Source organism: Sphaeramia orbicularis, chromosome 7 (genome assembly GCF_902148855.1).
Source record: "Sphaeramia orbicularis chromosome 7, fSphaOr1.1, whole genome shotgun sequence".
NCBI classification, from domain to species: domain Eukaryota; kingdom Metazoa; phylum Chordata; class Actinopteri; order Kurtiformes; family Apogonidae; genus Sphaeramia; species Sphaeramia orbicularis.
Window position 1 is genome coordinate 1,879,326 of NC_043963.1, and position 72,089 is coordinate 1,951,414.

The 72,089-nt window shown below is 42.3% G+C and overlaps 2 protein-coding genes across 2 annotated transcripts; one reads left to right on the forward strand and one right to left on the reverse strand.

Moving 5' to 3' along the window:
• Window positions 1–5,730: 5,730 nt before the first annotated feature.
• LOC115422267 (dnaJ homolog subfamily C member 5-like) lies at window positions 5,731–27,426 on the reverse strand. The gene is made up of 5 exons (XM_030138517.1): window positions 27,269–27,426; window positions 11,655–11,781; window positions 8,141–8,354; window positions 6,952–7,123; window positions 5,731–5,941 (listed from the first exon to the last, which is right to left on the reverse strand). Exons 2-5 carry the CDS (start codon window positions 11,759–11,761, stop codon window positions 5,844–5,846), a joined length of 591 nt encoding a protein of 196 aa, XP_029994377.1. The 5' UTR covers window positions 11,762–11,781; window positions 27,269–27,426; the 3' UTR covers window positions 5,731–5,843.
• Window positions 27,427–30,590: 3,164 nt separating this feature from the next.
• Window positions 30,591–41,543, forward strand: LOC115421988 (protein NLRC3-like). The gene is made up of 10 exons (XM_030138008.1): window positions 30,591–31,223; window positions 32,734–32,867; window positions 32,947–33,052; window positions 35,365–35,421; window positions 35,575–35,792; window positions 35,868–37,658; window positions 37,753–37,926; window positions 38,188–38,358; window positions 38,599–38,645; window positions 39,966–41,543. Exons 2-10 carry the CDS (start codon window positions 32,767–32,769, stop codon window positions 40,490–40,492), a joined length of 3,192 nt encoding a protein of 1,063 aa, XP_029993868.1. The 5' UTR covers window positions 30,591–31,223; window positions 32,734–32,766; the 3' UTR covers window positions 40,493–41,543.
• Window positions 41,544–72,089: the final 30,546 nt, after the last annotated feature.

The following is a 72,089-nucleotide window of genomic DNA, read 5'->3' on the forward strand; positions in this document are numbered from 1 at the left end:
CAAAGATGTTTCACAGCAAAGATCACCTCATTTTGACTGAAGCTTTGGGATGATGACTGATAAAATGTTAACAGACGTCAGCTGATCCCAATAGTCCACCGTCCCCGTCGGACTAAAAACTGAATATTTGATCGTACGGTTCATTTTGGAATCAAAAGATGAGAAGTAAGTCTGATTATGGGACCAGCTGTTTCTGATCAGATGTAATTTTATGGAGAATTTCCAAAAAAGACGTCCAAGATTTTCGAACAAAATCAGGGATTAAAATCATCTGGAGTTTAATCCAGACGTTTGTTCGTCTCATTATCACAATTATTTAACTATTTCAACGAGGAAATGAGCCGTTATTACCCTGGAAATGATGAAAGAATTAACCTGCTACGACCACAGCATCAATGTGGTCTTAAAACTATAAAACTATTTGTGATTTCAGAAGAAAATTAGGTTTTTATTGTAAAATAGTTCGCATTTTGTAATGCAACTGAAAGAGTTCTCGTATAGAAGGTAATGAAATACTTTGAAAATTCTCATGAAAAAAAAAAGCATCTTGTTTTGTCAAGATAAAATAACCGTGTTATTATGAGAAGATGAATTTTATGTTAAAATACTTAAAAAATCATTAGACTGGGACTCGTTTCTGATTAGATGAAAATAATGTAAGGAAATAAGGTTAAAAACTCGCAGGATTTGTTGATTTTTAAACAGAAGTGAAACAGAGCAAAGATAAAACAGAATAAATCCAAGTTATTTTGACTAAACTGTGGAAAATAACTGTTGAAACATCTGCGGTTCTTCACGCAGCGCCCCCTGCAGGTGCAGAACTCCAGTAAAAACACGACAAACCCAGAGGAACCGAAGGAAAACAGACAGAAACGCACAAGTGAAGCATCAGAAACATTTATTTTACAACAGTACATCAGATACTTCATTACCCATAAGTCTGTGGGGCGCAGACGTCATCAGTCCATGCTAAAACAAGAAGCTCTACGTCTACGCCACGTCTAATGTCGCTACATCGTCCTCCAAGTACGACCTAAAGCGTCCAATATTAAAAAGATCAGAAAAGTCCAATAAATTAAGTAATGCTTCAGGTTCGTCCTCCTCTGGTCGCTATGGTAACACAAACATCCGCTCCACTTTAAAGCTAACTCACAGGTTTTCGCTCCAGTCCACATCTTACTTCAGGCGCCGTGTTGCGTTCACTGACACCGTCGCACGTTTGGTCGAAAGAGGAAAAAAAATTCTCATAAAAGAAATGAGCCGTGGCGATAAAACGTAAAAATAAAAGCCACCAGAGGAAGAGACGGAGCGTGTGCGGGATCGAAGGGAAAACAGACCATAAAACCTGAAACGAAGCGAAAACGCCCGCATGCGATATTCCACCGAAAAGTCTGTTTGAAGATGCAGATTCACAGAAAAAACCTCCGAAAAACCGCAAAGAAAATGGAAGATTAAAAAGGCGAAAAAAAAAAACAAAAACAAAAACCACAGAACGGAAACCGAGAACGAACATTTATGATATTTAAACACCATCGAGTCGGTAAAGTTGAACGAAGCTGGTTTTGACGTCGACAGGTTCATGTATATGATTGAGATCAGATTGGAGCAGGGGTGTCCAACATACGGCCCGTGGACCCCAACCTAACCCAGAGTCCCAACCCCCCAGGAAACGCAAATATGACACCGAAGAGACGAACGATCAGTGGTGTCTGTGGCGATGATCCGATCAAATAACCCCAAATATTTAAGGACATTCAGTGGAAGCGGACGAATATTTGACCTGTTATTAAACTGTTTCTGATCTGTAATAAACACGTAGAAATGATCAACGCACGCAGAATACTGTTCAAATTGCACTTATGTACCTTAAACATGTCCACTGTTATTCAAAGCCTTTGTTTGGATAATTTAACGTAAATATTATAAATGTTTATTTTTTGCACTAAAAGAGAAAAATGTGTATTTGTTATTATTAGTGCTGGGCAGCGATTAAAATTTTTAATTGCAATTAATCGCATGGATTTCTGCCATTAATTGCATAGTTATATCTGGGGGGGGGGGGGTGCTGGCATCAAAAGCTTGTATTTCCTTTCAGTGATATTTCAGACTGCAGTACTCCGCTGATAAAAATAATTGCACATGTCAGTGCTTCCAAACACCTGTGTCCCCCCCCCCCCACCACCACCACCATCTGAAGACATTTCAAATGAAAATGTCCATGGAACAGACCGCTACTGTTACACATGTTTATGTCCACACATGTTTATTTCCGCTTGTGAGTGATTGACAGGTGTCTTAGTCCCACTAATCAGTACTAATACTAATAAGCCCAATAATATGTGATGTTCAGGTGTTCAAAGTAAACAAAGGGGGCCCTCTAGTGGTGGGAATAAGTGTCACTAACGTATGTTTGGTGTTAACGTAGTCAGTTCAGACGTAAGAAGGAACTAATAAAATAAAGACAAAATAATTCAATTAGTTATATCTATTAATGATATGCATATTCACGCAGAATGCACAGATGTAATTATTCCAAACTTAAACTGACTGCCAATCCAACAGTCACATGGTAAATAAGTCCAGGTTAGTTCAAAGGCTGGCATGTTAAACACAACCAACGAATTTACATCAACTGAACATGAGCCTGCAGAAAGAATTAGCAACCCATCTGCGACTGCTAGCATAAACCAATTAGCTTAAACATGTTAATAACACACTGTAATAAACACATCCAAAATAACGTCATAAACATGTTTCTTACGACACGTTTGCATGTGAAATTATTTAACAAACAACAGAATGACTGACACACACAGGCGTTGAACTGCAGGAGTTCCACACAGTTGGATTCAGCATTACTTGTAAAGTTCGCTCTTTTCTCCTCAGTCGGCACGTGCACACAGCACCGGCGCTTGGTGCGTGTGGAGGGCCAAAATAAAAGCATGAGTTTCAAAATAAGAGTCCGTATGTATAAATGAACTAAGACTTGCTTGAAAGGCAGAATGGCTTTAATGGGAGATTAAAAAAATTGTTGGCGTTATTTAATGAATGCGTTCACGCAGTAATAACGCGTTAACTTGCCCAGCCCTAGTTATTATTTATAGTTTATTCTGTTATTGTGTGACTGGCTCTGATCCAACTGGGCTGAACGTGGACCCTGAAAGAAAATGAGTTGGACTAAAGCTTAATTACACATGTAATTAACGTGTGTAACTACATGTGTTAATTACATGTGTATTTACACGTGTTAATTACATGTGTTAATTACATGTGCTGATGAGATAAAACCTGCTCAAAAGGAAAATAAAACCTATTTCAACTACAAAACATGCTTTGTTTCTGATACGATGATATAATTTATCCAATACCAAAAAACAAAAAACTATGACAGTGAATCAGAAATTTAAAAATTAAAATAAATAAATAAAAGCACGTCACTACGGAAATAAAGTGGTAAAATATTGAGATAAAACCTGTAATTTCCCGAATACAGTCATACCCACTGGTCTCATCATGTAGAACTGGAACATTCTGTGAGGTTCTACTTTCATTTGGGGTCAAATACTGAGCCTATTAGCCCCGCCCACCAAATACTGCACCTATTAGCCCCGCCCACCATAAACACATTAGCATTAGTCGAAGGACTTTGAAGACAGTTCACACGTTTGGGTTTGTTTTGTCATAAGAACCGAACAGACACTTAAGGCCGACAAATGTCCAAATTATGACTTTTTAATCACACTATTGTGAATTTATTTTGAAAATATTACGACTTTAATTTCATAAAAGATACATATATATATTTTTAAATGACTTTTTTCTCATATTATGACATTATTCTCGTAGTGACAAGTGTTTTTATTTTTCTGATGTGGCCCTAATATGCTATCGTAAAAAAAAACCATTTGTCCTTAAATAAAATAAAAACTTGTTAAAACAAACAAACAAAAAAACCTTCGACTCTGAGACGATGAAAGACGTGACCTGTTTAAACCAGAACAGGAAACGAAATCATGTGAAATCAGGAGGAAACAAAATCAAATTAATGCATCATCTGGAGATTTTTATCTCAGGAAAACCAAACGGTTAATAGCTAAAATGAGCTTCGTTAAATAATAAACCAGTAACGACTTTTGAAGATAAAGTTCACGTTTGTCTGAACAGTTTCAGATTTGGACAAAATGAACTTTATCTTAAAATGAGAGACTGTGAAATAACTAAATAAGAGGAAAATACCATGTTAATAATATATAAAATCTCAGAATAAATTAAATAGTAAATAATTCAAATGTGTGGAGAAAACCTTCATGTCCCAATACTGGAATATTTCACCTGTTGGACGTGAAAACCAGCTTCGCGGCGGTTCGATCTGACGGTGAAGCTGCGTTCTCGTTAACTCTTATTGCACTTTCTCCTGATATGTTTAATTACATCATGAACAAAGTGTTTCCTTCCACAAAAATATGAACCGACGCAAACGACCGCCGTGGATTTTCTACTGGCGTCAACGAAACCAAGAACTAACCGACAAAACGCGATTCTCTACAAAGGTTCGACTGTTGTGAACCCATCGGATCGTCTACATAAAAAAAAAAATAAATAAATAAAAAAATCTCTCTATATGTAAGACTTTGGACGTGAACATCCTCCCTTCAGACACGACATAAATAAAAGAACGAAAGCTACAGAAGAAAAAGGAAAGTGACGTCAAATCTAAACATTTACACCACATTTACAGCGTTTTAACTTCGTCACGAAACAAAACTAAAAATGAGCAAAAAAACAAAAACAAAAACAAATCAAAAGCTGATCAGTGTGTGATGTTTGTGTTGAATCTAACACCGGATCAATCACAGCTTTAATGAGAATCAGGAAGATCCACGAGACAGAGTGAAGAAGAAGAAACGAGGAAGAGGAAGAGGAGGAGGAAGAGTCCGATCCAACCTGTGACACCACTGGAAACAGCAGATTTACAGCAGACACTTGAACGCACCATTAGTTGTGATTGGACTGCGTCGTTTCCAGGCCTTTGAACGCATCGCACAGAAACAGGAAGTGGACGACAGTCGTGTTTAACTGGTTTAGACCCAGAGGCATGATGGGAAGGTTTGGCTTAAACGGATCCTGTTTGATTAGGAGAAGGTAAAGGGTGGAGGTTCTGGGGTTCTGGGTCCTTCAGGCTGGGTTTCAAACAGCTGATCTGAGCCACAGGAATCTACCAGTTCAATATCAGCATCAGTCGACAAACTCACACCTGAAACCCCCCTGAAACCCTCTTTAAACCCCCCTTAAATCCACCTAAAACCCCCCTTAAAACCACCTGAAATCCCCCTTAAACTCACCTCAAATCCACCTAAAACCCACCTTAAATCCACCTGAAACCCGCCTTAAAACCCCCCTTAAACCCACCTAAAACCCCCCTTATACCCACGTTAAAACCACCTAAAAGCCCCCTTATATCTACCTAACCCCCCCCTTAAACCCACCTGTCAAACTGAACACAGTTAATACGTCAGCTGTTGATCAGAGCCTTTGGCGCTGGCGTCCAAATATACACCTCATATCTAACCCCACCTCCGACCTCCCCTTGCCGCACCCCCCCAACACACACACACACACACACACACACCCCCCCCCATAGGACTGGCCTCATTTCAAACGGAACAAAACATGAGGCCGTGGTGCATTTATGACGACATTCACTACACGTTGTCCTCCTCTTCCTCCTCCTCTTCCTCCTCCTCCTCCTCCTCCTTCAGGTCTCTGCTGGTTGGGGGGTTCATTACTGCTGTGGTTGAACATGTCACATGGCCAGTGGTGGGTGGGGCAGAAGGTGGGTGTGGTTAATAAGCGTCGGTCCTGTAGCTGTGGTGGGCATCGGCCTTCAGCTGAGTGGTCTCTGTGGCAGAAGATGGCTGCATCACAATGGGTTCACCACCATCTGAGGAGGAGGAGGAGAAGGAGGAGGAGGAGGAGGAGAAGAAGGAGGAGGCAGAGGAGGAGGAGAAGGAGGAAGGAGGAGGGGGAGGAGAAAAAGGAGAAGGAGGAGAAAAAGGAGGAGGAGGAAGAAGGAGAAGATGGAGGAGGAGGAGAAGCAGAACTGTGTTAATGTCCATGGTTTCATGTTCCTGTCCCAGCCTGAGCAGATGTTGCAGATGTTGCAGATGTTCCACAGATCAGACTGATGGACAGGTTCGTCCATCAGTCCTTTCATCAGAACACTGAATGGTCTGAGTTCAGTGACTCCAGCCTCATCAGACTCTTCTCTACCTGGGTTCATATTTGTCCTAAACAGAGACCACTCAACCTCCAAATATCCTTGTATGCAGATGATGTTCTACTGTTTAGAACCCATCCACACATTCATGTCAGTATTTGTAACCAACGACACATTAGACAGGTTAAAGCAGTGGTTCCAACCTTTTTTGGCTCATGACCCCATTTTAACATCACACATTTCAGGCGACTCCAGACATTCAAAACAGAGACATTTTTTTGGCTAAAATTAATTTGTTTTTGATCGTGTAATAATTTGCTATACTATGTTGCAAATAAACATTAATTTTAGACATTTGGACAATGTAATGAAACTTTATATCAGTAAGTTTTAATTTGTTTTTTATAAATTATTAGAAATTTCTGGCGATCCCAGACATTCAAAACGGAAACATTTTATTAGCTAAAATTAATTTGTTTTGGTTTGTGTAATACTTTGCTATAATATGTTGCAAATAAACATTAATTTTAGACAACATTTAGACTATATAATATACATTTTTATTAGTAAGTTTTAATTTTTTATCAATTACTTGAAATTTCAGGTGACCACATTTGAATTCCAGGCGACCCCATGTGGGGTCCTGACCCCAGGGTTGAAAAACACTGGGTTAAAGGCACTAGAACCAACACCACAGAACTGTTGGGAACGTTAGTGAATGAGTGGGTTCTCACCTCTCTCGTCCGCCGTCATCTGGGCCTCCAGGTCTTCAGGGGAAACGTAGAACTCTGGTTCCTGGTCCATGGGCGGCCGAGGTTTACATTTACCACAGCAGCAGTTACAGCAGCAGCACAGGCAGCAGCAGAAGTAACAGCCAGTGGCCAAGCAGCAGAACACGAAGAGCGCCTGGGGACGGAACGCAGAGGAACATCAGGTGGAACCATACATGCAAGAACATAACAGAACGTCAGATGGACCCATACACACAAGAACGTAACAGAACGTCAGATGGACCCATACACGCAAGAACGTAACAGAATGTCAATTCTCCTACCATTCTTCTACTGTTTTTCTACAGCTCTCCGGTTCTTTTGTTCTACTGTTCTCCTACTCCTCTGCTTCTGTTATCCTACTGTTCTAGTGTTCTACTACTGTTCTTTTGGTCTAGAGTTCTCCTGCTGTTCTTCTATTCTCCTACTGTTCTCCTATTGTTGTTCTTCTGTTCTCCTAGTGTTCCCCTAATGTTCCACTGTTCTCCTACAGTTCTTTTGTTCTACTGTTCTCCTAGTCTTCTTCTGTTCACCTAGTGTTCTACTGTTCTCCTAGTCTTCTTCTGTTCACCTAGTGTTCTTCTGTTCTCCTAGTGTTCTACTGTTCTCCTTCTCTTCTTATGTTCTTCTAGTGTTCTACTACTGTTCTTCTGTTCTAGAGTCCTCCTGCTGTTCTTCTGTTGTCCTACTGTTCTTATTCTGTTCTCCCACTGTTCTACTGTTCTCCTATAGCTCTCCTACAGTATTTTTGTTCTACTGTTCTCCTATTGTTCTTCAGTTCTCCTAGTGTTCTTCTTCTGTTCTCCCATTATTCTACTGTTCTCCCAGAGTTCTTCTGTTCTCCAGCTGTTCTTCTGTTCTCCTAGTTTTCCACTGTTCTCCTACAGCTCTCCTACAGTTATTTTGTTCTATTGTTCTCCTACTCTTCTTCTGTTTTAATGTTCTCCTCGTGTTCTCCTATTGTTCTTCTTCTGTTCTCTCATTGTTCTACTGTTCTCCTACAGTTCTTTTGTTCTCCTAGTGTTCCAATGTTCTCCTACAGCTCTCCTACAGTTCTAGTGTTCTACTGTTCTCCTACTCTTCTTCTGTTCAAGTGTTCTACTGTTCTCCTACTCTTGTTCTTCTGTTCTCCCAGGGTTCTGCCCATCCATACCTTCGCCCACCAGCTGGACAGGACAAAGTAGGTGTTGACGTTCTCCTCTCCGAACTGCTCTGCGACGTACAGACCCAGAGAACCGTATTTGTCGTAGATGTTCTTCTTGGTCAGGTCGGTCAGGATGGAGTGGGCGTTGTTGATCTCCTTGAACTTCTCGGCCGCCTCGGGGTTGTCCGGGTTCTTATCCGGGTGGAACTTCAACGCCAGTTTCCTTTAAAAAGAGAAGGAAAGTTTCATTTAATTTAATATAAAATGTGCAGAAAAAAACCTTCAGATTTTTGACTGTCTTTTTTTCTCCAAACATTCGATTCCATTAGAGTTCAGTGTTTATTTGATTCTATTGAGTGAATTCTTATATTTTTGCCTTTTTTACACAAAAACTGACGTAAATATAAGTTGATTTAACACAGATGAAATAATAACGACATGAAACGGAGTATTTTTTTGTCCGATGTTCTCGTCTGTGGTGTTTTTTCCTGACGTTCTAACCTATATTTAATGCCGTGTTCTCAGATGTTCTGGCAGCGCTCTGACGCCCTCTAGTGGCTACAGTTCAAACACACCAGCTCGTGTTGGTTCAATACGACTGAGTCTGAAACATGAACACGTTTCACTGACGGATTCACAGGATTAAAGAAAAACCACCAAAGGGACGGAAAACCATCTGGAACAGAAACGTAAAGAACGTGGACATCAGAACAGCTGGTCTGAGTTCAGAGCAGAGAACCGGAGAACCGGCATGACGGATTCATCCAGTTATGACAGGAACCTGAACAGACCTTAAGGATCAGCTCCTGTCATTTATGGGTCCTTTGTTGGGTCCTGGTTTCAGGTCCATCAGGGTCCTGGTGGATCTCTGTGGAACCTGGACCAGTTTCCAGGACTGGAGTTGAATCTGGGATCCAGTTTAGTCTGGTTTAACTCTCAACATATTCAGATCATTGTCTAGTGCAGGGGTCGGCAACCCGCGGCTCTTTCATCCTTATGTTGCGGCTCTGCGTGGCTTGGGAAAACTAGAAGCACTCGGAGAGTGCAGACCTCCGCCAAGGCTGATCGGTGGCCCCCCCCGTGGGTCCCCCCACCCCCAATCACCACCAAAATTTAATCATTTCTTCCTTATCCCATTTCCAACAAACCCTGAAAATTTCATCAAAATCTGTCCATAACTTTTTGAGTTATGTTGCACACTAACGGACAGACAAACAAACCCTGGCAAAAACATAACCTCCTTGGCGGAGGTAATAAATTTTAAGTGTCCGATTGAAGTGTATGTTATTTGTCTCAAAAACGTGTATCATGTCTTCTTATTAAGTCAAAGTTTTTAACTTCTTTCTTCAGACCTTGTGCAATTTCAGTGATCAGCATTCGCCTTCTTCAGAGACGTTTGACAGCACTTGACGTGTCAGCCGGCATGCGCGGAATGCCCTGCAACACCAAAACTGCACAAAATCTGAACAAAGTATTTTATTTGTGTTTGTTCGTTTGTTTAATTGTAGTTGTAAATTGTAAGATTATTGTGATCTCGAAATATTAAAATAAAATTATATATATATATATATATATATATATATATATATGTATATTGTATTATTTTTTGTCGCTCAAAATATGCGTCACACTCTCCGACAGCCCGCCAAAACGCCGTACATTTATCAAGACTTTCAACCCCAGGTAGGCCAAGTATAGAGAAATCTAAGAAAAGAAAAATATCTGAAGAAAACTGAACATTTAACTAGAAGCACTCGGAGAGCGCAGACCTCCACCAAGGCTGATCAGTGCCCCCCCCCCCCCCCCCCCCCCCCCCCCGTGGGCCCCCCCACCGCCCGATCACCACCAAATTTAATCATTCTCTTCCTTATCCCATTTCCAACAAACCCTGAAAATTTCATCCAAATCTGTCCATAACTTTTTGAGTTATGTTGCACACTAACGGACAGACAAACAAACAAACAAACAAACAAACAAACCCTGGCAAAAACATAACCTCCTTGGTGGAGGTAATGATGCCAGGTGCCATGGCACGACCAAGGTGCCGCGGCACCTCAGGGCCAACGCTAGGTGCCGTGGTACTGCAGTACTACGGCTCAGTGCCAGGTGCCATGGCACCGCGGTACCAGGGCTCGGTGCTGGGTGCCGTTGCACCGCAGTGCCACTGCTCGGTGTCAGGTGCTGTGGCACCGCGGCGCCACAACTGGGTGCCACCGGCACCTCGAGCCGAGGCACCACTGCGGTGCCACGGTACCTGGCACCGAGCCACGGTACGGCGGTGCAACGGCACCACCGAGGTGCGCCCCAGCACCAAGCCGTGGTACCGGTAAAATCGTTGTATAAGCCGCGTCGGAGTATAAGCCACAGTGTTTAAAGTGTGGGAAAAAAGTAGCGGCTTAGGAATTTACGGTATATATAGGCTAACATCTTCATTTCAGATATCAAAAACCGTTTGCGGCTCCCAGTGTTGTCTTTTCCGTGGAAACCGGGTCGAAATGGCTCTTTGAGTGTTAAAGGTTGCCGACCCCTGGTCTAGTGTTACAGTCCGTTCCTGTACCACTGTTCTACAACAGTTCTAACACTGTTTCACTACAGTTGTACTACAGTTTTACCACCGTTCTACCACCATTCTACCACTGTTGTACTATCGTTCTACCACTGTTCTACCACCATTCTACCACAGTTCTACTCAGTTCTATCACCATTCTACTACAGTTCTACCACTCTGCCAGACTCTACTGGGAGACATTTAGGGTTCAGTGTCTTGCCCAAGGACACTTCGGCATGTGGACAGTCAGAGCCAGGATTCAAACTGCCAACCCTTCAGTCATTGGACGACCTGCTCTACCAACTGAACCAACGGACTACTACTACTAGAACTACCGTTCTACTACTGTTCTCCTACTGTTCTTAACAGTATCCATAGAACCAGGAGGAGTTTAAGGTTGCGGCTGTAGGCTCCGCCCCTCAGAGCCAATCAGAGGTGTTCCATTGGTGCAGTTTAACTGGATGCTGTGGTTCATGTGGGAGGTGTTTAACCCTTTGATGGAACTGTCGTAAATGGTCCCAGCGTCGTCTTTGCTGTTAAATACAGACTCTAGACGTGACGACACCACAGAACCAGAATTATTCTAACGATTCCAAGGAACTGAGCTGAGTTCTGGAGTCCAGTCCCTACTGGAGGGTGATAGGTTGGTCTTCATCTTCCAGTAGAACTGGACTTTCTTTAGGTCGAGTCCTAAAACGTCCACAGATGAACAGAGTCCGGTCGGTGCTTCTGCAGAGTAATGGTTTGGTTTAAACCCGGGAACTCAGAGACACTGTCAGGTCCAGTTCACCCCAGCTACATAGTCCTAGAGTCGACTCTACTGTTAAATACAACCAGACTTTAGAGGAAACGGAACCAAAACACAGAAGTGACCTGAGGACACATTGGAATCATTAAACCCACACACTGTAGTTCTATACCAGACCCGGTTCTGGATTCCCAACCGTATGGAAGGCGTTGGTTCTGGTGTGGTACCTGTAACATTTCTTGATGTCCTCTGGGGTGGCGTTCTTGTCGACTCCGAGGACGGCGTACAGTGATTCTCCTGATGTGGACAGAGCCCTCTGTCGGTGCTGCTCCATGTCCTGGCTGTTGTCCTCACCTGTCCACAGGTAACCACAGAGACAAAAACCAGTCAGAACCAGAACCAGAACCAGGTTAACCCTAACCCCTGAGTCCAGGTAAAGGTTCACATTTTAAACATATTAAACCAGTTCAGGTCCAACATCCAAGTCCACGTCCACAGACTCAGAACCTCCATCCTGGATGAACCTGGTGTTTCAGTACGATTCCCACTGAGGCTAAAACTGAGGCTAAAACTGAGACTAAAACTGAGGCTAAAACTGAGGCTAAAACTGAGACTAAAACTGAGGCTAAAACTGAGACTAAAACTGTGACTGAAACTGACTGATACACTGGAAAAAAATCTAAATCTGACGAAGTGTAGTTTTCTCATTTCTAGTCCAAATATCTCATCACACTTACAACTAGTTTAACTTTTCAGTGAGATATAAGAACTGATTTATAGACAATAGATCTGGAAAATCTGGTTTCAACAAATCTGAACAAGATAATTTTCACTTGTACCATTGGCAGATTTTTTTTTGCTTAATTGAATTTTTTTTTTTTTTTTGTTTAATTCAAGCAAAAAAATGTGCCAGTGGAACAAGTGAAAATACTCTTGGTAAGATTTAGATTTTTTCTAGAGTATCTGATGTTTCTGAACAGCCCAAATCAGACCCAGGACACTTCCATATCTGCTCCGACATCGATTCATATCTGATGTTTTCCGAAGTGACTTCAGTCTAAACACATTTAATCCAACTTTAACATTATTGAAATGCAACAGACGCCATAATTCTAACTCATCCAATCACAGTCCATATCTGACTTCTATCGGTGACCAACAGGAACTAGACTGATATCTGGAACCATTTACATGTTCTAAACCATCAACAGATGGACCAGTAGAAGGAAAGGAACAGCTTGAATATTTATGCATACATTTATACTTTTTTTTTTTCAAAACTGTGAACAACTTTGCAGACGTGAAGGATGGTTGAAGACACTTGCTAATGAAGATGAGCAGACGCTGAACACAAAAGCACATGACCTGTCGACTGGTGAGTGAAACAACAGATTTAATTTAAAAATTATTAAGACCTGCAGAGTGAACAGAGCCGTACAGTGGGGAAGAGAAAAGGGAATAGGAGGAAGAAGGGGAGGAAGAGGAGGAGGGGGAGGAAGAGAAAAGGGAATAGGAGGAAGAAGGGGAGGAAGAGGAGGAGGTGGAGGAAGAGAAAAGGGAATAGGAGGAAGAAGGGGAGGAAGAGGAGGAGGTGGAGGAAGAGAAAAGGGAATAGGAGGAAGAAGGGAAGGAAGAGGAGAAGGTGGAGGAAGAGAAAAGGGAATAGGAGGAAGAAGGGAAGGAAGAGGAGAAGGTGGAGGAAGAGAAAAGGGAATAGGAGGAAGAAGGGGAGGAAGAGGAGGAGGTGGAGGAAGAGAAAAGGGAATAGGAGGAAGAAGGGGAGGAAGAGGAGGAGGTGGAGGAAGAGAAAAGGGAATAGGAGGAAGAAGGGGAGGAAGAGGAGGATGTGGAGGAAGAGAAAAGGGAATAAGAGGAAGAAGGGGAGGAAGAGGAGGAGGTGGAGGAAGAGAAAAGGGAATAAGAGGAAGAAGGGGAGGAAGAGGAGGAGGAAGAAGAGGAGGAGGAGGAGGAAGAGGAGGAGGAAGAGGAGAGAAAAAAGAAGTAGAGATGGAGGAAGAGGATGAAGGGGAGGAAGAGGAGGAGGTGGAGGAAGAGAAAAGGAATAGGAGGAAGAAGGGGAGGAAGAGGAGGAGGAAGAAGGGGAGGAAGAAGAGGAGAAAGAGAAAAAGGAAGTGGAGATGGAAGAAGAGGATGAAGGGGAGGAATAGGAGGAGGAGGAGGAGGAGGTTACTACCGGTCAGCATTACCACAAACAAACTGCAGTAAATCCCGTTGTTGTCGACCTGCAGAGCTTTACACAACAGACACACAACCACTACACACTGAGACCAGGATCCTGGACCAGGGCCGCCCCCATCAGACAGTAGGTGTAAAGGGGTGGGGGGCGGGGCTTAGTCTAAGCCACTTCACACCACGATGCCTCATTGGACGACAACACAACACGCTGCTGGATTCAGTGTGAACAGACGGGATGAGCCAACACTGGTCTGGACCTGGTCTGACCTGAACCCCGTCCAGTCTGAACCAGGTCTGGCCTGAACCCGGTTCAGTCTGAACCAGGTCTGACCTGAACCTGGTCCAGGTTTTCCATCCAACCACAGAACATCACAGACGCCTCAGCTACGTCTGCATGAAACAACAAATACCCTCAGTGTCACATCGCTGTCCATCAGGCTGAAGCACCAGATGGCAGCGCTCTAACACCTGCTAAACCCCGCCCACTGTTATCTGAGATTACCCAATCGAGGAACGCACCCACCCCCACCTGACTAGGATTAACCAATGAGGGCGGCCTGTGTGTAACTCCAGGGATTATATCTGAAACTGCCACTGTGTGTAAAACGTGTGTGTGATAAGAACCACTCCAACCGCCACCCTCAGCCTAAGCCCCACCCACTGACCCAGACAGCCAATCACACTGTGTCATGCTGAATGAGCTTTGTGTGAAACCGTCCATTGACGGTGTCAGAGTCTGCAGCATATGGTCAGAGGTTGGCCCAGGGGGGTCCAATACAGGGCCCATGGGCCAAAACTGGCCCACCAGGGTCCGGTCCCTGACCCTGGAGACATGGACAGTGAATGGACGGACCGGGTCCAGTACGGTTAGGATCCTAAACTTTAGGGCTGTGTATCAGCAAGATTCTGGCAATACAATGCAAATCACAATACTAGGATCACGATACCATATACCATGATACTGTTAAAAAGGCAATTTTTTTGTTTCTTTTTTTTAATGATTATTTCACTGAAGAATTGAATTACACCAGAAATCTGCACAAATACTAAGCACATTTTTATTTGATCAGAACAGGATCTAATGTTCTATCACAAAATGTTCCTGTGTTCAAACTGAAATTCTGTTTTACAGACATTCCAGTTTCAGATCCTGTTCAAATGTTCAGATTCTATTAGTTCACAACTAACATCAGAACAGGATTTGAGTTCAATCCCAACAAAGGAACGAACATTATTGAATAAAAGTGTTAAAGAATAATAAATAAAATATGAACAAAAAAAGAAAAACAGAAATACAAAAATGAACCTCTACAATATCTGCCTTTGAATAAATACCTAAAAATATCGATACAGTACTTTTTCAAAGTGGACCACATTAGTCCACCTCTGAGCTCCTCCCACTGGCTGCCTGTCCGTCACAGGACAGACTTTCCAGTTCTGTTGCTGGTCTATAAAGCTCTGGATGGTTTAGGATCAAAATCCATCAGTGACCTCCTGACCCAGTATGAACCCCCAGACCCCTCAGGTCATCTGGAGCCGGTCTGTTGTCAGTTCCCAGAGTCAGAACCAGACACAGAGAAGCTGCGTTCAGCTTCTATGCTCCACATGTCTGGAACAAACTCAAACCAGAAAACCTCCCATCAGCTGAAACGCTGCGTTTATTTAAACCCAGGTTCCAGACCCACCTGTTCTGTTGAATAGAGTTTAGATTCATCAGTTCAGATTTGCACTGTTCCTTTTGAGCTAAAAGTTTTTATCTGTTTTATCTACTTATCTGATTTTTGTTTGTTTTTCTCATGCCTTCTGCTGTAATGCTTTTAATGTTTTATGTAAAGCACTTTGAATTGTCCTGTACATGAAATGTGCTACAGACATAAACCTGCCTTGCCTAATGTCGATACAGTATTGTGAAATTAAATAGTGATATTTTGCAGAAGTGATATTTTCTTACACTCCTACTAAACTTATATACTAAACCTCCTCACATACTTTTGTCTTTCATTATGGGACACACTGATTAATCCAGGTGTGTCTAATTAATCAGTATCACAACATGAACTAGCAGACACACCTGGATTCACCAGTGTGTCCAATAATGAAAGACAGGACCTGAAGGAGCAGCTTTAAGGTCCTGAGGTCATGCATACAGCCCATTCATCGCTCTGACACTTTCCCTCCATCACACCTCCATCTCCTCTTCCTCATCACCTCCACATTAACGGGTCACGACTTTAGTCCACGATCACGTCAGGATTTTACATCAACATGGAAGACGAGAGCGGCAGGAGGTCCAAGTCAGACGAACGCATGGCGGATGTTCGAGGCATTTCAAGGCTCCAGGACAGAAAACCAGTTGAAAAGCAGACGACAACATGAGTTTGACCCTTGGTGTTCACCGAGGTAGAACTGGACGTGGATCAGGGGGTCAAACACACGGCCCCTGGGCCAAAACCGGCCCGCTATAGGGTCCAGTCCAGCCCATGGGATGAATTTGGTAAACGCAAAAATTACACTTAAGATATGAACAAAGGTGTCCGACCAATGAAATAAAAACACAATAACCTATAAATAATGACAACTTCTATTTCTGTGTGCTTTAGTGTAAAAAAAGTTAAATTATATGAAAATATTTACATTTCTAAACTATCCTTTTACAAAAATATGAACTTGAAATGTCTTGATATAAATCAGTGTAATTCAGGGGTGTCAAACTTGCGTCCCGGGGCCCAAATGCGTCCCACCAAAGGTTCCAGTCCGACCCCTAGGATGAATTTACAAAGTGTAAAAATTCCACAGTCCAGGCTGTGGAACTCATTTCAGTTCAGGTTCCACATCAAGACCAATCTGATCTATGGTCAAATAACAACAGCAGAAGAATCGACAAAAAAGAATGACTGCAGATTTACTTCTTGGTTTTATGTGGAGAAAAAAAAAAAAAAATCTCACATTATGTCTATAAATAATGACAACTTCAAATTTTTGTCTGTTTTAGTGCAAAAAATAACATTAAATTATGAAAATATTTACATTTACAAACTATCCTCTAACAATAAAATGTGAATAACCTGAACAAATCTGAATAACCTGAAATGTTTTAAGAAAATTAAGCACAATTTGAACTCTTTTCTTCCTGTTCCTCAGTGTTTAGTGTCTTTGTAGATCTGATCCAGAATGCACATGCAAAAATGAGAAGTTGAGGCAGAATATTGTTAAAATTGCACTAATTTTTCTCAAGAAATTTCTTTTTTTTTTCAGGTTATTCACATCTTTTGTGTTTGGATAGTTTATAAAAGTAAGTATTTTCATAATTTAATGGAGGGTTGTTTTTTTTTTTTGCACTAAAACAAAGACAAAAGTTAGCAGTTATTATTTATAGGTTATTCTGCTATTTTACTGGTTCAGCCCACTGCAGATCAAATCAGGCTAAATGTGGAACCTGAAAGAAAATGAGTTTGAGAGCCCTGGTGTAACTGGACCAATATTCTGTTATTGAATATATATATTTTGTGTATTTGTAGATCCACTGGGATCTCTAATAATAATAATAATAATAATAATAATAACAATAATAATGATAAAATGGATTTCTATTGTGCTTTTCAAGACAAAATGCTTTACATTATTGATCCATTATTCATTCACACACTGTAAGTTGTGTTAAAAATAACAAGCTGACATGTAATATTGTACAAATTGTTCTTATTTTAGATCCAAAATTTTATCAATATTCTGTCTGTTATTAAATGTTCTATGTATTTGTAGATCTGTACGTTAGAATGCACATGTGGAAATAATAAACAAATAATATTGGAAAAATTGCACCTATATTTCAAAAGAAACTTCAGGGAATCTTCATATTTTTAAAGGACAGTTTGTAGATGTAAACATTCATCATACAGATAAATGTCTGGAGTGTCATTATTTCCAGGTTATCGTGTTCTTATTGTCCTGGTCCGACCCAGTTCAGATCTGTTTGGGCTGAATGTGGAACCTGAACTAAACAGTGCTGATGTAGATGTTCTTCCACCGTTTTGTCACAGACTCAGAAACACGACCAGCGTCCAAACCCCGTCAGTGGGTAAACACAGCTGTCCACACACCAAAACCACATGATGAGGACCAAGGCCGCAACGTTCACAAAAACCTGCACACAAAAGCCCACAGACTAATGTGGTCCATTAAGAAGCCACTGGACCCACAGGATGGAGTCGTTTGAGGGGGTGAGGGGGGTGGGTGGGCGCTCAGGGAACAGCAGTGTCCTGTTCATTCAGTTACCGTCAGCATGCGTTTACTGCACAGGTACGGTACATGTCCAAACACATTAGAAGACTTCAACTGTTGGAACGACTCTTTAAATCTGTGGAGAAACGACTTCAAAACAACACTGATGACATTAACCCTTTAAAGACCACCATTAAAACAAGACGCCTAGATTTATTTATGTGGTTTTTGCAATAAAAGTGTCCGAAAAATATCTGATTTTTATCAGGAAGACGTGACATTTCAATATCTGGCCATTGTCATTATTATATGTAGGGATGTAATGATGTGAAAATTTCATATCAAGGTTATTGTGACCAAAATTATCACAGTTATCATTATTATCGTGGTACTGTCGAAATTGTGCTCAAAATGTTCAAAAAAGTACTTATACACACACTGAAATAATTTAACCAAGTTGTATTTTGGAAAAAAAAATAAATAAAATAAAATAATAGGCATAATGTACTGTCTCTTCGCAGAAACATTCAAATATGAACATGTAAACATCAAACATACAAATGTGCATTAAAGATGGCACCTTATGGCCATTGTTTGACCATTTTCCAGATCAAGTTTCACTTGTTTTAGTTTCTTTTTCATAGATACATAGATAATCTCTCTCTCTCTTTCAAAGTACAGTGATCAAACACAGTTATCACGATAATTAGAATTTAAACGGTAATACTAACCGTTGGGAATTTTACTGCGGTTTATCGTTATACCGGTAATCATTACATCCCTAATTATATGCAATAAATATTTAAAATAAATAAATACATCTCTTTCTGCCCTGGCTAGCTCCCTGCCTATAGATTTACATATAAATATACAAACATTTATATAATATTTACAGATAAAATACAACTACCAATGAAATAGACAAAAACAGGTGAAAAAAAACAGTGAAACTTGCTTGCTGTGCTATACCTACGCATTTTCGACCTTCTGCGTGTTATTCAATAACATTTGATCACGTGTCAATTTCCGCCAAGATCTCCAGTTGACATGACCCTAACCCGAATAATGGCATGAACATTCACGCAGAAAGCTTATAATGTGTACAGATAACACGCCGTTTAAAAGTGGCATGCATATTTACATGAGTCATGAGATCATGTTGCTATTACATACGATTATTTGAAAGAATTCACCACTAAAACCTCAGGAAAACGCCGCTGAAACTAATACAAATCATCCACGTCTCTCTCACCGACTGCACTCTGCTGCTCTAAGCCCCGCCCACTTCCACCCCACCCCCCTCAGCCAATGCAGACGTCTACCCTAATGTGTTGTAGACCAATAGAAAGAGCCCAACCTCAGATAAAGATGGCTGTTGGATGTATTCAGTGTTCAATGGTTCAGTCATTTGAATGAATGGATGACTGAACGTGTCACCGCAGACACAGTCGTCCTTAAAGGGTTAAACAGCTGCTACAGTGTATCTAACCCACGGCTCAGCCTCCTCTTCTGATGTAAACAGCCGGTTTGTTCATTCACTAATGTCCAATCAGCTGTCAGTCACCGGATACATTACATTAACGAGCAGAGCTAATGGACATTCCAACAACAGTTTATTTATTATTATTTATTTATGTTTATTTATCCAACGCCTCGATGTCGGAAACGTTTGAAGGTCCGCTAACCCATTAGCTGTAACCCTAACCCATCCTCCGACATCAGCATCATTATTTCACATGTTGTTTAAAGGACGACGATGTCGGACGTTTACTAGTTTTATATAAAGCAGGGGTGTCAAACATATGGCCCGCGGGTCAGAACCGGCCCGCCACAGTTCAGCCAGTGGAATGAATTTAGAAAACGCAAAAATGACACCAAAGATATAAACAGTAATCTGAGTTCAGGTGCTATATGCAGCCCAGTATGATCTAAAGTGGATCAGAACCAGGAAAAGAAGAACACAATAAACTAGAAATAATGACAAATCCAAACTTGTTCCCTTTGTTTAGATTTAAAAACTTAAGTTACATAAAAATATTGACATTTACAAACTATCCTTCACAATAAAATATGAATAATCTGAACAAATATGACCCAAACTGTCCTGAATATAAATCCGTGTAATTGGACCAATATTCTGTCTGTTATTAAATATATCTGTACGATAGAATGAACATGTAGAAATGATAAACTGAGGCTGAATATTGTTAATATTACACTTATTTTTCTTCATAAATTCCAGGTTGTTCATGCTATTCACATCTGGTTAAAGTATCCTTTGTAGATGTAAACTTTTAATGATGGAACTGGACCTTTTTTCATTGTTCTTATTTCCCTGTTCTTCTATTATTTCAGGTCATATTGGGCTGAATGTGAGTCCTGCACTAAAGCTTTACTCATAAATGTGCACGTCTGACTTCTGTCTGGATCTGCAAAATAACAAAGAGCGATTCTTTTCCGTTGGTTGTTTCCTGATCGTAAAGACAAAAGTCCAGGTCCAATATGCCGGATACTGTCCTAAAGACGCACAGAGGTTTCATCTGGAATCTTTATGAAACAGAAAAAGCCTGAGCAGAAAAATCTGGACTTTACCACAAATGAGTCATGAAGGAAAACCTGGAATAATTGACTGAATTCAATCCATTTGCAGCTGCAGTTGAAGTCTGTGTTAATTCAATGAAAAAATGACAGAGCTGGATCAGCACTTATGCTGGAATGTTCTAAAAGTCATGTTCTAATGTTCTAAAATACAGGTTCCTTGTGTGTTTTTCTTGAATTTTTTTATATATACACTTCATGTGTCTTTATTTTTGGTTATTTTGCCACTTATGGGTAAGGAACCAAATATGGCAACTTCATTAACCTTGATTTTCCACATAACATTCTTTTTTTTTTTTTTTTTTTTTTTACAAATTTCACAAAAGTAATAAGGTGTTGTCATGTAAATTTCAGAGTATTTCTATGGGTGAATGTAAAGGCTTCAGGATAGTTGACAGTTACATCTACATGTTTCTTCTATTGCAGGGGTGTCAAACATGCGTCCCGGGGGCCAAATGTGGGCCGCCAAAGGTTCCAATGCGGCCTGTGGGATGAATTTGCAAAGTGCAAAAATTCCACAGTCCCAGGCTGTGGAACTCATTTTAGGTTCAGGTTCCACATACAGACCAATATGATCTACAGTCAAATAATACAGCAGAAGAACCGACAAAAAGAATGACTGCAGATTTTCTCTTGTTTTGATTATGGAAAAAAAAAAAAAAAGTCTTACATTATAGCTATAAATAAAAATAATGACAACTTCAAATTTTTGTCTTTGTTTTAGTGCAAAAAAAAAAATCCTTAAATTATTAAAATATTTACATTTACAAACTATCCTGTAACAATAAAATGTGAATAACCTGAACAAATATGAACAACCTGAAATGTCTAAAGAAAATTCAGCCCAGTTTGAACTCTTTTCTTCCTGTTCCTCAGTGTTTAGTGTCTTTGTAGATCTGATCCAGAATGCACATGGAGAAATGATAAGTTGAGACAGAATATTGTTAAAATTGCACTAATTTTTCTGAAGAAATTTCAGTTTTTTCCAGGCTATTCACATCTTTTTTTTTTGTTTGGTTAGTTTATAAAAGTAAGTATTTTCATAATTTAATGTTTTTTGCACTAAAACAAAGACAACAATTTGGAGTTGTCATTATTTATAGGTTATTCTGTTCTTATTTCCTGGTCCGGCCCACTGCAGATCAAATCAGACTGAATGTGAAACCTGAAAGAACATGAGTTTGAGAGCCCTGGTATAAAGGGTTCAGGATAGATGACAGTTACAGCTCTACATGTTTCTTCTATTGTATGAAGTGAGTTTGGACATAAAACTCTTCAGTTCAGTGTCTGTCAGACTGTTCAATGTTTGAGATCTGTTTTTCAGCACAACTTCATCTATATCATCTGTCTGTTATTTTCTCACTTTAACCTACTATAAAAACATAAAAGGACAAAAAACACACAAAAAAATATAAAATCTGATTTGACAAATGTATATAATTTATTGCATAAATAACACACAGATGCTTAACGAACCTTTTCACAGACTTTCAAAGTTAATATTGGTTCCAAATATTAGGTATAGAAAATTAAAATTGTAATAAATTCAAACTATACTCAAATATTTGACATAAAAGCAGATCTTTATATAGGTGTTTTCTCCGGAAAAGTGTAGTAATCAAACACAGTTATCATGATAATTAGAATTTAAATGGTAATACTAACCGTCTGCAATATTACCGCAGTTTATCGTTATACCGGTAATGGTTACATCCCTACACTGGACTGGTTTAGCTCTTTTGTTTCATCTTCCATCCAAGAGACTTCTTCACTTCTGAAGAGCTGAACAAAACATGATGAAACATTTTCAAAAAAGCTCAACCAGTCCAGCTGAACCCAGAAGAACAAGGTCTGGTGAAATGACAGTGGATCCAGAACCGGCTCAGGTTGGGTTTCAGAGTCTGATTTACTGAAGGAAACTGAAGCTGAACATGTGACGGCTCCACATGACTCGTGATCACATGAACCACAGCATCCACTCATGACCGCAGGACACGACTGGACTGGTCATGAGTGGACGGGGATGTGAAAGCAGGGTCATGTGACTTCTACAGCTGATGATCAAAGCCACCTTTAAAATAAAGTCAGAGGTTCACGACGTCTGGGTTCATCAGAGACTCAAACTGAAACTGAAACTAAAAACATACATGAAAGAACTTCAGTATTAGTGTTGAAGCAGGAGAAGACCTGAAGGTCCAGGCCAAGACAAACATCAGCCAATAAAAACATGAACCTGTTACAAAAGAACTGACACACGTTCATCTGTAAACGACTGCAACATCAGGCAAAAACATGGATGGATGTTCAGGTCATTACAGCTTCATGTGAACAGAAACAACATGGACGATGACGAATCCAGTTCAAGAGCAACAGGAAGGAGGAAACAGGGGCTGAGGACTGGACTGGTTTCTGGACGGTCGGGACTGGTTCTGGTCTTGTTCTGTTCTGGTTTATTCAAGACTGGTCTAGTTCTGTTCTGGTTCTGGACTGGCCCTGTTCTGGTCTGAACTAGACTGGTTTCATTCTGGTCTGGACTGGTCTTGGTTCTGTTCTGGTCTGATTCTGTTCTGGTTTAGTTCCGGTTCTGTTCTGGACTGGTTCTTGGTTCTGTTCTGGCTGATGGAGTTGGTCCAAACCAGACTGAAGCCAGTTTACACAAACCAACAGAATCCTCCAGGAGCAAACACTAGTGAGTGAAGACAGAGGAGGACAAACTTCCCTTTTATTCTTCCCTTTATTATCACGTACAGACGGTTACTTGAGTTCAACTTGTCAGAAACTAAACCCTCAGATCTACATGTTAGATCAGATATTGTGTCCCACATCAACAGGAAACAGAACAGGTGGTGTCAGGCACCACAAACCCCGCCCCTCACACACATTTCACCAAACAGAAGTAAAATGGGGAAAATGAAAACATGTAAAATATTAATAAAAACTGAAACTTTGACCTACATTCCCCAAAATATAACCACATCTGTTCTGAGTCAGTGACAATCTATAAACCCAATTATGTCTGAATTCAACCAACAGATTTACTGCTAAAGTGTAAAAAAACAAACCAAACCAAAAACCTTTGCCTCCCCTTCAGGGGGCGGGGTCATAATCACGGCGGATGCAGATGGTACGATCTGTTTATTTTGCTTTTATTTGTCTTTCTCCTCCTTTAATAAAGAAATCTTCATTATAAATATAAACATAGTTCCAATGTCCCTGTGTGTCAGTCATGTTCCATAAATCAGAATCAAACCCAAAATCACAAAACTGTTCCATGACCTTTCAACAGCTGATGTTTAATTCAACGACTTCTACGTTCTCTAATTATTCATGTTAATGTCAACTCATCAAACAGAACCATTAAACGAATCAACTGTTTCATAACAACTGCATTAAAATAGGTCCCAAACTAGTTTTTTCATCAAATAATGGTAATAAATCCACCTGTGACAGGTTCATTGTCTGGTTTTATCACATTTATAACAGATTAAATGGATGTAAAACCTCAACAGGATGTGAATCTTCTGTAAAATATGGATCTACAGTCAATCTTTGCATCAGGTTAAAGAGAAAACAACTGAATTCACTGCTTTGACTGGTTTCTGTGTGATTTAACGTCCTTTATTTCTACATTTAACTTGAGTTTTTGTCCTTAATAATGACATCCTGCGACTTTTTGACGTTACTCCTTTCACGTTCATTTCTTCTCCAGGTTTTTCAGGACTGTGGAAACCTGTTCAGACCAAGGTTCTAATAGTTTTGGATTTTTCATTATAGTTCAGTTTTATTTAGTTTTGACTTTTTTTTCCCTAATTCAGTTAGTTTTAATTTGTTTTTAGAGCGGGTTTGATAGTTATTAGTTTTCATTTTTTTCTAAATGCTTAGTTACCTCCGCCAGGAGGTATTGTGATCACTGCATTGTGTGTTTGCATGCGTGTTTGTTTATTAGCAAGATAACAAAAAGTTATGGACGGATTTTCATGAAATTTTCAGGATATGTTGATATTGACACAAGGAAGAAATGATTAAATTTTGGTGGTGATGGGGGGGGGGGGTCTGTCTTGGTGGAGTTCTTTTCTTGTTTTAGTATTAATTTTAGTTCAGTCGTCTCTTTTCTCTTCTTCTCTGTCGTCGTATTCAAATAAATCCCAGACAGGACTCTGCTACTTTCTCCCAACTTTAGTCTCCATGTTTCCAGGTAGAGTGGGGACCAGAAGACGACTGGAAACCACAAGTGACTGATAGTGACGTGTCGAATGGTGCTGCTAGATGAAATTGCTCAAGCGAAATAAATTGATTTCGTATCAATCTGACGTTGACAAAGATGAAAACTAAGGGAATTTTATCCATAATTTTTATACGTTTTAGTTAGTTTTGTAAGTACACAATATAGTTTCAGTTGGTTATCATTTTTATCTTTTAATTGTAGTTTTTATTATTTCAGTTAACAAAATGTTTTTTTCAATTCTAGTTTTCCTCATTTCGTTAGTTTCGTTAATGATAATAACCTTGGTTCAGACTTTGTCTTTGGATTTAGTTTGGGTCTTTAAGGGTTAAAGGTGGACGTTTGATGTTTGTCTTTTACAGGAAAAATTATCTGTAACTTCCTACAAAAAACAGGTAACTGCGTCATAGTAAATAATAATAAACAAAGTGTAAAACTAGTCACAAACTAAAAAGCATAAAAAGATCAAACTAGACACAAACACACCTGTAGTGTTTGATTTCAGCTTGTCTTATTCTGGTGTTTATGCTGTTTTTTGGATTTTCTGACATTTTCAATTTGCGGTGTCTTTAATGACAGGTTCTTGAAACTGTTGAGAAACAGTGACTGGAGATTTTGTGTTGATTAGAATCAACAGACTGTTCTGAACGTTTCCTGTCTGACTCATGGTTTTTATCTGTTCTTTTAGACCGGTTTATAACAGGGCTGTCAAACTCATTTTAGTTCAAAGGCCACATTTCACACAATATGATCTGAACAGGGCTGGAACCAGTAAAATAATAACAAAACAAAACAAATGTCAAATCCAAACTATTCACTGTTTAGAGTGAAAATGCAGCTGCACGTATTCCCACTGGTACCAAGACATACCAACACATCAGAGCCGGTCTGGAATCTGTGCCCTGGTTACCCCGTTAAAACGAGAATGGACTCCAACACCCTGCTCCTGGTTTACAAAGCCCCACATGGCCTTGGACCCCCCCCCCCACCCCCAGATATGCTCATCACTTCCACCCCAAAGGGAACACATGGGTCAACAGGCAGTGGCAGCAGACTGGACCCTCACACCAGAACCAAGACAGGAGTGGCAGCTTTATCGTCTGAGCCCCCCCCCCCCCCCCCCAACATGGACCACCCCGTCTGGCACAGTTAGGACACACCAGCAGACAAAACACAGGGAACAATGTCAGACTGAACTGGGCTGAATTTAAACAGTTACTGTTCAGACGACGTTTTCACTTTTCCCAAATTCATCCCATGGACCAGATTAGACCCTCTGACCCAGGGCTGTCAAACTCATTTTAGTTCAGGGGCCACATCCTCCCAATATGATCTGAAGTGGGCCGGACCAGTGAAATAATAAGATAATATATAGAAATAATGCCAACTCCAAACATTTCAATGTGTTTAATAGTGAAAAACGTCAAATTACGTTATGGAAACATTTACATCTATAAACTGTCCTTTTAAAAATGTGAATAACTTGAAGAACCATGAAAAAAATTGAAATTTATCAAGAAAAATAAGTGCAATTTTAACTCTATTCTGCCTCTGCTTATCATTTCTAAATATGCATTACAAGTTACAGAGCACAACGGATCTGCAAAAAACAAAATATATTAGTAACTGGCAGAATATTAGTAAAATTACACTTACTTCTCTTAGGACATTTCTAGTTTTTCATATTTTTTTGTGAGAGGCTAGTTTGTAAAGGTACACAATTTCATGTAATTTAACCTTTTTACAGAAAAACAAAAAGGAAATATTTAGAACAGTCATTATTTGCAGGTTTTTCTGGTAGTATTTTACTGATCTGACCCACTTCAGACTAAAGTAGGGCTTTATATGGGCCCTAAAGTAAAAGGACTGACTGTTAATATCTTGAGTGTCATTTTTGCATTTCACAAATTCATCCCAGGGGCCGGACTGGACCCTTTGGTGGGCCGGTGTTGGCCCCCGGGCCGCATGTTTGACCCCTGTGACTGAAAGTCTCATAATGGTTGATTTCATGGAGGATGTTCAGATGTGAGACAGCAGAGGAACATGAACATTCACTGATGAACAGGAGAACACAGGCCCTGGTTCTGGTTTTACTGGATAAACTGACGCCACTTTGCACCGAAGATTAAACTAAACCTGATTAAGTCCTGGTCCTGGTCTACGGGGCAGGTGCCTTCCAGCCGGACTGAGACCAACGGGTCCAGGACCAGTAGACTATAACTAGGATCCGGACCGGGACGCCCACAGTGGACCAGTGTGGACCGGACCGGGCAGATCCGCCTGGTCCGGGTCGGACGTCCTGGTACCTGTGGGATGTGAACACCTGTGTCCGCACCTGTGACCCGGCTCCAGACTCCACATCCGAACTTTACACACAAACCGGAACCACCGCTCCGGGTCCGGCGCCGGTCCGAGAACCAGAAAATACCGGTCGGCTCGGGAATCAGCCCCGGTTAAAGCGGATAATCTCCATCAGACACACGCGCGCACGCACACACCGCATCCATGTTGGTTAGCCGTGAGCGCACAGCTAGCATTAGCCGCTAACTAATCCAAGGGCGGTAAAGCGGACTAACGTTAGCCGCTGCTAGCCGTGCCTCTTACCTCTTCGGTCCGGTTCGCAGATGACGCTCTTTCCACGGAACTCTTCTTAAAATAATCGCATCCCAGGTGAGTGCCGCGTTCCGCCGTTACACCATCAAACCCCGGTCCGGGGGCGCTAGGGGAGAGCCTGACGGGGGGCTAACGGCGGCTACACGGGGAGAAGACGAGCTGTCAATCCGAGCGCCGCGACTCCGCCTCGGCACGCTCCCGTTGACAGCAGGCGCGCTCATTCTCACAGGAAGTGGGGGGCCCGCCATCTTACCAAGGGCAGGAGGTGACCGGAAGTAGCTGTGTTTACGAAGTTTATCTACACATTTAGAATAAGTTATAATATTATATTGTACAAAAGAACTGGGCATGAAAAATTAACACGGTATGAATTATATAATTTTATATTATACTGTGAAAAATTTCTTTGGAGATTAACAAAAAAATGTCTTGTCAGGTTTTGTGTTGTTACAGTCACTAAAGTCCCAAAAGTCACATTTACTTATAGAGCTTTAAATGAATGAAGGAAGATCTATAGTGAAGTAAAAACAAAGAGCTGAAGCAATTAAGGATCAGAATATTACATTAAAAAAAACAGAGTAACAATTGTACAGCACAACATAAGTAAAACAAATATTGAAAAAAAAGAAAAGCAAATGTGGTCTTCCACACTGACATGACAATTAGAGGAGCAGAACAATACGAATTAACAGGAAGTCCTAGAGTTCATTCACTGGCACAAGACAGATTCCAAACTTCATTTTTCATCTGAGGTTTCCCTTGGATCAGACCTGGATGTGTTTGTCTTCTGGGACATTCTTTACACAGGACTTTGTGTAGAAATCAACTGTGACTATGAGTGTGTTTGAAGGTGCGGTGTTTTTCCTTCTGTGCAGGTAAAGCAGTCCTGCAGCTGAAGGAGTGCGTCTTCGGCCCACGTTTGGATCACTGATTTTTTTCTGTAGAAAGTGGAGTTTGACCAATGTACAGACTGGGCCTCAGATGGAGGTGTATCCATGCACCACTCAGACCCATTGTGAACCATCAGGATATGGACCAGAGGAACCCACACAGGTCTGTCCATGAGACTGTTAATGCCGGTGGCTTCATGGCCCACCATGTCTTGGGGGTCCTTTTGGTTTAGTCCTTTTGTGTGGTTGACCTGGTTTTCATGGTGGTGTGTTTAATGGGAGTGGTGTTAGATGATGGATTCTCTGAGGTGTCGTCTTCTCTGTGTTATCGTTTCATCCGTTCGGCTTGAAATCAGTCTCCAATGGAGTCCAATCAAATCCTGGATCTTTCAGCTCCTCCCATGCGTTCCAACTAAAGCCTGTGAACAGCAGAAAGGGTTCAGGTCTAGGAAGGAACAGGACTCCAGACTGGTCAGTGTGTCCAGGTAGTAGTGGAAGTCAGGAGTGATGGATTTGTCCTGGAGTTTTCAGAGGTTTGAAGGAACCCGTGGTAGAAGGAAGTCCTTGTATGATGGGACAGCAACATCTGATGACAACTGAGAGGATCTAGAACGCATTTAGGAGGAAACGCTGACTAATACCAGATGATCTGAACGTTGACAGACATTCATCCAACTGAGGAGAAACAGAAGGAACAGTGAACAGAGGGTTAACGGTGGCACAAAGGTTTGGTTTAGCCCAGGGACGTCCCACTCTTGTATGTTCAGGTTCCACATTCTGCCCGATTGGATCTCCAGTGGATCACAACCAGTCACAGAAGAACCCATCAACAATGACAAACACTGACTTTTCTATATGGTTTTATGCACAAAAATAACCTGAAATTATGAAAATATTTGCATTTAAAAACTATCCAAACAAAACAGATGAGAATAACTGTGAAAAAAAGACATTTCTTCAGAAAAATCTTTGCAATTTGAACAATATTCTGGTTCAACTTTATAATTTCTACATGTACAGATCAAGGTTATTATCATTAACAAAAACGAATGAAAAGACAAAAACTAAAATTAAAAAAACACTTTCGTTAACTGAAATAAATAAAAACTATAATTAAAAGAAAAAATGATAACTGAAACTGTATTGTGTGCTTATAAAACTAACTAAAACAGATAAAAATTATGTATAAAATTCCCTTGGTTTTCGTCTGTCAATATTGAAAATTAATGTGAAAACTTCGTCTCAGATCAGCAGTAGAACAGAGATATAGAAGTCAGGAGGCCAACGGTGAAAGGATGGAAAGTTTCAGTTTTGTTTTCACGTAAGTGATGTTGTGTATTGATTGCACCCCCACCTACATGCCCCCCCCCCCCCCCCCCCCCCCCCCCCCCCCCCTGCTATAGGGAATTTATACATTGTACTGTACATGTTTGTGTCTGTGCTCAGTCAGAGCTCCCCTAACACCACCCCCAAATAAAGTGTCCAGGGTAACCTCACTTATTTCTTTGAATAGGATGGTGAAGAAGATAAAATATAGGAAAAAACTGAAACTAATACTAAAACTAAACTAAACTAAGCATTCAGAAAAAAACGACTAAAAACTAGCAAACCTGCTCTAAAAACTAATTAAAACTAACTGAATTAGAGAAAAAAAAAAGTCAAAACTAAATAAAACTAAACTATAATCAAAAATCCCAAGCTATTAGAACCTTGGTACACATTAGATCTGCAAAGACCAAAAACATTTAATACCAGGCAGAATATTGGTCCAATTCCACTGGATTTACTTTAGACATTTCAGGTTGGTCAGATTTCATCAGTTTACTCACATTTTTTGAACTTTTCAGTCTGGAAAATGTTTATGGAAATGGAACCAATCCAACAATAAAACATTAGCTCCACCTGATACATGAAAAAAAAAAAAAAAACACCCAGGAGTGATCCCATGACCCCCCTGGCAAGCCTTCACACCCCCCAGTTTGAGAACCACTGGATTAGACTGAACTAATATGAGTCCAAGTTCAAGTACAAGCCTATACTGGAATCTGCAACACACAACCACAGCTCAGCAACACTGGAAACCAACAGGAAACAGGTCAAAGGTCAACGCTGTGAGCCCCTCCCACCCAGCTGAGGAATCCTCTGTACCACTGAACCCAAACCCATCCGCTATGGACTCACTTATGGAGGAAAGGTGTTGGTTCTGTCCTCATTTACTGAGGGTTTCATCTGAGGGCAGATTGGACCTGCTGACATAAAGGATAGAAGTAGAAGAAGTAGAAGAAGAAGAAGAAGAAATACTGCAGATGTGTCACTGAGGATTCAGCCCAAAGTCAGTTTGATCCAGTTCTGGTTCTGAATGTGACAGAACTGGCGGTACAGTTGGACCCAGATAATGTTTCCTATCAGTCCATGAAGTAACGCCAGTAGAAACTGTTGGAAACATGTTCTCTGTTCTGACTCCTCCTCCTCTCATCCACTTCATGTTGGTTTCATTTCTTCTTCCTGTTCGAACGGCAGCAGCTGTGAGTCTGTGTGTCTCTCCATGAAGGTAATGTTGGACCTGTTTGACTCTCACCTCCTTCACTGTGGGTTCTTTACTTCAGTAGAAACAGGATGAGCTTTAATCCATGTGTTGGAGTCTGTCTGAAGTGACTGTGATCAGACCAGGCCTCAGAGTAGGAGCTGATATGCAGCTCAGTGGTTGAACTCAGTGTTACTGAGGCTCAGGGTTTTTCTCACTGCTCCATAAAACTCCTCTGGACTATTTCCATTCGACTGGACCGTGTGTTGAACTGGTAACTTTACTATCAGTAAAAGTAGAGAAAATCAACAGTCATCCCATTCAAAATGGCGGATTTGAAACTTAGCTGCTTCGTGACGATGGTTTGATTTAATGCTGCGCCACAGAAACAGACCCTTAGACACAGGAAGTGGTTCAAAGTGTTTCCTGTTGACCTTTCTGTAGCTGACCCACTCCTGAGCCTCAGGTGGTTGTGGACCAGCTGAACCACCGTAAGGGTTTGGACTCACTGTCCCACATCCATCAGAAGTAAGTCAGTAAAGTTTATTTATATGGAACTTTTCACAGAAAGAATTGACAAAGTGCTTTAGAGTTAAATCAGAAGTGGGATCCACAGACACACAGCTCCGTCCACAGGCAGAAAAACTAAAGAACATGGTCCCAAAACCCACAGCTCATTCAAAGCCTGTGGAAACAATCATGTTTGCAGCTGCTTTGGAAAAGACTCTACAGAATTTAAAGGGATTGGCAACATCATTCCATAGTGTGGGGCACTGCTTAAAGGCTCCGCCCCCTCTAGTGTTGAGGTGGGTGTGGCCGATGACCAGCTGGCACTGAGTCCACGTTCTAATGCTGCGTTCCAAAGTGCTGGGAGGTGGAATATATGGCACCTGGAGTTAAGTCCATCCACCTCAAAGCATTCCAGACCATCCATGTTGAACACAAACAAATATGGAGATGGCAGATCTGAGCTCCTATTTGTGTTGGTACTGAAGAGGCATTTGGACTATGGACAGAACAGTGTTCTCAGATACGCAAACCAGATGGAAGACCACAAATGACACATGAGCTAATTATACATTGTTTTTTATCATTGTGAACTTACACACTGTGCGTCGCAGTGCGGTCAGGGTACTTCCATCTGGTCCCACTTGTAACTAGGACCTCTGGCTTCGACAGGCGTTCCAATGCATTTGATCTGCTTGGATGTCGGAATCTTCCACCTCCCGACACTTTGGAATGCACCATTAGAGCACATGTAGGGTTCTACAATTTTAACAACTGGGAAATGACATGACAGAACATGACTTCAGACTGAATCATTTCAAATACTGAAACCAGGGCGGACCATCAAAGCAACGTGACATCACCACTCACATAAACATTCAAACCACTTTGAACTGGCATTAATTGCCGTGTTTTCTGTTCACATTATAACCTTTCCACGTGTATGTTCACGCTGCGTCAAATACCACACACTGAGGGTTAGGGTTATGTGAACCGCAGATCTGGGCCTAAACGGACATGTGATCTAATGGCGTTGAATAACATGCAAAATGACAAAAATGTGTCCATATATGTGACCTCTGGTCATGTGACCTCTGCTCTGGACTGGTTTAGTCCTTCAGGTTTGAATGGAAATCTGAGAAACCATCATCCCATGGTGCTGGTCAGACTGTAAACCAGTAGACTAAACCAGTTCCCCTTCAGATCAGCTGTGCCTGTTCTTCCCTTCAGGTCCCATCATCAGCTCCAGGAGGCCATCTAGTGGTCTGACAGTAGAACTACAGCACAACCAACACACACACACACACACACACACACACACACACCACACACACAAACAGATCAGCCATTACACTTCAACTCACACTCACCACAAACACCTTCATGAACTCACATCTACATTAAACACATACCATATGAGATGTGGGACGCAGGTCTTGGTCCAAAAACCCTGAGTCTGGTTTATCTCTGACCCGCTGGTCCACATCAGACTCTTCTCCATCATAGAACCATGTCTCAAACTCTGCTGTTTTCAGTGTTTGTCGTGTGACTGATGTGGATTCAGCAGAATGGATCAGTGTGGGGACAGAGAGGAGGGAGCCCCTCCCCCAAAGACCACCAACAGGATCCCCCCGGGACCTGGACTGGACAGACCCCCTAAAGCTCAGAGGTGAGACCACCATCTGGATCTGTCCTCCACTGTTCTCCATGTCAGAGCTCAGCACTAACACTGACATCACTGTTCACAGACCTGGACCAGGACCTGGAAAAGGACCCAGCTGTGTGTCCATGAAGAGTACTGACTCCAAACACTGGCCAATTTACTTCCAACAGGATGGTTCATCAGAGCCAGCATAGGTGGTCCTCATTCAGACCTTTAGACCCCAGTGCAACACTAAACCACTTGTATGTAAATGTTGATCTGACCCCAGACTCGATGGATGAACGGATCCTCCAGGACTCAGCAGGAAACTGGGTTTGGGTTCCTTCATGTGATGTAGAGTTGTGTGTGTTCCTCTTCAGTTTTCAGTGCCATGTTTCCATACAATAGTAGGTCTGTCCATCAGCTGGGTGCAAATCTGATGGTCGTCTGTGGACACACAGGTCCAAATAGTCTGTCATTAGATTCACCTGATTGGACTCAAGAACATCTGACCAACAAATACAGGAACTACATTATTAATTTAGACTCAATCATTATTCATCACCTGATGAACGTAGAATGAACTCAATGATCCTGATTGAACAGATCTCTGATCTGTGAGTTTTCTGATCAGATTCAGACTTTATTGATCTTCAGTGTATTGATCATTTTCTTATTGTCTCTGTTTTCCTGATGATCAGGATCCATTAGAGACCACAGTCCTCTGGACCTGATCCTGGACCCAGTTGTGTGTCCTTCAGGAGTGACCGGTCCATGATTTTACCACCGGCCTTTTCCACAGAGACGTAAGTTTGATGTAAATGTTCAATGTGTCGACTGTTTATTAAATCTATATTAAATATTGACTTTAGTTTGAAGGTTTAGAACGGGTTCATTTTCAGATTCTTCACATCATTTATTGTCTAAAGGTTTCATGAGTATAAAATAAATAGACGTTAGAACTGCTAACCAAACTGACGTTCCCTCCTGACACAGAGGCATCTCCATGGTTACTGATCTTTCTGCATTCTGATTGGCTGACAGGTGTCTCTTAGTTTAGCCTTAAAGTGACTGTTTAGTAAATGTTCTTCAGTGTCTGAAATGACATTTCTGTGACTAAACTCAGTTCAGTCCTGCTGCCATGATGTGTCTGATGGGGATCCTGATCAACTGAACTCAACTAAACCTGTTGATCAACTCAAACAGTGAGTGTGAAGCTCTGGAACGACGAGCCGCCGTTAGCATGTTCAGCATGGGGAGAATTGGATTGTATTATTGAAGGACAAAGGAAGATGTTTAAAGACAGCTGCTTTAGTCTGGACAGAAGGGGGAAAGAACAACACAGGTTTAGTTAGGGACAACTATTTATTCAAGTACTTCTAAAATGATTCAACTGTTGGTCGGTGGACGTCTATGATGAGGGATTTGTGCCCAGCCGTGGGAGCCGGGTTTCTGCGCTGTCTCCGAGCTACAAACAGAAGCCGAATATGAAGGTAATACTGAATATAGCAGGCATTTGGACGTGTACCCACAGAAAAGGATTCATATAAAACTGATAAATGCACGGTAGACACAAACGGACCTGTGTGGTGTTCCTGGGTGAATGGTCTGTGGGCCCAAACAGTCCCGGGGGCTTGATGGACCAGTTTTAGTTCCACCCAGGTGATGCACACACAGGTGAGTCTGAGCAGGGCTTTGAGCTGATGGTTTCATGGAAATATTCACTTCTATATTTGGCTCTGGTATTTTACTGTTGGATAGTCCTGTTGTGTATGTATATATATTTACCTCCGCCAAGGAGGTTATGTTTTTGCCAGGGTTTCTTTGTCTGTCTGTCTGTTTGTTTGTCTGTCCGTTAGTGTGCAACATAACTCAAAAAGTTATGGACAGATTTTGATGAAATTTTCAGGGTTTGTTGGAAATGGGATAAGGAAGAAATGATTAAATTTTGGTGGTGATCGGGGGTGGGGGGGCCCACGGGGGGGGGGCACTGATCAGCCTTGGCGGAGGTCTGCGCTCTCCGAGTGCTTCTAGTTATGTAGAGTATAGTTTGGCTTTTGGTCCTGGATCATTCCCCGTTTTATAGCTTGTGTGTGTAAATGGTTGTATAGTTGTTCTATCTCCTTCCACTGGAGGCAGCACTGTGTACAAAAGCCTCAGCTGTCTTCAGTTGTTCTTGGCTTGGTTGAGTATGGTGTGGAGTGGGTTTAAGTTGATGATGGATGGCCTGTTTTGGTTCATGTTTGCTGATGATTTCTTGAAATTAAAGCTGAAGGGTAAAAACCTTCAAGTGCTTTGGACTGAATTCAGTTTTCCACTGTTTTTGACGCCTTGACCAGCTTGACCAGCTCCAAACTCACTCACATGTGGATTCTCTGGGATCAGCAGGACCAGGACACCTGTCCCACTACAGGGGGTCATGTGACTCATGTTGACATCCAGGTGTGTCCACCTATCGGTGTCAGTGTGGACAGACATAATGTGAGCTCATTGTTGATGTTTGGTCCACAGAGTGGAGCAGCAGAGCTCAGAGGTTCCCACTGGTCTACAGGATCAGACTCAGCTGGACTCCATATTTAAGGTGTGTACATATCCAACATCTACTGGTCCATCTGTTCTGTCCAATCATGTCCTGCTGCTGGTTTCAGACCAGTGGATGTCACTGTGTCCAACATGGACCTGAGCTTTGGTCCATGGCTGGACTTTGGCTCTTTCATCATGTTTTGTGTTCCAGCTGCTGGAGGAGAACATCTGCATCTTTGTCAAGAACGAACTGAAGAAGTTCCACCAGGTTCTGAGTACAGATTACCCAGAATCCTTAGAGAGTCTGAGCGATGAGGATGAAGAGCAGAGGAGGAGCTCCGAGGCTTTTCTGAAGATCACACTGAACTTCCTGAGGAGGCTGAAGCAGGAGGAGCTGGCTGAGCGTCTGCACCGCAGTAAGACCATTCTGTACAGATTGAACAGATGAAAATACTGGGATTTACTGTGAGACTGATGGTTTTATCTGGGTCTGCATTCAGGAAGTCAGTCTGGAGTTCTTCAGCGGAAACTGAAACGTAACCTGCAGCAGAAGTTTGAGTGTATGTTTGAGGGCATCGCTAAAGCAGGAAACCCCAAAACCCTCCTGAACCAGATCTACACAGAACTTTACATCACAGAGGGAGGGGCTACAGAGGTCAACCAGGACCATGAGGTCAGACAGATTGAAACAGCATCCAGGAACCCACACAGACCACCAACAACCATCACATGTCAAGACATCTTTAAAACACCAGCTGACAGAGATCAACCAATCAGAACAGTGCTGACAAAGGGCGTGGCCGGCATCGGGAAAACAGTCTTAACACAGAAGTTCAGTCTGGACTGGGCTGAAGACAAAGCCAACCAGGACATCCACTTCATATTTCCATTCACCTTCAGAGAGCTGAATGTGCTGAAACAGAAGTTCAGCTTGGTTGAACTGGTTCATTACTTCTTCACTGAAACCAAAGAAGCAGGAATCTGGATCTTTGCAGACCTCCAGGTGGTGTTCATCTTAGACGGCCTGGATGAGTGTCGACCTCCTCTGGACTTCAACAACGCTCAGATCCTGACTGATGTTACAGAGTCCAGCTCAGTGGATGTGCTGCTGATGAACCTCATCAGGGGGAACCTGCTTCCCTCTGCTCGCCTCTGGATAACCACACGACCTGCAGCAGCCAATCAGATCCCTGCTCAGTGTGTTGACATGGTGACAGAGGTCAGAGGGTTCACTGATCCACAGAAGGAGGAGTACTTCAGGAAGAGGTTCACAGATGAAGAACAGACCAACACAATCATCTCCCACATCCAGAGGTCACAAAGCGTCCACATCATGTGTCACATCCCAGTCTTCTGCTGGATCACTGCAACAGTTCTGGAGGACATGTTGAAGACCACAGACACAAGACAACTGCCCAAGACCCTGACTGAGATGTACATCCACTTCCTGGTGGTTCAGGCCAAACTGAAGAACATCAAGTATGATGGAAGATCTGGGACAGATCCACACTGGAGTCCAGAGACCAGGAAGATGATTGAGTCTCTGGGAAAACTGGCCTTTGAGCAGCTGAAGAAAGGAAACCTGATCTTCTATGAATCCGACCTGACAGAGTGTGGCATCGATATCAGCTCAGCCTCAGTGTACTCAGGAGTGTTCACAGAGGTCTTCAAAGAGGAGAGAGGACTGTACCAGGACAAGAGGTTCTGCTTCATCCATCTGAGTGTCCAGGAGTTTCTGGCTGCTCTTCATGTCCATCAGACCTTCACCAACACTGGAGTCAATCTGCTGTCAGAAGAACTAGCATCTGTTTGGTCTAAACTACTGTGGGACCCCTCTGTCCAGTTGTACCAGACCGCTGTGGACCAGGCCTTACAGAGTCCAAATGGACACCTGGACCTGTTCCTCCGCTTCCTCCTGGGTCTGTCACTGCAGACCAATCAAAGTCTCCTACAAAGTCTGGTGAAACCAACAGGAAGCAGCTCAAAGACCAACCACAAAACTGTAGAGTACATCAAGGAGAAGATCAGTGAGAATGTGTCTGCAGAGAGAAGCATCAACCTGTTCCACTGTCTGAATGAACTGGAGGATGGATCTCTGGTGGATCAGATCCAACAGTACCTGAGATCAGGACGTCTGTCCACAGAACAACTGTCTCCTGCTCAGTGGTCAGCTCTGGCCTTCATCTTACTGTCATCAGAAAAAGACCTGGATGTGTTTGACCTGAAGGAATACTCTGGTTCAGAGGAGGTTCTTCTGAGGCTGCTGCCAGTGGTCAAAGCCTCCAACAAAGCTCTGTGAGAACAAACAGTTGGATCAAACATCTCAAATATGGATCTATCATTTCAACCAGATCAATAACTTTATACTCATGCCTTTTGTTTTGTCCAGACTCAGTGGCTGTAACCTGTTAGACAGAAGCTGTGAAGCTCTGTCCTCAGTTCTCAGATCCCAGTCTTGTAGTCTGACACATCTGGATCTAAGCAACAATGACCTGAAGGATTCAGGAGTGAAGATCCTGTCAGATGGACTGAAGAGTCCAGGATGCAGACTGGACACTCTCAGGTCAGGGTTCAACAAAGAACACAACACATCATTTCAATGTTTGTCTGCAGTTGTTGGATGGATTGAACTTGTCAGTGGTTGTTTGTGTTGAACTCCAGACCAGTCCTACTGATCTTCAACTGTGTTCAGAGTCTGGAACTCATAGACTTTACACATTGAAGTCCTGTTGGTGAAGTCCCATGCATTCACAGACTCTGGTCAATGACTCCAACTCCACTCATCTCCATCCTCAGTTGATGGATGTGATGTTTTGTGTTGCAGATTGTCAGGATGTCTGATCGCAGAGGAAGGATGTTCTTCTCTGGTCTCAGCCCTACAGTCCAATCCGTCCCATCTCAGACTGCTAGACCTGAGCTACAACCATCCAGGAGCCTCAAGACAGGAGCTGTGTGCTCTAGTGAAGGATCCACACTGGAGACTGGACAATGTCAGGTATGGACTGAGCTCATGCATCCACAGATAATGGCAGATAGAACAGGTAGAGCTGACAGGAACCATCTGTCAGAGCTGGGATCCATCCTGTATGAAGGTCCAGCCCATGTTCAAAGACAAACACAGTCAGTCAGTGATTTAAAAGGAACCATTTAGTGGATGTGAACAGAAAAGCTTCAGTGGATCAGAGTGATGGAATGTCCATGTTTCCAGCTGCTCTGACCCTCCTCCTCCTTTCAGGTTGGATCCTGCCGGAGTCCGATGGTTGAAACCAGGTCCAAAGAAGTGTAAGTGTGATTTCATTCAATTGATTCAAACCAACCTGAACCCAAACTGGGACCTGGTTCCACATTCTAAACATCTAAAGTGTTCATGAAGACAGTCAGTTTAGTGGAAGGATGAGCTGATAGCTGATTGGTCAGGACTGGTACCACATGGACCCACATACCCTGAGCAGTGAGTCCTCAGGTCCAGTCCCAAACTATTTAGTGCATATCAGAGCTCTAGTGTCTTTCTGCACATTTACAGTCTGTACTGTCACTGTCTGACAAAGAATTAAATGGACAAACAATAATCCAGGGGCCATTCTACATCTGAACATGGATGGATTTCATTATGAACGTCTGTCTGAACCACTGCATCAACACAAAAACCATTAAACCCACAAAAACGACAACAATTCAACCAAACACAAAATACTACAACTCCTAAACCAAACCAATTAAACTCTGTGGTTTGGTCCAGTCTCTTCTATTTGGATTCATCAACTCAATCCAACATTTGTCCCATCTGTGTTTTTAGTCCATTTCCACATTTCAGTCCTGTGGCGGATCCATTAAACCAGCTGGTTCCAGTGGGCCGTCCTTCATTGGTCCATTTGTGTTGTTGGTTTTTTTCCTGCTGTCAACATGATTGTAAACACACACATTTGATGGGAGCCCTGAAGCTGTTGGGACATGTGAGCCCAGTCCAAACCATGACACAAACATTCAACCTTCATGTTGAACACTGGCTCCATCCTCTAATTGTCTTCAATGCAGATTCCTGCTCATAAACCTCCCAATGGTTTTGGCTGTCAGCTCCATCCAGCCTCTCTCTGGACTGTTTGGATGATGCTCTCATCAAATCCATGCACACATTTGGACACTTCCACACACTTGTTCTTTTCAACACTTCCTTTAATGGTTCACATATTGAATTGATCTAAACCTGGGGCTCAAATCCATCATTTGTCCCATTCTTTGTGTTTCTGTAAATAACTGAAAATATGTTCAATACTATTTGATTTTCTGTTTGACAAAGAAGGAAAATCCAGTCCTTTAGAAATGTTGAATCTGCTGTTTCTGATCAGGAAAATCAAACAGGAAAATCAAATTGTTTCTGTTTTTATTGAACGTCGGTTGGTGAAAATGTACTCAGAAACAACAGATCCATCTATAAAACACTGGATTGATCTGTTATTGATCAGTATTGATCAGAGTCAGACTCACATGATCCATTCATCAATAACAGTTGAATTGAACCCAGTGATGTGATCAGACTGTCAGTCAATCAGCTGATCACTGATCAATAACTGCAGATGGATTGTGTTTTCTTCTGTCCGTCAGATTTCTGTGAACTCACCCTGGATCCAAACACAGCGGACCAACGCCTCATACTGTCTGAAAACAACAAGAAGGTGAAACGATTGACGTTTCAGTCATATCCTCATTATCTGGACCAATTTCAGTTCTGCTATCAGCTGATGTGTTCAACTGGTCTGACTCGTCGCTGTTCCTGGGAGGTCCGGTGGAGGGGAGATGTTTATATATCAGTGACTTACAGAGGAATCAGAAAGAAAGGAGGCAGTTATGACTGTGCGTTTGGAAGAAATGATCAGTCCTGGAGTCTGTTTTGTAACAGAGGTGGATACGAGGTCTGGCATAATGACAAATGCACAGTCCTCCCTCAGTCCTCCTCCTCCTCTGGTACAGTATCAGTGTATGTGGACTATCCTGCTGGATCTGTGTCCTTCTATGAAGTCTCCTCTGACAAACTGATCCACCTCCACACCTTCAAAACCACATTCACTGAACCACTGTTTGCAGGATTTGGACTCTGGCCTGGATCCTCAGTGTTTTTGTGTGATGTGTAGTTCTTTTGTGTTGTTGTGTTCATGGACATGTGGTTGTGTAGATGTGAACACAAACATCTGGACTTTCTACTGCTCTCATTTCATCAACAACCTTTAGTTTGAATGTGTGGGAGGTGTTGGTCCATAAATGTGAATGTGAGCCTTACTGCCACCACCTGGTCTGGAGTGGGAACTACAACTGTACGTCCAAACTGACCAAACTACTCATTTATGTCATTATTCAATTATTTGAATCTAATTAAAGCCTCATCTTCACCATTTATAAATATATATGTGACAGGATCTGATCCATAAACTATGAACATAAATATATGACCCATTAAATGAACATGTGTACAGGCTGAGCAGTGTTTACATGAAGGATTTTTACCCCAATGTGGAACTGTTCAACTACACAAACTTAGTCATTCCAACAGATGTAGACCAGTAAATATGAAGGAAGCACTAATTAAATACATGTATGAATCAAAGAATAGCAGTGTTTCAGTCTGTCCATCCAACTGCAGCAGATAAAACACAATGATGAGGTCATGTTTGAATGTTTGGATCAAACCTCTGAACATCGACATAAACAGGATCAACAGCATGAAAAAACAGTGATGACGCTGTCATAGGAAAAATCTCCCATAATCCAACACTGACATCAAAGTAGCACCGACAAGACTCTATTTAGCATCAAAACAAAGACAGATTTGATCCTGAAGCAGAACCTCAGTTTGATGTTCAGTCTGTTTCAAAGTGTGTGAATGTGAGTGAAGGACAGTGAATCTGATTCAAACACCAACACAAACACCACCAAGAAAACCACATGAAACAGGCGACTCATCATCACACAAGTCCTCTGAATGTGGATCCAGGCTCCAAATGGGACCCAGTGGTTCTCCAGGTCAACATGGACCCTTTCCAACACGTCTGTCCAATATGTCTATGAAAAGGAGGTTCTTTTCCAAACTCCTGAACACTGTTGATCTGGTTGGTGTTGGTGTTCAAATGCAGCTTTGATGGTTTTCTGTTGGATTCATATTCAACATGTTTTGGAGTAAATGGCCTGAATCTACACAAATGGGTCTCGTGTTTATTTATTTATTGTTTATTTAACAGGGATGACGCATGTGGTATTGAAACCAAAGGGAAAATGTGATACATATAAGACGTCTAGCGTCCGCTAATTTGCAGTCTTTGTCCCTAGTCAGGCTTTTGAATACGATAAAATAATGTACTTAATACAATACAATAAAAATACAATGTATACAATGAATAAATGTGATAAAGTAATAACTACAGCAACTCACAGACAACTGAACACAATATAAAGATTAAAACACTAATTAATTAGATTTTAACATGGTCTAATGGTGTGTATTTTGATAATGAGCTGTGATCATTAATGGTCACATCTCTGCTGTTGTTTAAATGGTTCATATTTGTCTAAACCCACTGTTCTTAGTCTGTGCTTCATTTCTTTGTGTATTTGGACCCTAATAGTTCAGACAGTTTGAATTTGAACCCTCCAGCTGCTGCTAAACTATCTTTACACTCATTTCTATATTAAATCCAGTGGATTTCACCAACCTGTTTGAATTCCTTCTTCGTTAGTTGCGTCTCTAACTCGTTCCGTCTCCACATTTGCTCATATCAGCTCCAGACTTCAGACCAACATTTCTCCAGTATTTCTCTATAATTGTTTGTCAGCAGCAGTGGTTGTAGTCCAGACTGAAAATATGTCCAAACTTGGAGCCCATCACCTCAAATGTTCAGTTGTCTGTTGAACGGGACAGAGCAACACAGCCAATAACCTGGAGGGGGCGGGGCCTGAAGTGGCTCATGTGCATTTAAAGGGCCAGCGCTCCAAACCACCTTTCTGGTGTCATTCCTCAGAAACAGGGTTGAAGATGGACCTGTGGAGTTGAATGAATGAAGAATTCAGACCCAAGCAGAGCATTTACAGTTTATGGAGACCACAGGGAAATGTGGGAAAAGGAAGAATTCCATTGAAAAAAGACAAATATCACTCTTTTAAGACAGTGCTTGATGATGCAGTTTGTAAAATGACCACCAGGTGTCAAACACAACACTTTGAGCCTGACACAGGTGTATGAGTCAACCCATCACTTTGATTTCATTTTAAAGTTAGTCATAAAACCATAAAATATTACAGATATTTAATATTTACTGGAGGAAATATTCAATGTCATTATTTTATTCTCATTAATGTCTCAAGCTAGACTTAAACTCCTTGATCAGATTAATTTTTGGACATTTAAAAGGACATAAACCTTTACTTGTTAACTCTGATTAATGTGGTCATGTTAGAAACAGCTTCACACAGATCACGTTCAGTTGTAAAAGGTGATTATTTTCATCCACAGACAAAAACCACACATTTATCTGAGTCCAGATCAAAGTCTACAAATAGATTTACATCCCAACATAATGTTTGATTTGTTTAAAGAATACATTCAGAGCAGCCTCATAATGGATGTATATTTCAAATGACTACATACTAGAACTAAACTAAGTCCCGTTCCTACACTCACAACAGTCCCATTTCCAACAGTACAGTGACTTTCCAGTGTGGATGACATGTCAGTGGAAACAAATGTCAAATGTGAGTCCAGTCAGTAGTACTAGTGGTGTCTAAATACTGAGGTAGTGTAGATGAGCAGTTGCACACATATCAGTCAGCTCTTCCCTGTGTCCTTTCTCTGGGTTTGTGTGTGTGCAGGTGAGGCTGACACTCAGTCCAGTCTCCGTCCATTGGCCTGTTCCCACATTTGGGCTCAACAGGCTGTATACACACAGCTTTAAAGCAGCTCACACTGCAGCTCCAAGTGGCTTTTCTGTCAACAGCCTGCAGCGTTTGGCCTTCACACAATCCAGCTGGAAATGGGCCTGAGTGGACTGGACACAGACTAGAGGACACCTTACCTTCACTGGTCCGGCTCCGGTCCGGTTCGGTCCGGCTCCACCGGCCCCTCTGCCTCCTCAGCTGGCTCTGTCAGCCGACTCCCCCCTCCCTCCTGGGACAAACGGAGAGGACAAGAAAAGAGACACAATGAATGACAGCTCCACTGTGCACACTTTTCTGTCCGTTTCATTGGATAAAACTGTGAAAAAACACAAAGGCTTCAACTGATTGAACGGACCCAAAGCTCCAAATGTTACCCAGACGGCAGCTAACAATACATTAGCATTAGCGGACAAGCTAACCGCGCTAACGGTGAACAGTCAAATATCACTGACCTGGTCCTCATAAAAATACTTTGGAAAGTGTGGACAGTAAAATACGACGCAAATAAAATATAAATCTGTCTCTCACCACTGCTGTAAATATGTCTGTTTGTCTCCTCCAGTGATTCAGACAGGTACAGGTATGTCAGCTAAATATACATTAGCATTAGCGGCTAAGCTAACGGCGCTAACGTCCATTTTGTCCGTTTCCCGGGCTCTGCTGTGCAGTAGTGACCCCATGTATCCCACAATGCATCAGTGTGAGTTGTGGTTGGTGCCAGTGCTGTTGTGGGCTCAGTGACTGTGGTTTGAGTGGAAATCCAGTGGTTTGGAACTAAATGTATGTTGGATTAGTGGAGCTGGAGCCTGGTTGGAAATGTTGTGGTGTTTGTTGGACCAGGTGGACGGACGTTTCGGACTTGGACGGGTTAGGATTAGGGACTGCAAAAAGTGCAGTCCGAAACATCCTAGTCCGGAACGTCCTACATTCGTTGGACCAGAGTTGGAGGCAGAAACACTCAGCCATGGACACACACACTGATCTGAGAACAGCCTGAAACTGATCTGAGAACAGCCTGAAACTGATCTGAGAACAGCCTGAAACTGATCTGAGAACAGCCTGAAACTGATCTGAGAACAGCCTTAAACCCACTAACACCATGGGACACATCTGGACTCATCCACTCGTACACAGACACTAGATCTGCTCTGAAGGCTCATTCTGTGGTCCACTTCACACTGATTCTCTGGACAGGGGTTACTGGCAGATCAGTGTGGTTTAACTTCATCACTTTATACTCTTATTTCACTTACAAAAAAAAAAAATTGAGAAAAAGAGCTTTACACAAACACCTCATATAAATGAACCCCACTGCTCCAACAGTTCAAAAACACAATCAAATAAACGGTGTCCTCCTGAATATTAGATCTGTATCTTCTACAGCTGTGTTAATCACTGACATTAGATCAGATTATAGATTTATTGGGTTTGACATAAACCTGGCTTTGTGAGGAGTATGTGTCCTTAAATGAAGCTCCTCCTCCTACTCACTGGAGTAATCAGATTCCTCCAGACTCAGGCCGAGGAGGAGGAGGAGGAGGAGTCACAGACAGTTTGAATTCATGTCTACAACTGAATCCTAAACCTAAAACTAATTTAACTCATTGTAAAATCTGAGTCTGAGCCGATCCAACCAATAAACTAGTCCAGCCTATGCTGTTTATGACAGTGGACGCTCCTACTGGTGTACATGTGTGTACTTGTGTGTGTGTGTGTGTGTGTGTGTGTGTGTGCTTTTTTTACTTGTGTGTGTACTTGTGTACTTGTGTGTGTTTTTTTTTTACTTGTGTGTGTACTTGTGTGTGTGTACTTGTGTGTATTTGTGTACTTGTGTGTGTATTTGTGTGTGTGTTTGTTTACTTGTGTGTGTACTTGTGTGTATTTGTGTACTTATGTGTGTATTTGTTTACTTGTGTGTGTACTTGTGTGTATTTGTGTACTTGTGTGTGTATTTGTGTGTGTATTTGTTTACTTGTGTGTGTACTTGTGTGTATTTGTGTACTTGTGTGTGTATTTGTGTGTGTATTTGTTTACTTGTGTGTGTACTTGTGTGTGTTTGTCATCAGGTTCCTCCTGTGTTCTTCTCTCAGGTTTGTTCTACATGTTTCAATTTCTACACTTTTTCAGGATCTGAATCCACTCACATGAATAGTTCTGTTCATGTATTTAAATATTGACCCTAACTCAACATCGTACCCCTTCTGTTCCATCCAGTTTTTTCTTTTATTATTATTATTATTATTATTATTATTATTATTATTATTATTATTATTATTATTATTCTTACACAGTATTTCTTGGTCTTCTGTTCATGTCTGAGTCTGTTTCTGTCTTTGCTGTTTGTCAGTAAACACATCAGAATTTAACAAGTCAAAGCCTTTAAAAAAATCCATGTGTCACATTTCATGTCTATGGGGCCCAATCAGAACATACACTTATCTCAGGACACTTTTCACATAGAGCCACACGCGTCTAGAGATGACGTCATCAGGTGGCAGTACGCCCCTTTGACCACCCTGTGGCAGTGTTTGGACACTTCTGTACCATCAGATTCATGACTCAGTGAGAGGATCTAGAATGTGCTGAAGTCAGTGTTAAATAAATCATAGATTTAAATCCGACTGAATGTATTTATGTCTGTACAGATTAAATGAGTCCATTTGTTTCATCATAAACTGTCAAAAGAATCTCAACATTTACATTTTAATCTTTTTTCAAACAGGTTCAATCTCTATTATTTCAATAAATGAAACAATGAATTAGTCCAATAGAAAAGTGTTTGTTTTTTCTTCTTCTTCTTTAGTGTTCATTTGTGAAATAAAAACCCAAAATAGTATTTATAGGAATACAGGAATATGTGTAGTATTAATGAACAAAACAGAATTAGTGACAGAATCATCTGGAGCATGATGGAAGGACACAGGACTTCTGCCTGTTTGGTGTCATGAGGTCACATGACCAGTCCAAGAGGTCACATGACTGGTCCATGAGGTCTGGTCCATTTTTGGTCACTTTTGGGTAAGGAACCAAATACGGTAACCTCACTGACCTGGAATTTCAACTTTTTTTTTTTTTTTAATTTCGCAAAAGTAGTCCATTTTTGTCCTGTCCTCCAATAACACACTAAGGTTGAAATATTGAATTTCAGAGCATTTCTATGAGTGAACTATAAAGGGTTCATTGTTTTTTTATTATTTTATTTGCAGTTATTTTCAGAGGATCAACTCAAACCCCCACAGACACATGGAAGCAGTGTGGTCAGATCTAAATGTCTACCATGGTCCGGCCTTCGTTCTACGTCCATTTGTGTTTGTTTGTGTCCTTCCTGTCCAGTGTTGGACGGCCGAGGCAGATGACCGCCCACCCTGAGCCTGGTTCTGTTGCAGAACCCCTCCACTCGGTTCAACACTGGTACCAAGATCCAAACCTCAGTGACAGGTGCAGAAACAGGGAGACAGGAGGAAAACACAGACGGATCACCGACTGGGGTCCACAGCTGATGTAAAACTGAAGGGGTCTGACCGGACCATGTAAAGAGAGAAGAGGTTCATACAGCATCTATTCAGAGGAGATTAGAGCTTTCAAACACCCCCCAGTGACCTGCTGAAGGGGGGGGGTTAAGGTGGCATTCTCACTGAGGTTCAACAGACGTAGTTTAGTTTTTAAAATGAAGTTGAAATCCAGTCTGTGATGATATGAAACTGATATTAAATGATGAAAAGCACAGTCACAGGCTCTGACAGGAGAGTTAACCTAGCATACATGTGCATTCACTCATTTTACAAACTGTACAAACTGTTTTTAAAAGTGCACCGTAAATATCAACTGATTCTAAAGAAAATGTCACAGTTTTCTTGTTTCTTTTTTCAAGGTGACTTATTTAGACCAGCTGCATTTCTGCCTTTAATTAAAATACAAAAATGACTTCAGTCTAAAGTCTGTTCAAGTTCATACCAGAGTTTTTCCTCAGTTTATGGAAGAAGAAAATCTGATATTCTTTTATTTAGAGTCATTCTTTCTATGCTGCAAAAAGTGATTTTCAAGATGAAACGTACTTATTTTGGGGTTTTGTTTTGAGTTATTTTCATCTAAAGTGACCAGGGCTCAAGCCCTTAATTTGCATATTCCCTTAATTTGCATATTCACTAAATGGCTTCTATCTTTAAAACTCAGACGGATGTCGACTAACTTTGTATTATCGACTTACAGGAAGTCCGATATGACCTTTCATTTGGTACCAGTTTTTTTTTTACCTTTGATGACCTTGAAAGGTCAAATTCAAGGTCATGATTTTCAAAATATCCAATTTTTGAGTGTAACTCCCTCAGTTTTGCAGAAAATCGACTAGTATCAGATTATAAAGCGTGAAAATATCAGTTAAAGTTCTCAGTCCCAGGCCTTCGACAAACACACTATGGTGGTTTCATCTGTTGGTTCTGTCGTGTGTTTTGTAAAAGGCAGATGTTTGTGCCGTTGTTTCTGAAGTGCGATATAAACAAAGGTGCGTTTAATGAGATGCTTGGTGGCGTCTTGGCGGCTGCAGATTACATGACATTTTTGTGTGTGGATTGAACGCAGCGGGCAGCGGCCGGTTCAAAGCAGTCACTTCAAACATGCTCGATGTGTGCACTCGCTCCAGACTGAACACAAGACACATTACAATGAGGCTTCTTTTTGCAGTGCAGTCAGGGCAGGTCCAGGAGGCGTTCTGCTTTTCATCTCCCACACCACCAATCAGAAACTCCCCTTTACAAGACCCCCGCTTACTTGTCAATCACTCCCCTCGGGCGATAGGTTGGAGCGAGACAAAAGAGGGGGAGAGAAAAGAGAGACGGAGTGAGGATAAAACAGAGGGGGAGTGGATGTGGAAGTGGCTGAAAAACACAGCGATGGGATGTCGGACGAGCGTGGAGAGTAATGGCTGCGAGCGAATCCTCTGTGTTGAAGAGAGATGAATGAATGAGGTCAGGGACGCCCCAGAGAATAAAGACGACGAAGACGAGGACTGATGGACTGAAAGAAAGGAGAGGGGGAAACACAAGGTAAAAGATGCAGGAGATAGGAAGAGGTGGAAAAACACTGAAGGTGACGACGACGACGAGGAACCAAAGGAGAGACGGAGGAAAAAGTGGAAAAAGAAAAGACCCAACAGAAGAAGAAGAAGATAAAAGTAGGAGGAGAAACCCCACAGCAGAATGGAGCCTCAGAGCGTGTCCTACTTCCACTCAGATGACGCCTCTGAGCCCAACACAACCAGACTGGAGGGACTCCGCTCCACCTGGTGGCGCTAAAGCACCTCTGACATGGTCCCACAACCACCAACAAACAGCAGTAGCAGTTCTTCATCTGTTCATGGTCAGCACATATGACCATATTTGGACATTCAGAGGCTCTGTAGTTACCATGGAAACAATGTCATCTTCTACAACATTGATTCACCAGCAAAACCCACGGAGTTGGATCAATGACAGTGGATGGACACACTGGGGGTATATATATATATATATATATATATATATATATATATATATATATATATATATATATATATATATATATATATATATATATATATATATATATATATACATGTATATATATGTTCTCCCCTTGTCTGTGTGGGTTCTCTCCGAGTACTCCGACTTCCTCCCACCATCCAAACACATGCACTGATAGGTTAATTGGTTAATCTAAATTGCCCATAGGTGTGAATGTGAGAGTGACTGTTTGTCTGTATATGTTCAGTCTGTGATGAACTGGAGACTTGTCCAGGGTGAACCCCGCCTTCGCCCCTATGTAGCTGGGATAGGCTCCAAGAGACCCCCGTGACCCTAGTGAGGATAAAGCGGGTTCAGAAAATGAACACACACACACACACACACACACACACACATATATGTATATATATATATATATATATATATATATATATATATATATATATATATATATATAAAGAACAAAAATGAATTTAATTTTTTATGTGAAAAAAAGCAAAAACTGGACTCAAATGAAGTAAAAAAGAATAAAACAAGAAACAAACTGAGCAAAATTGACAAAATGGGAACAAAATGTAGCGAAAGAAACAAAATAAATAACAAAATGAACAAAACTAAATAAAATACCAAGTAAAATGAATAAAAATGAACAAAATAACCCATGTAAAACCCATGGAGTTGGATCAGTGACAGTGGATGGACACACTGGGGTTTTATATAATATATGCAAAAAGTAAGATTAAATTATGAAAATACTAACATTTACAAACTATCCTGTAACAATAAAATGTGAATAATCTGAACAAATATGAACAACCTGAAATGTCTAAAGAAAATAAAGCCCAATGTTAGCAATTTTCTGCCTGTTACTGTTTATGGTCTTTTTCCGTCTGATGCACATGTATAAATGATAAGTTGAGGCACAGTGTTGTTAAAATTGCACATATTTTTCTGAAGAAATTTCACTTTTTTTCAGGTTATTCACATCTTTTATGTTTGGATAGTTTATAAAAGTAAGTATTTTCATAATTTAATGGGATTTTTTGCACTAAAACAAAGACAAAAATGTGGAGTTTTCATTATTTATTGGTTATTCTGTTATTATTTCACTGCAGATCAAATCAGGCTGAATGTGGAACCTGAAAGAACATGACTTTGAGAGCCCTGGTTTACACCACTACCCCTTAGAACTGGGTTTAAAGGGGGAGGGGCCAAGGGGGAGGGGCCTAGGGGTGACCTGGGACCGGGCTCTAACCTTCATGTCCAGTATCTGCAGGTTCATCTGCAGCTGTCGGGTGGACGTGGACCTCATGTTCTAATAACATGTTAGAACTGCTGTACTGGAGCGCACATGGGTCCAGTGGAAACAGCGCTGCTCTTAAACGGAGTCAGTCCGAGGATGAGAGTGTGAAGAACAGCTGCACATGTGAGCGTGTGCAGAACCTGGTCTGTGACGCCTGCACCTTCAGTTAATGTTCAAACCTTTGCAAACGCTCCTGTCAAGTCTGAGGGTGGTGTTAGTGACAGACAGGAAAGTGGAGGGGGTATGACCATGACAAGGATGGGGGGGGGGGGGGGGGGGGGGTGTAGAAAAAGAAGGAGGGTCTGTGTCATACAATAATTGAATAAATTGTGAATTGAATTAAATTAAATCATATGAATTAGGGTTGGGGGTGTACCTAATTGCTGTGAACTGCAGTGGTTTGCCTGAGGCCACAGTTTGTGTTGGAGATGGGGGGGGGGGGGGGTTGGGGGGGTTGAGAAAATGAAGCGACGGTAACGCAGTGCCCTTGGGAGAAATTATTCTGCTTTTATTTCCTCTTCTGTGGCCGTCAGAAGGTCTGTCCCCTGTTCATCTGAGAGTAAATAAAAGGAAAGCCAGCGCAGACCCTCCACCGTCCTTCCAGCTGATTCATCACATTTCAAACAGGGAGAACTCCACTGGAACGATGGGGAGTGTTTTTACTCATCTGACTGATCTGTCATATTTATTCTATTTACTTCTAAATGCTTCTACCGTCCAAAGCCCTTTTTTCTTTTTCAGGTCTGTTTATCGCTCTCATCTGTTTCCTCTGTCATTATTTTTCATCATGTGCCATCATCTGTTTCTTTTTTTGCACTGCTGTTGGATGTTAATGATGCAGATTTTTTATTTTATTTTCTTTAACCTCCTCAGACCCAGGAAATGTCAGCAAAGTACCAGCTTTTATTAAATCAGTGCCTATATTGGAAACATCATGATGCGACAGTTTTTTCAGATGCAGTTTTTCAAACTTGTATGGGATGTCCTTTGTGGTGGACAATTTTCTTTTCTTTTTACATAAAGTTGTGAAACTCTTGTCTACAAATGTGAACAGAAAACCCAGAGCTGGGTCTGAGGAGGTTAAATTAAAGTATTTCTGTCTTTACCTGTAGATGTTCTCTTTGTGACCTTTGGTTCAACCATGAAGACCCACACCTCCTTCTGTGGTGCTTCCAAAATACTCTTTTCTCTATATTTAACTTTTCTGAAGTGATTTATCACCACTTATTCTAATATTATCCTCTGTTTCTTCCATATTTTAAGTGTAATCAGGGTGTAACGAGTACAACAGAGGACCCAAGAGCAGAACCAGGAGCTCAGTAAGAACAGTCTGAACTATCCAGCAAACGAGAAACAGACGACGAGCAGGCAGCAGGTGAGACAGGGACAGGCGACGGGTCGGCAACGGGAAAACCAGACGAAGCCAAAAGGGACGAAGACAGGAGGCGTGGTCAGATGAAGGCAGGGGAATATCCAGGGGGTGGGGTGGGTGGGGGGGCAGGTCAGAGACGGTCAGGTTTAGGATCAACATTCAGGCAGATAGTCACACATGAGGTAGAGAACAATCTGGTGAAGAACAGAGAGCAGAGGGGTGAATATATACACCCAGCCTGATGAGCCACAGCTGTGCTGACAGGTGGGTGGAGTTAACGAGAGAGAGAGAGAGAGAGAGAGAGAGAGAGAGAGAGAGAGAGAGAGAGAGAGAGAGAGAGAGAGAGAGAGAGAGAGAGAGAGAGAGAGAGAGAGAGAGAGACATGACACAGGGTTCCTACACATTTGAAATTCATGAATTCCATACTTTTTCCAGACGGTGGACGTTTGGGTCTTTAAGGGTTAAAGGTGGACGTTTGGGTCTTTAAGGGTTAAAGGTGAACGTTTGGGTCTTTAAGGGTTAAAGGTGGACATTTGGGTCTTTAAGGGTTAAAGGTGGACGTTTGGGTCTGTAAGGGTTAAAGGTGGACATTTGGGTCTTTAAGGGTTAAAGGTGAACGTTTGGGTCTTTAAGGGTTAAAGGTGGACGTTTGGGTCTTTAAGGGTTAAAGGTGGACGTTTGGGTCTTTAAGGGTTAAAGGTGCACGTTTGGGTCTTTAAGGGTTAAAGGTGAACGTTTGGGTCTTTAAGGGTTAAAGGTGGACGTTTGGGTCTGTAAGGGTTAAAGGTGGACATTTGGGTCTTTAAGGGTTAAAGGTGAACGTTTGGGTCTTTAAGGGTTAAAGGTGGACGTTTGGGTCTTTAAGGGTTAAAGGTGAACGTTTGGGTCTTTAAAGGTTAAAGGTGAACGTTTGGGTCTGTAAGGGTTAAAGGTGGACATTTGGGTCTTTAAGGGTTAAAGGTGGACATTTGGATCTTTAAGGGTTAAAGGTGAACGTTTGGGTCTTTAAGGGTTAAAGGTGAACGTTTGGGTCTGTAAGGGTTAAAGGTGGACATTTGGGTCTTTAAGGGTTAAAGGTGGACATTTGGGTCTTTAAGGGTTAAAGGTGAACGTTTGGGTCTTTAAGGGTTAAAGGTGGACGTTTGGGTCTTTAAGGGTTAAAGGTGGACGTTTGGGTCTTTAAGGGTTAAAGGTGCACGTTTGGGTCTTTAAGGGTTAAAGGTGAACGTTTGGGTCTTTAAGGGTTAAAGGTGGACGTTTGGGTCTTTAAGGGTTAAAGGTGGACGTTTGGGTCTGTAAGGGTTAAAGGTGAACGTTTGGGTCTTTAAGGGTTAAAGGTGGACGTTTGGGTCTGTAAGGGTTAAAGGTGAACGTTTGGGTCTTTAAGGGTTAAAGGTGGTCAGTACTAGTCCATCTGGTCCAGGTAAAGGGACAGAACCACTAGGATTATATGTGATCTATGAAACAGAGCCCACTGAACATTCCCTACCGGTACCTTTGAGTCCAGTCCTGATCTAAAAGGGTCAGATCACCAGAACAGAACCAGAGACAAACACTTGGACCCTTTTCTGCTTTATTTGAGGTCATTTCACATTTAATTGGAGTTTTTTCTTCAGAACTTTGTCCAAAGCAGCTGGAGTATTCAGTCTGACCCCCCACTGAGGTGTGTGTGTGTGTGTGTGTGTGTGTGTGTGTGTGTGTGTGTGTGTGTGTGTGTGCGCGTGCATTTGTGTAGTTTGTATAGTTTGTGTAGTTTGTGTGTGTTTGTGTGATTGTGTAGTTTGTGTGTGTAGTTTGTGTAGTTTGTGTTTGTGTGTACTTTGTGTAGTTTGTGGTTTTTTGTCGTTTGTGTGTGTGTGCAGTTTGTATAGTTTGTGTTTGTGTGTGTTTGTGTAGTTTGTGTGTGTTTGTGTAGTTTGTATAGTTTGTGTTTGTGTGTGTGTTTATGTGGTTTGTGCATGTGTTTATGTGGTTTGTGTTTGTGTGTAGTTTGTGTTTGTGTGTTTGTGTAGTGTGTGTAGTTTGTGTGTGTGTTTGTATAGTTTGTGAAGTTTGTCTTTGTGTGTTTGTTTTTGAGTAGTTTGTGTGTTTGTGTGTTTGTGTAGTTTGTGTGTGTGTGTAGTTAGTGTGCATGTGTGTGTGTGTGCCTTGGGGGCATCAGTTAACTGGGTCCCTCCCTCCCACAGCGGAGATGGACAGATTTAATCTGATAAACTCTCAGTGCAACAGCTGTCACCCAGACCCGTCCTGTCTATGACCCGCCCCCCAGCCTCACCCTTTCCTCCCCCCCTCCTCCCCTTTAATGCCTCTCTCTGCTTCATACATCCCAATGTATCCGGCCTCTGTTAGTGTGTCAGCGTACTTAGGAAAACACACATGAACGCACCCCCAAGTGTGCATGAACACACACACACACACACACCAGGTCAAAGGTCAGCTCATCCACTCTCCATTATCCATCTCACTCTCTAATCCCAGAAGATCTGGTTCAATAAAGCTTTCTTTTTAACAATAAAAACACACACACACACACACACAAACACACACAAACACACACACAGTTCTCACATGAATATTTCAGACGTTCTCATGACGTTCTACTGCAGATCTGAGAACCAGTGTTCCATGTCTTCTCTCTGAGGGGCAGTTTGAGGGCAGATGAAGACGAGGACCTTCAGCCTGTTCAGTCTGGACCAGGGTTCAGTTTCAGGGTCACAGTCCCAGCCCTGGACCCTCTGGTGGATCAGAGTCCACATGAACTCATCTGTGGTGTTCCACACGTTCAGCTCCAGACGAGGTGAAAACAGACCCCAGCATCTAGAAGAAGAAGGCAGATGGAGGCTGGTTTTAGGCCCAGTCTGTTATGAGTGCACTGACTGGTTCCATCTGTGACAGGGTTCTCCAACTCCTGTTCTTTCAGGTTCCACATTCAGCCTGACCTGATCTGCAGTGGACCGGACCAGGAAAATAAGAACAGAAGAACCTAGAAATAATGACAACTGCACATATTTGTCCTTGTTTAGTGCAAAAAACCCATTCAATGATGAAAATACTTTTATAAACTATCCAAACAAAAAAGATGTGAATAAGCTGAAAAAACCTGAAATTTCTTCAGAAAAATAAGTGGAATTTTAACCAGAAAAGGTCTCAGAGTGCAGACCTCCACCAAGACACACCTGCCTCCTGTGTTTGTTTGTTTGTTTGTTTGTTTGTTTGTTTGTTTGTTTGTTAGAAAGATAACTCAAAAAGTTAGGGAGGGATTTTCAGGAAATGTTGATACTGGCACAAGGAACAAATGATTACATTTTGGTGGTGATGGGGAAGGGGGGGGGGGGGGGGGGGGTCTGCCTTGGTGGAGGTCTGTGCTAAGTGCTTTTCCAGTTGTTAATAAACTCCTTAAGTTTGACTGCAGAGGACCAGGAGTCTGTCCGTCTTCACTCAGTGTCATTTTTGTATTTCAGAACTTGGACCGGACCGGACCCCTTAGGGGGGCCAGGTTTGGCCCACGGGCCGTAGGTTTGCCTCCCCCGTCCCTGGGGTACCTGCTTTGGTGTGTTTAACCTTCAGCAGCTCTGTGGGAAACATGTTCAAGTGGGCGTGGCCTGAGTGGAAGTGTTGTGTTCAGTGGAAGTGCCCCCCCCCGTTCACACTGTGTTGTGCTTTCAGCTCTGCGGGGGTTCATTATACCCTCACACCCCCCTCCACCCCCCCGCTGCTGCCTCCCCATCACTAATGCCGGATCCACACTTTGAAGGCAGAGTGTACGTGAGGCGTCGGTGCAGAGGAGAAGTGAACATTAGCATATGTACGCTCTGTCTGGCATATTTCAGATGCTTGTGTTTGTGCTGGTGGGACGGTGGAAGTGCTTTTTATTTACAGATACAGAAGAAAAAGAACCTGCTGTAAATAAAAATAAACTGGTGTTGGGACACTGACAGTTTGATAGTGAATGAGCTTTAATGCAATTTCACAGCTTAAAGACGTTCAGTTCCAGGCGAAATGAAACTGTATTATGTAAAAGCATGAAATGGAAAACAGGCTTTTACTTTTATTCAGACCTTTTAAAAACAAAAACATTAAATAGTGACTGCTGCAGATTTGCATAAAATTAAGTGATGAATCTGTGTCATATGTGGTGATTTACTGACGTAATTCAGAGTTAAAGCAGTTTCTGCTTCCAGTCTGATGGAGATGAGATGACTGTTTGAACCCTTTGTACATGTCATTAGAACAGGTGTTCTTCACAATAAAAGTGGTCATGTGACTCTAGTTGGACTCACAGGTCTTTCCAGTACAGTTTTGTGTCATATTCCAATTTAACTACAAAAAAAACACCTCGAACGACAACAACAATTTTCATCAAAAAATAAGACTTTTGGTGAAATTACACACATTTGTACGTGCGCCTTAAATTCACAGTTTGAGGATCAACGGAAAAGAGACGAACGACATCAGCAGTTCCAGTGAGGACACTGAGTCCACAAACTGAGGTCCACTGTGGTCTCCAGGGTCTGGAGGGTCCAATGTGGTCTCCAGGGTCTGGAAGGTCCACTGTGGTCTCCAGGGTCTGGAGGGTCCAGTGTGGTCTCCAGGGTCTGGAAGGTCCACTGTGGTCTCCAGGGTCTGGAGGGTCCAGTGTGGTCTCCAGGGTCTGGAGGGTCCACTGTGGTCTCCAGGGTCTGGAGGGTCCACTGTGGTCTCCAGGGTCTGGAGGGTCCAGTGTGGTCTCCAGGGTCTGGAGGGTCCAATGTGGTCTCCAGGGTCTGGAGGGTCCAGTGTGGTCTCCAGGGTCTGGAGGGTCCAGTGTGGACCTGCTGCTTTCAGTGACAAACGCTGAAACAGGACTTTAACCAGTTTTAACAGGAGTTTGTGAGTCTAATAGAGGTAGTTTTGCTCATAATCTTTTTGTAATCAGATTTCTTTTAATCCTGTAATCCCATTACACACAACCAATGAGTTCCTGATTGTGTCCAGTTCAAAACACAGTCCTCCAGTTGGACTCATTCTGCTCCAGTCCAATCTGATTACCAGTCTCTCCGTCCCAGTTAAATTGGATTGTTCAGGTGCAGTTGGCTCTTTTTCTGGGTGCAGTACTGTAACCCTGCTCTGCAGGTCCTCATCTGTCCACCTGTCCAATGTCCAACTGTCCACCCATCCAACTGTCCACCTGTCCAATGTCCAACTGTCCACCCATCCAACTGTCCACCTGTCCAATGTCCAACTGTCCACCCATCCAACTGTCCACCTGTCCAACTGTCCACCTGTCCAATGTCCAACTATCCACCCATCCAACTGTCCACCTGTCCAACTGTCCACCTGTCCAATGTCCAACTATCCACCCATCCAACTGTCCACCTGTCCAACTGTCCATCCGTCCACATGTCCAACTGTCCACCCATCCAACTGTCTACCTGTCAAATGTCCAACTGTCCACCTGTCCAATGTCCAACTGTCCACCCATCCAACTGTCCACCTGTCCATCCGTCCACATGTCCAACTGTCCACCCATCCAACTGTCTACCTGTCAAATGTCCAACTGTCCACCTGTCCAATGTCCAACTGTCCACTCATCCAACTGTCCACCCGTCCAACACTGAGCTGGACACAGACACACTTCTCCGTCCTGGATTCAGTCCTGATCCAGTTTGGTGTGACTCCATCGGAGCCGTGGCTGCAGACCGCTGCCAAACAGACAGACTGGAGGAGGAGGAGCCAGAGCTGCACAAAGCCACGCCCATCTGAACCCGGCCCAGTTGAACCCGGTCCAGCTGAACCCGGTCCAGAACTCGACAGATCGACTTGAACGGGATCCAGCGCTGAGAGGTGCTCCGACTCAGATTAGACGTTTACTTTAGAGGCTGATGATCGATTCAGACGAGTGATTGACTGAAGGACTGTTCTATGTGTGGACGCAGTGGGAGGGACGAGACGGAGACGAGTGGACACAGAGACAGAGATGAAGACAGAGACAAAGACAGAAACAAAGAAACGAGGATGGACTGGACTGTACAACAGACACAGACGTAGAAACAGACGTGATAGAGCAGCTGCAGAAAAACCGAACCATATTAAACAGATCCTAATTGTAGAACAGTGTGTCATTAGTGTAGATGGAACAGTGTGTGTATCTATGGTGGAAAGATCTGGATCCTATTGGACTGGAATTTATATCAGGGTGTATTTAACCCTCAGACGCATACATGAGGCGGTTTTATTCATACATGTTTGGAATAAACAGTTATTCTGGGTTTCTACACGTATCAGCATTTCTGATTTAAAGCCCTTTTTAATCCACGTTAAACACATTTAATGTCCAGGTCCAACTGCACATACACGTATATATAGTTTTATATCCATTTACTGTCAACAGTTAGTGTTATTTCTGCAGATTATTGTGTTGTGTGTCAGTATTATCTGTTCAGTTCCTGCATTTTTCAGTCTGTGTTTGAATATCTGACCAGTAAAATAAAGTCCGTTTCATCTGTCGGTTCCTTTTCAGTCATGTTTACATTAAGTCACTGATGTTTTTTTTTTTTTTTTTTTTTTTTTTTTTTTTTCAGGAACTCTTTCTTAAATGATCGGAACCAATAAAATGAAAAACTCAGTTTATTTTCCCCACTGGCTCTGGGACAAAGTGTCTTTTTAAAAACCAGTATCACAGAATTTCACAATGAAATTATTGTGAAAATTCTTTTGTGGCCAAAACTTTTTGGCAGAGGCACAAACTGTTTCCACAGGCTTGGCCGTTTCCGTTTCCTCTGAGGCAAAACTGAGCAACAGTTATGAGTATTTTACTTTAGTTGGCAAATAAATCCCACTAATGAATAAAAGTGTGTTTGGCCTCAACTGGAGTTTGGTCCAAAGAATCCCATGATATTCACCAGAAACAGGAGGTTTAACACGTTCAGCAGTTAATGGATGATTATTATCCACAGAAACACAGAGAAGGTTCCAGGTCACAGCAGAATTTAACAGGTTAGAAGAACAATATGAGAACAAAACAAATAAAAGTGAGGGAACTTCTGCAGTAGATCCTCTATTATGAACGACCCAGAGTTTGAATGTGGTTTGACATGTACTGAGCTCATACTGGACCTACATATACAACACAAGAGCAACCTGATTTATTCTGAACATGCAAAGAGACAAAATAAAACAAAGCAAAAGAAGACCAAAAAAAAAAAAATTTAAATGAACAAAATCTATCTTCAAGTACGTGCAAGTCTGAATTCTACAAGGTCGAAAAGGAGTAGGAAGAAGTATAAACTGATGTAATCCAACCCCTCAGTGCTTTTCCACCTTTATCACTAACTTCATACAAGAATCAAATACATTTTTCCTAATTTTAGCATCGAACCAAAACAAATACACAACAGTCAACAATTCAACAGTTTTCTTCAATAATTCCAGCAGATTTATCAGTTCAACACGATCCATAAACAAACAGGCCTCAGTGTCATTATTAAATACTGGACCTCACAGAATCAGTTCTTTATATCTTTTTTTAAACTGAATTATGTTTGATGTTTGTTTTATCTCCACACACTTTTCCTCCACAGATGGTCGTACAGAAACTTTTGAACCTAGTGTGCACTTTATGAATCTTTACATTTAATTTTCCTCTTAAATCATAACCTCTGTCTCTTTCACTAAACATTTCTTGAATATTGCCCAGCAGTCACTTATTCTTTGCTTTAGACATTATTTGAATAGTTTTGAACTCCACAAGGTCAATGAGTTTTAAAGTTTTAAATTGGAAAAATAGTGGATTTGTGTGTTTTATCTACAAAACACTTTAAAAACTTCACAGTTGGCCAAAGTGTCGTCCACGAATCATAAAACAAGGGAATAAATAAGTCAAACAGTGAAAACACAGGATGCAACGCAGGCTGAGAACAACAAAATACAACCATCATGAAAACAAAGACAATGAAAATCTGGTAAAAACATCATATGAAATCTACAAACTGTCTCATTCATTAATTAAAAGCCAACGAGGAAAAGTGGGTTTTTAGACGTGGTTTAAATCCAGGCCCAGACTAAACCTGTCCAACATCTGAAGGTAAAAAACCGGCCTGGTCCAAACGCACAGCTGGTCTGATGACCCCAGAGCACGGGGGTGGGGTGGGGGGGGGTGGAGGATCAGACAGGCAGGAGGGGGCACGGCCGCCTGTCTGTTGTCCTGTCCAACATGGCCGCCTGTCTGCTGTCCTGTCCAACATGGCCGCCTGTCCGCTGTCCTGTCCAACATGGCCGCCTGTCTGTTGTCCTGTCCAACATGGCCGCCTGTCTGTTGTCCTGTCCAACATGGCCGCCTGTCTGCTGTCCTGTCCAACATGGCCGCCTGTCTGTTGTCCTGTCCAACATGGCCGCCTGTCTGCTGTCCTGTCCAACATGGCCGCCTGTCTGCTGTCCTGTCCAACATGGCCGCCTGTCTGCTGTCCTGTCCAACATGGCCGCCTGTCTGCTGTCCTGTCCAACACGGCCGCCTGTCTGCTGTCCTGTCCAACACGGCCGCCTGTCTGCTGTCCTGTCCAACATGGCCGCCTGTCTCTGGAACCATGTGTCACTAGTTTGTGTCCAGTGTGGGTTGGTCCATGTCCGTCTGTCTCACTGGATGTGACGTCTGCCTCACACTCATGGTTTATTGTAGAATGACACGTTCCTTCCACGGTGCTGACGAGGATCACACATCTGTGAAGCACTGGAGCGGTGACAGGACCAGCCAATCAGAGGCAGCGCTGGCTGTGATGTCATGACGTGATCATGTCTTTAAAGACATTCAGGAGGAAAGAAACAGAGACTGTCTGGAAATACAGTTTATGTGACAAAAAATAAATCTAACAAAAAAAACTAATTTTATGCCGTTGGCGAAAATTGTAGTTTGTAAACTGAGTCGTTAAAACTACAAAACATGAACCCAAAAGTTCTGGAACCAGATCTGATCCATGATGGACAAGTAGAAATGAGAAGGAGAGGAGGGATATTATTCAAACTGTTCTTCATTTTCTTAAGAAATGTCAGTTTTTTTCAGGTTATTCACATCTTTTTTGTTTGGATAGTTTATAAATGTAAATATTTTCATAATTTAATGGGTTTTTTTTGTTTTCACTAAAACAAAGGGTATAAATAGGAGTTATTTATTATTATTGTACTTGGTTCTACTTGGGGTTAAAGTGACCTGAACGGACATGAGTTGAACGTCTCTGTTCTACTGTGAAAACTGAATAATTACAGCCACGGCTTCATGAGCAGGACCAGCAGCAGGTGAACAGTTCGACCAGTCCATTATCACAACAATTAGGACCCAAATGAATAAAGTAGTGGATGAAAACATTGTTCAAATCTGATTTAGCTGAGTGGGTATAAATCCATCTGTGTTCACGTTGGAATAATTCCAGTCAATGCATTAAACCAAATGGCCTCAATTGGTTCCTTTTATTTAACGACTGAAACAAATGAAATGAGATAAGATGACATGTGACCTGCTGCCTCCGTGGAGAACATCCAACACACATCACCCAGAAGTGGACTAGAGTTAGACAAACTGATTCTGTTCATTTACATGGACTTTAACGACACATGGTCACAGTAGTGTCGGCTTCACATACATGACTTTCAAACAGGTCCAGTCTGTGGTTTTCCATCAGGACAGAAGGTAAACACTGTCCTGTTTCAGTATCACATAAATAAGAAGCAGAAGCAGAAGTGGACTGTGATTATAAAGAAGTGAATCTGCATAAAAGCCCTTAGACCACTGTCCTGGGCAGATCAAAGACTGTGTTTTCTCCATTAAAACGACAGTGGACGCATTAATGTAGCACCGCTGACACGACGGCCTTCAAAGGGTTAAATGGAACCCATATATGGACACTGACGAGGCCACTTCCATAAGATGAACCGGTTTAAAATGACCCAAAAATAAAACATAAAAGGTTCAATCAGGTTAATGGTGGTCACCTGTCAGGGAACCAGAGGCAGAAGCAGAACCAGAACCAGAAGCAGAAGCAGAACCAGAAGCAGAAGCAGAAGCAGAACCTCAGTGAAAACAGCAGACGGAGCGAATATAGAACGACTGCAGATGTTCAGGTTCAGGTCTTCTGCTGAGGACGCTCTAATGTTATTTTTAGTCCGTTACTATCCGGTCCAACACACGCTCACCTGGCAGCAGCTCAGTGGAAGCACAAACCTTTTCTGCAGCATTTCTGAAGATAAGAGCGCTCTGCAGAAGGCTGGGCATTCTGTTTGTGTCCCCTTTTCTTTGAAGGAGGCGTTAACCTGCGCTTTGATGTGGGAACTTTCCAAAAAGAGAAACTGATTTCTAACCTTGAACCCTGAAAACCTGTGCCGCTTCCAAACTGAAGGGAACGCAGAAGGTCCTCAGAGGCAGGATTACACAAAAGTACTGCAACCACCAACACCGAGCTGCAACAAACACAAAATAATTTATATTTTCATCCACTGACTCTGTTTATCCACAGTGGACCTGGTCTACTGAGGGTTTGCGTGGATTAAAACGTGTGCAAACTCACTGCACACGCAAAAAAATGCACAAACTGATTTACTACCAGGGTTGTGTCTTTCAAAGGTGCAAAATCTGCATCCAGTTAGTCCATTTACCACAACGAATATGAAGTATGGGCGTTTACACAGTTGTCTGTGTGCTGGGAGGAGAAAATGTAAATATATTAATTTAGCGCACACAGTGATTTATCAAACCCAAAAGTAATTTTGCTGAAACTGCGTCTGTATTTAAGACGTCTGAAAAGGAGGAGCAAACGGTTTGGATGTGGAATTACACACACGGAAGTGGTGAGGAGACAAAGAAATGATGAAACCAGACGCAGAGAACGCATTTATCACCCTCGTCTGAACAGCTTTGGAGCGACCGAAGAAAAAATAATTGAGACGTATGCACCCCCCCGATGATTAGGATTAAAAATACGCACCGACATGCGGCTATAGTGTGACAAAATTTTGTGTTGGTTTATCGTTAGTGCTGGTTTATCGTCAGCGTTGGTTTATCGTCAGTGCTGATTTATCATCAGCGCTGGTTTATCGTCAGCGCTGGTTTATCGTCAGCGCTGGTTTATCGTTAGCGCTGGTTTATCGTCAGTGCTGGTTTATCGTCAGTGTTGGTTTATCGTCAGTGCTGGTTTATCGTCAGCGCTGGTTTATCGTCAGCGCTGGTTTATCGTTAGTGCTGGTTTATCGTCAGTGCTGGTTTATCGTTAGTGCTGGTTTATCCCTAGTGCTGGTTTATCGTTAGTGCTGGTTTATCGTTAGTGCTGGTTTATCGTCAGTGCTGGTTTATCGTTAGTGCTGGTTTATCGTCAGTGCTGGTTTATCGTCAGTGCTGGTTTATTGTCAGTGCTGGTTTATCCCTAGTGCTGGTTTATCGTTAGTGCTGGTTTATCGTTAGTGTTGGTTTATCGTCAGTGCTGGTTTATCGTTAGTGCTGGTTTATCCCTAGTGCTGGTTTATCGTTAGTGCTGGTTTATCGTCAGTGCTGGTTTATCGTTAGTGCTGGTTTATCGTCAGTGCTGGTTTATCGTCAGTGCTGGTTTATCGTTAGTGCTGGTTTATCGTCAGTGCTGGTTTATCCCTAGTGCTGGTTTATCGTTAGTGCTGGTTTATCGTTAGTGCTGGTTTATCGTCAGTGCTGGTTTATCGTTAGTGCTGGTTTATCGTCAGTGCTGGTTTATCGTTAGTGCTGGTTTATTGTCAGTGTTGGTTTATCGTCAGTGCTGGTTTATCGTTAGTGCTGGTTTATCGTCAGTGCTGGTTTATCATCAGTGCTGGTTTATCGTTAGTGCTGGTTTATCGTCAGTGCTGGTTTATCGTTAGTGCTGGTTTATCGTCAGTGCTGGTTTATCGTCAGTGCTGGTTCATCGTTAGTGCTGGTTTATCGTCAGCGCTGGTTTATCGTCAGTGTTGGTTTATCGTCAGTGCTGGTTTATCGTCAGTGCTGGTTTATCGTCAGTGCTGGTTTATCGTCAGTGCTGGTTTATTGTCAGTGCTGGTTTATCGTTAGTGCTGGTTTATCGTTAGTGCTGGTTTATCGTTAGTGCTGGTTTATCGTTAGTGCTGGTTTATCGTCAGCGCTGGTTTATCGTTAGCGCTGGTTTATTGTCAGCGCTGGTTTATCGTTAGTGCTGGTTTATCGTTAGTGCTGGTTTATCGTCAGCGCTGGTTTATCGTTAGTGCTGGTTTATCGTTAGTGCTGGTTTATTGTCAGTGCTGGTTTATCCCTAGTGCTGGTTTATCGTCAGTGCTGGTTTATCGTTAGTGCTGGTTTATCGTTAGTGCTGGTTTATCGTCAGTGCTGGTTTATCGCTAGTGCTGGTTTATCGTTAGTGCTGGTTTATCGTCAGTGCTGGTTTATCGTCAGTGCTGGTTTATCGTTAGTGCTGGTTTATCGTCAGTGCTGGTTTATCGTTAGTGCTGGTTTATCCCTAGTGCTGGTTTATCGTTAGTGCTGGTTTATCGTCAGCGCTGGTTTATCGTTAGTGCTGGTTTATCCCTAGTGCTGGTTTATCGTCAGTGCTGGTTTATCGTCAGCGCTGGTTTATCGTTAGTGCTGGTTTATCGTTAGTGCTGGTTTATCGTTAGTGCTGGTTTATTGTCAGTGCTGGTTTATCCCTAGTGCTGGTTTATCGTTAGTGCTGGTTTATCGTTAGTGTTGGTTTATCGTCAGTGCTGGTTTATCGTTAGTGCTGGTTTATCGTCAGTGCTGGTTTATCGTTAGTGCTGGTTTATCGTCAGTGCTGGTTTATCGTCAGTGCTGGTTTATCGTTAGTGCTGGTTTATCCCTAGTGCTGGTTTATCGTTAGTGCTGGTTTATCGTCAGCGCTGGTTTATCGTTAGTGCTGGTTTATCCCTAGTGCTGGTTTATCGTTAGTGCTGGTTTATCGTCAGCGCTGGTTTATCGTTAGTGCTGGTTTATCGTTAGTGCTGGTTTATTGTCAGTGCTGGTTTATCCCTAGTGCTGGTTTATCGTTAGTGCTGGTTTATCGTTAGTGTTGGTTTATCGTCAGTGCTGGTTTATCGTTAGTGCTGGTTTATCCCTAGTGCTGGTTTATCGTCAGTGCTGGTTTATCGTTAGTGCTGGTTTATCGTCAGTGCTGGTTTATCGTTAGTGCTGGTTTATCGTTAGTGCTGGTTTATCGTCAGTGCTGGTTTATCGTCAGCGCTGGTTTATCGTCAGTGTTGGTTTATCATCAGTGTTGGTTTATCCCTAGTGCTGGTTTATCGTCAGTGCTGGTTTATCGTTAGTGCTGGTTTATCCCTAGTGCTGGTTTATCGTCAGTGCTGGTTTATCGTTAGTGCTGGTTTATCGTCAGTGCTGGTTTATCGTTAGTGCTGGTTTATCCCTAGTGCTGGTTTATCGTCAGCGCTGGTTTATCGTTAGTGCTGGTTTATCGTCAGTGCTGGTTTATCGTTAGTGCTGGTTTATCCCTAGTGCTGGTTTATCGTTAGTGCTGGTTTATCGTTAGTGCTGGTTTATCGTTAGTGTTGGTTTATCGTCAGTGCTGGTTTATCGTTAGTGCTGGTTTATCCCTAGTGCTGGTTTATCGTTAGTGCTGGTTTATCGTTAGTGCTGGTTTATCGTCAGCGCTGGTTTATCGTTAGTGCTGGTTTATCGTTAGTGCTGGTTTATTGTCAGTGCTGGTTTATCCCTAGTGCTGGTTTATCGTTAGTGCTGGTTTATCGTTAGTGTTGGTTTATCGTCAGTGCTGGTTTATCGTTAGTGCTGGTTTATCCCTAGTGCTGGTTTATCGTCAGTGCTGGTTTATCGTTAGTGCTGGTTTATCGTCAGTGCTGGTTTATCGTTAGTGCTGGTTTATCGTTAGTGCTGGTTTATCGTCAGTGCTGGTTTATCGTCAGTGCTGGTTTATCGTCAGCGCTGGTTTATCGTCAGTGTTGGTTTATCGTCAGTGTTGGTTTATCATCAGTGTTGGTTTATCCCTAGTGCTGGTTTATCGTCAGTGCTGGTTTATCGTTAGTGCTGGTTTATCCCTAGTGCTGGTTTATCGTCAGTGCTGGTTTATCGTTAGTGCTGGTTTATCGTCAGTGCTGGTTTATCGTTAGTGCTGGTTTATCGTCAGTGCTGGTTTATCGTCAGCGCTGGTTTATCGTCAGTGTTGGTTTATCGTCAGTGTTGGTTTATCCCTAGTGCTGGTTTATCGTCAGTGTTGGTTTATCGTCAGTGTTGGTTTATCCCTAGTGCTGGTTTATCGTTAGTGCTGGTTTATCGTTAGTGCTGGTTTATCCCTAGTGCTGGTTTATCGTTAGTGCTGGTTTATCGTTAGTACTGGTTTATCGTCAGTGCTGGTTTGTCGTCAGTGCTGGTTTATCGTCAGTGCTGGTTTATCATTAGTGCTGGTTTATCGTTAGTGCTGGTTTATCCCTAGTGCTGGTTTATCGTTAGTGCTGGTTTATCGTTAGTGCTGGTTTATCGTTAGTGCTGGTTTATTGTCAGTGCTGGTTTATCCCTAGTGCTGGTTTATCGTTAGTGCTGGTTTATCGTTAGTGTTGGTTTATCGTCAGTGCTGGTTTATCGTTAGTGCTGGTTTATCCCTAGTGCTGGTTTATCGTCAGTGCTGGTTTATCGTTAGTGCTGGTTTATCGTCAGTGCTGGTTTATCGTTAGTGCTGGTTTATCGTCAGTGCTGGTTTATCGTCAGCGCTGGTTTATCGTCAGCGTTGGTTTATCGTCAGTGTTGGTTTATCCCTAGTGCTGGTTTATCGTTAGTGCTGGTTTATCGTCAGTGCTGGTTTATCGTTAGTGCTGGTTTATCCCTAGTGCTGGTTTATCGTCAGTGCTGGTTTATCGTTAGTGCTGGTTTATCGTCAGTGCTGGTTTATCGTTAGTGCTGGTTTATCATTAGTGCTGGTTTATCGTCAGCGCTGGTTTATCGTTAGTGCTGGTTTATCCCTAGTGCTGGTTTATCGTTAGTGCTGGTTTATCGTTAGTGCTGGTTTATTGTCAGTGCTGGTTTATCCCTAGTGCTGGTTTATCGTTAGTGCTGGTTTATCGTTAGTGTTGGTTTATCGTCAGTGCTGGTTTATCGTTAGTGCTGGTTTATCCCTAGTGCTGGTTTATCGTCAGTGCTGGTTTATCGTTAGTGCTGGTTTATCGTCAGTGCTGGTTTATCGTTAGTGCTGGTTTATCGTCAGTGCTGGTTTATCGTCAGTGCTGGTTTATCGTCAGCGCTGGTTTATCGTCAGCGTTGGTTTATCGTCAGTGTTGGTTTATCCCTAGTGCTGGTTTATCGTTAGTGCTGGTTTATCGTCAGTGCTGGTTTATCCCTAGTGCTGGTTTATCGTTAGTGCTGGTTTATCGTTAGTGCTGGTTTATCGTCAGTGCTGGTTTATCGCTAGTGCTGGTTTATCGTTAGTGCTGGTTTATCGTTAGTGCTGGTTTATCGTCAGTGCTGGTTTATCGTTAGTGCTGGTTTATCGTCAGTGCTGGTTTATCGTTAGTGCTGGTTTATCCCTAGTGCTGGTTTATCGTTAGTGCTGGTTTATCGTCAGCGCTGGTTTATCGTTAGTGCTGGTTTATCCCTAGTGCTGGTTTATCGTCAGTGCTGGTTTATCGTCAGCGCTGGTTTATCGTTAGTGCTGGTTTATCGTTAGTGCTGGTTTATCGTTAGTGCTGGTTTATTGTCAGTGCTGGTTTATCCCTAGTGCTGGTTTATCGTTAGTGCTGGTTTATCGTTAGTGTTGGTTTATCGTCAGTGCTGGTTTATCGTTAGTGCTGGTTTATCGTCAGTGCTGGTTTATCGTTAGTGCTGGTTTATCGTTAGTGCTGGTTTATCGTCAGTGCTGGTTTATCGTCAGTGCTGGTTTATCGTTAGTGCTGGTTTATCCCTAGTGCTGGTTTATCGTTAGTGCTGGTTTATCGTCAGCGCTGGTTTATCGTTAGTGCTGGTTTATCCCTAGTGCTGGTTTATCGTTAGTGCTGGTTTATCGTCAGCGCTGGTTTATCGTTAGTGCTGGTTTATCGTTAGTGCTGGTTTATTGTCAGTGCTGGTTTATCCCTAGTGCTGGTTTATCGTTAGTGCTGGTTTATCGTTAGTGTTGGTTTATCGTCAGTGCTGGTTTATCGTTAGTGCTGGTTTATCCCTAGTGCTGGTTTATCGTCAGTGCTGGTTTATCGTTAGTGCTGGTTTATCGTCAGTGCTGGTTTATCGTTAGTGCTGGTTTATCGTTAGTGCTGGTTTATCGTCAGTGCTGGTTTATCGTCAGTGCTGGTTTATCGTCAGCGCTGGTTTATCGTCAGTGTTGGTTTATCGTCAGTGTTGGTTTATCGTCAGTGTTGGTTTATCCCTAGTGCTGGTTTATCGTCAGTGCTGGTTTATCGTTAGTGCTGGTTTATCCCTAGTGCTGGTTTATCGTCAGTGCTGGTTTATCGTTAGTGCTGGTTTATCGTCAGTGCTGGTTTATCGTTAGTGCTGGTTTATCGTCAGTGCTGGTTTATCGTCAGTGCTGGTTTATCGTCAGCGCTGGTTTATCGTCAGTGTTGGTTTATCGTCAGTGTTGGTTTATCCCTAGTGCTGGTTTATCGTCAGTGTTGGTTTATCGTCAGTGTTGGTTTATCCCTAGTGCTGGTTTATCGTTACTGCTGGTTTATCGTTAGTGCTGGTTTATCCCTAGTGCTGGTTTATCGTTAGTGCTGGTTTATCGTTAGTACTGGTTTATCGTCAGTGCTGGTTTGTCGTCAGTGCTGGTTTATCGTCAGTGCTGGTTTATCATTAGTGCTGGTTTATCGTTAGTGCTGGTTTATCCCTAGTGCTGGTTTATCGTTAGTGCTGGTTTATCGTTAGTGCTGGTTTATCGTTAGTGCTGGTTTATTGTCAGTGCTGGTTTATCCCTAGTGCTGGTTTATCGTTAGTGCTGGTTTATCGTTAGTGTTGGTTTATCGTCAGTGCTGGTTTATCGTTAGTGCTGGTTTATCCCTAGTGCTGGTTTATCGTCAGTGCTGGTTTATCGTTAGTGCTGGTTTATCGTCAGTGCTGGTTTATCGTTAGTGCTGGTTTATCGTCAGTGCTGGTTTATCGTCAGCGCTGGTTTATCGTCAGCGTTGGTTTATCGTCAGTGTTGGTTTATCCCTAGTGCTGGTTTATCGTTAGTGCTGGTTTATCGTCAGTGCTGGTTTATCGTTAGTGCTGGTTTATCCCTAGTGCTGGTTTATCGTCAGTGCTGGTTTATCGTTAGTGCTGGTTTATCGTCAGTGCTGGTTTATCGTTAGTGCTGGTTTATCATTAGTGCTGGTTTATCGTCAGCGCTGGTTTATCGTTAGTGCTGGTTTATCCCTAGTGCTGGTTTATCGTTAGTGCTGGTTTATCGTTAGTGCTGGTTTATTGTCAGTGCTGGTTTATCCCTAGTGCTGGTTTATCGTTAGTGCTGGTTTATCGTTAGTGTTGGTTTATCGTCAGTGCTGGTTTATCGTTAGTGCTGGTTTATCCCTAGTGCTGGTTTATCGTCAGTGCTGGTTTATCGTTAGTGCTGGTTTATCGTCAGTGCTGGTTTATCGTTAGTGCTGGTTTATCGTCAGTGCTGGTTTATCGTCAGCGCTGGTTTATCGTCAGCGTTGGTTTATCGTCAGTGTTGGTTTATCCCTAGTGCTGGTTTATCGTTAGTGCTGGTTTATCGTCAGTGCTGGTTTATCCCTAGTGCTGGTTTATCGTTAGTGCTGGTTTATCGTTAGTGCTGGTTTATCCCTAGTGCTGGTTTATCGTCAGTGCTGGTTTATCGTTAGTGCTGGTTTATCGTCAGTGCTGGTTTATCGTTAGTGCTGGTTTATCGTCAGTGCTGGTTTATCGTCAGTGCTGGTTTATCGTCAGCGCTGGTTTATCGTCAGTGTTGGTTTATCGTCAGTGCTGGTTTATCGTTAGTGCTGGTTTATCCCTAGTGCTGGTTTATCGTTAGTGCTGGTTTATCGTCAGCGCTGGTTTATCGTTAGTGCTGGTTTATCCCTAGTGCTGGTTTATCGTTAGTGCTGGTTTATCGTCAGCGCTGGTTTATCGTTAGTGCTGGTTTATCGTTAGTGCTGGTTTATTGTCAGTGCTGGTTTATCCCTAGTGCTGGTTTATCGTTAGTGCTGGTTTATCGTTAGTGTTGGTTTATCGTCAGTGCTGGTTTATCGTTAGTGCTGGTTTATCCCTAGTGCTGGTTTATCGTCAGTGCTGGTTTATCGTTAGTGCTGGTTTATCGTCAGTGCTGGTTTATCGTTAGTGCTGGTTTATCGTTAGTGCTGGTTTATCGTCAGTGCTGGTTTATCGTCAGTGCTGGTTTATCGTCAGCGCTGGTTTATCGTCAGTGTTGGTTTATCGTCAGTGTTGGTTTATCATCAGTGTTGGTTTATCCCTAGTGCTGGTTTATCGTCAGTGCTGGTTTATCGTTAGTGCTGGTTTATCGTCAGTGCTGGTTTATCGTCAGTGCTGGTTTATCGTCAGCGCTGGTTTATCGTCAGTGTTGGTTTATCGTCAGTGTTGGTTTATCATCAGTGTTGGTTTATCCCTAGTGCTGGTTTATCGTCAGTGCTGGTTTATCGTCAGTGCTGGTTTATCGTTAGTGCTGGTTTATCGTCAGTGCTGGTTTATCGTTAGTGCTGGTTTATCGTCAGTGCTGGTTTATCGTCAGCGCTGGTTTATCGTCAGTGTTGGTTTATCGTCAGTGTTGGTTTATCCCTAGTGCTGGTTTATCGTCAGTGTTGGTTTATCGTCAGTGTTGGTTTATCCCTAGTGCTGGTTTATCGTTAGTGCTGGTTTATCGTTAGTGCTGGTTTATCCCTAGTGCTGGTTTATCGTTAGTGCTGGTTTATCGTTAGTACTGGTTTATCGTCAGTGCTGGTTTGTCGTCAGTGCTGGTTTATCGTCAGTGCTGGTTTATCATTAGTGCTGGTTTATCGTTAGTGCTGGTTTATCCCTAGTGCTGGTTTATCGTTAGTGCTGGTTTATCGTTAGTGCTGGTTTATCGTTAGTGCTGGTTTATTGTCAGTGCTGGTTTATCCCTAGTGCTGGTTTATCGTTAGTGCTGGTTTATCATTAGTGTTGGTTTATCGTCAGTGCTGGTTTATCGTTAGTGCTGGTTTATCCCTAGTGCTGGTTTATCGTCAGTGCTGGTTTATCGTTAGTGCTGGTTTATCGTCAGTGCTGGTTTATCGTTAGTGCTGGTTTATCGTCAGTGCTGGTTTATCGTCAGCGCTGGTTTATCGTCAGCGTTGGTTTATCGTCAGTGTTGGTTTATCCCTAGTGCTGGTTTATCGTTAGTGCTGGTTTATCGTCAGTGCTGGTTTATCGTTAGTGCTGGTTTATCCCTAGTGCTGGTTTATCGTCAGTGCTGGTTTATCGTTAGTGCTGGTTTATCGTCAGTGCTGGTTTATCGTTAGTGCTGGTTTATCATTAGTGCTGGTTTATCGTCAGCGCTGGTTTATCGTTAGTGCTGGTTTATCCCTAGTGCTGGTTTATCGTTAGTGCTGGTTTATCGTTAGTGCTGGTTTATCGTTAGTGCTGGTTTATCGTTAGTGTTGGTTTATCGTCAGTGCTGGTTTATCGTTAGTGCTGGTTTATCCCTAGTGCTGGTTTATCGTCAGTGCTGGTTTATCGTTAGTGCTGGTTTATCGTCAGTGCTGGTTTATCGTTAGTGCTGGTTTATCGTCAGTGCTGGTTTATTGTCAGTGCTGGTTTATCGTCAGCGCTGGTTTATCGTCAGTGTTGGTTTATCCCTAGTGCTGGTTTATCGTTAGTGCTGGTTTATCGTCAGTGCTGGTTTATCCCTAGTGCTGGTTTATCGTTAGTGCTGGTTTATCGTTAGTGCTGGTTTATCCCTAGTGCTGGTTTATCGTCAGTGCTGGTTTATCGTTAGTGCTGGTTTATCGTCAGTGCTGGTTTATCGTTAGTGCTGGTTTATCGTCAGTGCTGGTTTATCGTCAGCGCTGGTTTATCGTTAGTGCTGGTTTATCGTCAGTGTTGGTTTATCGTCAGTGTTGGTTTATCCCTAGTGCTGGTTTATCGTCAGTGTTGGTTTATCGTCAGTGTTGGTTTATCGTCAGTGTTGGTTTATCCCTAGTGCTGGTTTATCGTCAGTGCTGGTTTATCGTTAGTGCTGGTTTATCCCTAGTGCTGGTTTATCGTTAGTGCTGGTTTATCGTTAGTACTGGTTTATCGTCAGTGCTGGTTTGTCGTCAGTGCTGGTTTGTCGTCAGTGCTGGTTTATCGTCAGTGCTGGTTTATCATTAGTGCTGGTTTATCGTTAGTGCTGGTTTATCGTCAGTGTTGGTTTATCCCTAGTGCTGGTTTATCGTCAGTGCTGGTTTATCGTTAGTGCTGGTTTATCGTCAGTGCTGGTTTATCGTTAGTGCTGGTTTATCGTCAGTGCTGGTTTATCGTCAGCGCTGGTTTATCGTCAGCGTTGGTTTATCGTCAGTGTTGGTTTATCCCTAGTGCTGGTTTATCGTTAGTGCTGGTTTATCGTCAGTGCTGGTTTATCGTTAGTGCTGGTTTATCCCTAGTGCTGGTTTATCGTCAGTGCTGGTTTATCGTTAGTGCTGGTTTATCGTCAGTGCTGGTTTATCGTTAGTGCTGGTTTATCATTAGTGCTGGTTTATCGTCAGCGCTGGTTTATCGT

Coding starts and splice junctions, on each gene's coding strand:
- LOC115421988 (XM_030138008.1), top strand. CDS start 32,767: ATGGATCAGTGTGGGGACAGAGAGGAGGGAGCCCCTCCCCCAAAGACC. Junction 33,053..35,364: donor ATGGTTCATCAGAGCCAGCA/TAGGTGGTCCTC, acceptor GTGGAGCAGCAG/AGCTCAGAGGTTCCCACTGG. Junction 37,927..38,187: donor TGCAGACTGGACACTCTCAG/GTCAGGGTTCAA, acceptor TTTGTGTTGCAG/ATTGTCAGGATGTCTGATCG.
- LOC115422267 (XM_030138517.1), bottom strand. CDS start 11,761: ATGGAGCAGCACCGACAGAGGGCTCTGTCCACATCAGGAGAATCACTG. Junction 7,124..8,140: donor TGTCCAGCTGGTGGGCGAAG/GTATGGATGGGC, acceptor TTCCGTCCCCAG/GCGCTCTTCGTGTTCTGCTG. Junction 5,942..6,951: donor GATGACGGCGGACGAGAGAG/GTGAGAACCCAC, acceptor CCTCCTCCTCAG/ATGGTGGTGAACCCATTGTG.